General features: G+C 44.1%; 1 protein-coding gene across 1 annotated transcript; it reads right to left on the reverse strand.

Moving 5' to 3' along the window:
- Positions 1 to 36,154: 36,154 nt before the first annotated feature.
- Positions 36,155 to 56,609, reverse strand: ABHD5 (abhydrolase domain containing 5). Its single transcript, XM_009886802.1, has 7 exons — positions 56,578 to 56,609; positions 47,170 to 47,255; positions 46,522 to 46,894; positions 43,426 to 43,580; positions 39,844 to 39,955; positions 39,104 to 39,290; positions 36,155 to 36,802 (listed from the first exon to the last, which is right to left on the reverse strand). The coding sequence occupies exons 1-7, from the start codon at positions 56,607 to 56,609 to the stop codon at positions 36,713 to 36,715; spliced, it is 1,035 nt and encodes a 344-aa protein (XP_009885104.1). The 3' UTR covers positions 36,155 to 36,712.
- Positions 56,610 to 62,615: the final 6,006 nt, after the last annotated feature.

Here is a 62,615-nt window from a genome sequence, read left to right on the forward strand (position 1 = left end):
GGCTAGCTGGGGAGGGGACAGCCGGGAGAAAATCTAGCCGATGTCCTCCTCCCTGAAGGAAAACAGGTCCAGAAATGATGGCCGTTGCATCCCAAATTCATCTTGAAATGGCTTGTCCATTGGGAAATTCCAAGGACCGCCTCCTGCAATACCTCCAGGAAACGCTGACACCGCTCACAAGAGCTGTGGTTTAGGCAGCACCCCTGCCATTATCCACCTATTAAATTTTGATGTTGCGAGAAGGTTGAGGCCGTCCGAAAAGCTGTGGTGTGGTCTGCCAGCAGTCCCTTACTGGGTCGGAGCTAGCAGAGCCCTGTCTCTCTCTGTCTCTGGATAAACAAACTGGCAAGATGTCTATCTGCACTTGAAAGCCTGGCTAAGTATTGACATTTGCAGGGAAAACAATTCGTCACTGTAAAGTTGTCTGTACAGGGTGAGCCATAGAAAATGGCTGAAAAATAACTTTCTCCCTGAGGATTTCGATGCAGTGTCTTTTTTGTTGATTTTACCAGCAGGCTGCTTTCACCATTGCTTTTACATATGATACTTTAATGTAGGGTTGGACTGAACAGTTCTCACTCCAGAAAGTCTGTTTGCACCAGGCAGCTGACCTCAGTCCTGGGCTGTTCAGGTGCCTGAAAGGCTTTACCATGTATTATGGCAGGGAAATGCTGTAAAATCATTGGGGAGTGGTGGGCGTCGCAGCACAAGGAGTCCCTAAGTTCCCGTGCCTTACCCTTTGCGACCTCCTACAGCACTCACTGCTGCCCCTCTACTGCCGTTCGCAATAGGGTTGGGGTGACCCTGCATGTTGAGCCAGATTTCAGCAGCCTTTCCTCTGGATGCTCCACCCCATCATGCAGTATTTTATTTTTTTTCATGATACTGCAGCTTGGGGACTGCGCTAACCCACACCAGCCAGGGCTGGCCCAAGTCTCTAGCAGGGCAGGTGCCCTGGCTATGTTTTTCTAGTGGTGGCCAAGGCTGGTTATCCCAATTCTCCATGCACCTCCAGCAGGTACTAGGGCATTGTCCCCTGCACGGCTAGTTATTGTGGCATTAGGCAAATATCACCTCAGGAATTCAAAAAGGCACCATGCCAGGGCAGAGGGCTTGATCTTTCTGTGTTGTCCTAAGCAAGGTTGCCTTGAAAGGTCATCCTTTAACCCACACGCTGATTGCCAATCATTTTATGTCAGACCAACGGTGAACAAGCAGGAAAAAATGCTGTGAGAGGTGGCAAGAGGTGATGGTTTATGCACTGCAGTGTTGTACACCTCCTTCACATACATGTATATATCAGCCTGAATGCATTGTATCTACTGAATGCTTTATGGGGTGAGGAATGCACAGGCTGAAGATTGAAAAGAAAACTTTATATCACATTTAAACGGTGACTCAGTGACTTGCAGACATAATTCCTGATACGCTGGATGGGCCAGCATGAGAGCAGGAGCGCGTGTGACTCAGAGGAGTGGGGAAGGGGGTGAGGGATGTGGAAGGGGCCAAGGCTGGGAGAGGGGGCTTTGAGGTCGGGAAGGCAGATGGAGCAAGCCCTTGGAAATCTCTGTGGGCTGGAAGGGCGCTGTGGGAAGGAGCTGAGGGGTAGGCGAGTGCCAGAGGCTTTGGCGGTGTGTGATGGGAAGACACCTCCTGTCCTCCTCAGTTGATGGAAGCTCTCAGGAGCTCCTAAAATTCAGGGAAATCACTTTGGGAGCAAAGTAAAGTGTGTGTGGGAGGAATGCTGGCCCCAGGAAAGGAGCTTTGGGAAAAAAGTGCCGCAGACAAAGGGTGTTGTAGGTTGACTGCATCAAAATAATGTATCGGTGGAGGTGCCACATAGTATGAGGGCAGGACAGGGACGAGGGCAGGACAGAGACAAGGGCAGCAGAGTCACGCCATGTCTGGGGCCTCACAGTGCGTCACCCCTCAAGCAGTGGGATGGCATCACTGCCACTTGCAGCCTTTTCTGCGGTTTGCAGCGTCTGTGAGTCGGGGAGGGGAAGGTGGTGCCCTTCCCAGGTTGGACTGCTGCAAAGCATAGTGTCCTGGGCACAGTCTGGCTGCTGTCACAATAAGACAGGAATAGAAAGGAAGGCAGTAGAGATCCCAGGGCTTAAAATGCACTTACATATCCTGTGGAGTCAGAGCCTGAGCTGGAAATAAGAATTTTGGCAAAGCCAACCAAGAGATGGGAGTCTGTCAACGGGCCAGAGGCAAGAAATTTATTTATTAAAAAAAAAAAAAAGCAATGAAAGACAAAGCTTGTGGTCCCAAATACTGCTCAAGATGATGCCTTACCCAGCTCAAGGCTTCCCCAGGAGGCATCTGGGAGACAGACGGGAGGTGATCCACACAGCAGCCAGCCCTGAGGGATATCTACATTGGTGTCAACCGTGGGGAGAGATGAACCCAGACAGATCAACGAAGGAAAACATCCTGATGGAACAGAAGGGATCTGGAAGGAAACTGGGCACGCATCCCTCTAGTGCTCCTTCCATGGCATGGAAAGGAGCGTGTGGATGGAAGTGGTGCTGAGAGGCAGTCTACTGTTGCCAGCAGTGTGGGAAACACAGCCCGTCTGAGTGCTGGGAGGACCCAGACCCCTCAGAGTGGCAAGGAGTGATTCACAAGGCCACTTTTCGTGGGCGATGCTGCAGTGTGAACTGGTGAATGTTTAACAATTACTCTACGTCCAGGCAAGAAGACAGACATTGGAATCTTAATGAATGAGCACCCGTTGGCTGCTGAAGATAAGACATGTCAGGGACCTGTTTACTTGAAAGAGTCAGTCCTTTCTGTCTCCTGTGAGGTTATTAGCTGTGATCCACTCCTGATGTACAGTAGATGTAATTTTATTGCAATTTGTGAGTAATTAATGCCCATTGCTTGCTGTTTTATGCAACTAGGTGCACACATGTGTTTTAATTTATCTAAGATGAAGTATGGTGGGGGAGGATAGTCCTTACATCAGTATGCACCAAATTTCATCAGAGTACTTATGCTCCTATCCCAGTTTCTTTGGCAGGCATGGAGGAATCACAGGATTTGCTTAGACTGGGAAAAGAAATCTCACATTACTATCAGGCGGGATACCCATGCTGTTCCAGACTGCCATATATTATTATCCAAATATCATTTTTCTCCTTCAGCGCTTGTTCCAGCAGCGATGATGATGGAGCAGCCTATGGAAAGGACTGGTTCAGGTCAGCAAAGAGGTTTTGCAAACGTGCTAGCAAAGGTGTTTTCCCTCTGTCTCGTGCACAAAATGACAGCTGAGTCTGGAATTGACTCTTTTTGCTTAAAGCATCGTCTTGTAGCTCCCCAGGAAACTTGAGTATCAGGAGGAAAGGAGACCCCTACTGTTACCCTGGCCTGTGAGTTGACCCCTTACAAGCCCTGCTGTCCTGCTCCATTAGAGCAATGTGCAGAGGCATGTTTGTTCCCTGCTTTTGTTCCCTGCTTTCCCACCACTGAGATAACTAATATTAAGACACAGAGGACCAGAGGCCTCAAAGCAGCAAGGGAAGATTTACGGCAGAGTGGCTGTCAGTTGCTTTGGTCTAATTAAATGGCTCCTGCCTCCTTGACTCAGTTCCAGTGCAGTGGAGCTTGACTTGTTAAGCATTAGGGAAGCATCCTGGCCGCTCACTGTTACTAATGCCTCAGCCCCAAAGTGTGAGTGTTTGGCTGAAATAAGCTGTAAAAACCTGTCATTGCCTTCCCACCCCACTTCATGGACAGCCAGACGTCTCTCCTGATGGGTTCCTGCACCCATGACAGCAGCAAAAGACCCCATGGGGCAAGGAACACCACACGCGGGCAGCTGGATGCGGGGCTAGATGCTGTTCACACGGGGCCCCCGCCCGCCTTGGACCCTCTGTGGAGGTGTAGCACTTCTCCTCTTCTTTGCCTCCTTTTCAGAGGGGGCAGTGGGGAACTGGCAGTAGGAGAGCACTCTGGAGGTGAGGACAAACCCCAACAGTGGTCCCATGAGGTTCTCTCCACACGATCCCATGCCCCTTAGGCAGAGGTCCTTCCCTTCTTTGCCCAGAGCCACCCTGCCTCTCCTAGGGTACTTCGCAGCACACCCTGTTGCTCTCTGAATTTCTAAACATCTGGAAGCAGAGCTAACCAAACTGTTCACAACAACTAACTCACCCAACACGCTCAGCCTATTTTTTCATGTCAGTGAAATAAGGAACAGGTCATGGTTTGGGTAAATGTGTCTATTAGCCTCAGTCGCTTGAATCATTTTTGATTACGGATTATTATTTGTGTCTTATTAGCAGATTGGCTGGTGTTAATCGTCAGAGCACATGCCATCTAATTGGCTGTTTACATCATATGTCATTCCCTCCCTTCCCTGATTGGATGAATTAAATTTTATTAAAGAGCAGCCTTCTTTCTCTCTTGTTTGCAGATGATGCATGAACATTTGTAGCTACTTGGCAATTCTGTTGTGAGACAATAAAAGAGCTTTTCAAAATGCCAGCAGAGGAAATCCAGTGTGAATACTCTTGCAAATATTTACTTGTGCTCGTATTTGCAATATTTTATTGTGTAATGGATTTAATGATGCTATTTATCAAATAATTATGATTGCTGTCTTTAATGAATTCAAATGTAACTAAGCATTTTCCAGAAATATCTGTCAAAATTAGAAGAAAATTCCAGTGCACTAAATGCACAAGATATGGGAAACCATTATAAATAATTATAGCTAAATGGTGCTTAGATATTGCACAAACGCGTGTTTCACAAGTACCTTAGAGGAGAGAAAACAAGCACAAAGTTACCTCAGATACAATAACAAATTAGCAAATAGTAAATCTCTGCTTCCTCAATTTGGCGGTACCGAGTTAGGACGCGGTGAACAGGCCTTTTCACCACAAGCTGAGCTGAGCGAAGATGAACACACCCAAAGGTCTGTTGATTAAAGACAGAGCTGTGATACCAGCTGTAGTTTAGAAACAAGAGATGTTTTCAGGGTTTGGGGGTGGTTTCACAAGCAGGGCTGCCACATCCCCACAGCCTTCCCAACCTTGCCCTGCAGCCCCGGTGCCGATGCCACCCCTCTCTGCCACTCGGGGAAAGAGGAAATGGGACCCGGCAGCAATGGAGATGTCTAAGAGTCCCTCAGGCTTAACAAATTGACCAACCAACTCTGGCCATGGAGCTGTGGCTGATTCTGCCGAGAGTAAGCGAGTGGACATGGAGACACTATCCCTCCCTACTTCTTTTCTGCTGTCCACTATACCTGTGAACCTTCCAGCATCTGCAGAGATAATTTCTTGCTGCCTGATATATCTTTGTTGGAAAGCAAGAACTACAAGAAAATACTAATTTCAGAGGTATTCAAGAGATCACAGATGAGCGTAGTGATACCTTCCCAAGATGGGTGGCTGCAGCTGTGCGTTTCATGCTTTTCTTTGAAGGATCTTCAAGGATGTGCTCCTGAAAAAACTGAAGACAAGGTCAGTCTCCAAGTCCAATCCGTTTCTCTGGAAGTTGAGGGCTGGACATCTTCCAGTGGCCATGACTTGAAAGGCTCCATCCATATGTCTGTTCAGTCATTAACCTGAAAGCGATGGGCTGCAAAAAAACCCTCAAAATCTATGATATCTAGGATTGGTCTATGGAAAGGAAGCAACAAGGACACGTTCTTAACTTAGTCTGAAGGGATGCCTCATAGGCATCAGGGAGTGGGATGATCTCCCAAACACTTAAGTTTCACTGAAATCAAACACACTTTTTCCTCATTTGATTAAAATGGAGGTACTGTCCTTATCCACATTGCTATTTTGACGCATACCTTGTTTGAATATGCAACGCCAGCCTCCATTTCCAAGTAATGCAGTAAATGGGGATTCTTGGACAGCCAAATTCCTCTTTACTAGGTCTGAAGCACCCAAATCTTTGAAGCAAGAAATATTTCCTCCAGCTGTCCATGCATGAAGTTGATTTATGACTAGTTTTCTGTTCAAACCACTGTAATTTTGTGAAATGATAGCAGTATTGATTCTAGCAAGAGTTTCACTTTGCTGAAACTACCAGGGCAGAGGGACTAAATGGAGCCTTGGAGTGAATAATATAGCTTTCCACTTTATCAATTTCATCTGTTTTGCTCCACACCTTCACTTAACAACCTACATCTCTTCTTTCCTTCCTTCTTTTCTCTTTAAGGCATTGGTCTTTTGCTGTGGTTCACAGCTATAAATGACGGTGTGTATTTTCTTACTTGGGAACTCTGGGCAGCATCAAAATACAATCTAAGCAAGGAATAGACTGCTTGACATCTCCGAGTGGTTCGTGTTGCTGTTTGGGAAGCAGAATTCTGGCTTTGAAAGATACTGAATTATGGAGGTGAATTTTTGTTGTTCCTTTTTTTTTTTTTCCATGGAAGAAAATAATTCGGGTTTAATTTTTCTTTAAATAACAAAAATATTTGCTTAGAAGAAATAGAAGGTTCCTTATTCTGGGCTAGGTTCTGCTTTCAGCTATGTTGATATCAATGAAGAGAAACGTTACTGAAGACAATGAAAATATCTTGGCCTAAGACTGGTCTGAAGACCAGTAGAGGAGCACAGGGGAGTTGGATGATGTTTCTGGACCAGCAACTTCAACAATATCCTCTTTTGGAGAATAAGTAAAAATTGCAGATGAACTCCGTACACATTCCATCCACAGTTCCTGTGTGCAGGTGTTGCTGTTTTTCCATTTCTGAAGTCTGAGGGAAAAAAAGCAGAAAATACAAATGCTTCAGTGGCACTATTAATTCAGCCATAGGCACAGCATGTATGTGAGCATAAATCTTCAGTAGCCCAGCCAGCTACTCAAACTGCTGCTTCTGCATTTGCGCTCTCTGTACTTACTTAAAGAGAGAAATTTCAGAAAACCAGAGGGCTATAAAGGTGTTAGGAACAAATGCCACTCAGGAAAACTAAGGAAAAGGTGAATATTATATTTTTCTGGGCATCAATTTATTTTTGCAAATTGCCCATCCAAGGCTCTGTAAGCACATTAGATGTTTGAAGATTTTGAAACAAGTGTTGAGGAAAAAAAAAAGGCAAATAATGCAAGCAGATTTTAGCACCATTAAATAATAGTTTGGATTCTACAATGGGAAACAGGATCTAAAGTAAAGCTGAGACACTCTGCATTTCTCCAAAATGCAGCGCGTGGCAGTGGGGCTCCAGCATGGGGACGTCACCAGTCAGCACACAGGGTCATGTTTAAAGGTGGAGGTGGGTTGCTGCCTCTGTGCTGATGTTAAACAGCTCCGTGGTGGCCATGAGACCCCACTGCCTGCAGCCTGTCCCCTCAGCCCCAGGGAGGGGGAAAGGCAGGTAATCACTCAGCAGCTCCAAATGTGGAGAAAAAACCCACATCGGGATGCAGGAGGGAGAAGGCTCCTGCTTGAGAACCAAGCCAAGCATGAAATTAATATTTCCTTTACAGTGGGGAAAAAAAAAAAAAAAAAGACTGCAACATGGGAATAAATGTAAACTTGAGGTGGGAATATGCTTTGAATCTCCTTGCGAGAAGGGGAATGCTTTGGCTGTTTCACGTCTGTCTGTGTTAAGCAGCACAGCACTGAAGAGGTCTAGGATGAGCTGCATGCTTAGATCCCGATACCCAACCTGCCACTTGGGTGAAATTCCTGTAGGTCTTGTACTCTCAGCCCCTTGGGGAAAATCTCACCCATGAGGTATAGGCAGGGCCCACGCGAGTCTTCAAACCTGCAGGAATGGATTACCTCCTTCTCTCTCGACTCTGAGCACCGCTTGCCAAAAAACACTGCAGAAAGCTGGTGGGGCTTCAGAAGGGCTTTCCTGCAGACCAAAGGGCAGCAGTGCCATGCAGGGTTGTGAGTCAGTGGGCATTTTTGCTTCCATGGTTGGGTTTCATGAAGTCATTTGGATTTCTTCATCCCTCTGTTTCCTTTAAGGAACCGTTCCAAAACATCTCTTGTTTGGAACTATCAGCACTGGGACTGACCAAAACCAAGGTGTGAAAGTAAAGCTTAGGCAACCCAAGAGGTATGAGACTCAATCAAAACTGCGTCTTGATTAAAAATGGCATGCTTCCTTTTTCCCAAATGAAAATTTCTCAGGACATTTTATTTTCTTTGTGTTTTCTCCCCCTATTCCTTTTTTGTTTGTTTGTTTTGACAACCACGTCTCAACACTGCCCTAACCTTCCTTCCCTTCTGCAGTGTTCCAGGGAGGAGCTCCACACCGAGTGTTTCTCCTGGCCGGCTTAGCACAGGAACGAAGATCCTCACAGCATCACTGATGTTCCCCAGGGGAGGCAAAATCTTGGTTTTGCCATCACCACTGAATAGCTAAGCAAAGCAAGTGAGCAGCAGGGACCGGCCAACACCCTGGGTGACAAGCAGAAGCGAAGCCATCAGCCGTGGGGAAGAGCCACATCAACAGGGCTGGGCACATTTTGGAGAGTGCTGGCATGCGTGGTGGGCAGGGAAATACCCAACGTGTCATCCACTTACTGTCTTCACCCCCCTGAATGGTGTGGGAGGAAGGAGGTGGAAACATCTGCCCTGCGATGGAAAGAAATGACTCAGCTTTGCCCATTTGGGGCACAACACACAAGGGAAAAAGAGCAGAATTATGGCAACTCTAGCAAACTTTTCAGGACAAGGAGGAAAGCTAAATAAATTCCCATGGCTCTTTTGGTTTTGAAAAGCTAGTGTTTGGGAAATCTGCTTGAAACTAGACTTCACCGGCCTCTGTTCTCCTGCCTCTGCTCGGTTGAGCCATTGCTAGTTCACGCTGCTGCTTGGTGCACCGCCTTTTTCTTTTTTTTTTCCCTGCCGTCCATCCACCTTTTTGGTCACTTTGACATACCAAAGCACAGCTCTGCTTTGAAAAGCCACGATCTCCTCCTAAGTCATCAAGCTGCTCCTCCTCTCAGCTCAGAACCTCACGTGCCTGTTTAAAAAGACAAAATAGTTCCCCTTTTTGCCTGCAACTGCTGTTTCAAAGACAGCCCCAGTTGGAGCAGCAGGAGCTGGACTCTGACTGCTCTGTGGTATCTACTTTTCCAAAAAAATGCCGTGTTGGAGGAGGTCTCACAGGAGGAAGCATCTGGGGTGAGGAGCCACTCGGTGTGCTTGGGATGTCACCAGGTTTTGGTCCCCAGCAGACTGCGCCCCACCTCCTGCCCTCCATGCACACACAGACCCTTAAATTCCCCGAAAGCGCTGTGGTTTTCAGGAAAATAATAAGTGAAAAAAAAAAAAAAAAGAAAAAGAAAAAGCGGAGAAAAAATTTCTCCTTGATTGCTGAAGCGCTGATGGCGGGATGCCTCCTCCCCAGCGGGTTCCTTTCCCTGCCGAAGCACTTAATCAGGCTGGCCCCACTGCCTCCAGCAGCTGCCCTCCCCACCACAGCAGCGGGTGCCCACCGAGGCGGCCTCACGAAATCTCCTCATCACTGGCAAATGGCTCTGATGATGGCACAGCGGGCGCTGAGCGAGGCCGGCTCTGAGCTAGCGCAGAGGAGCTTCACCGGTACTGCCGGAGCATCCCACATCTCACCTCTTCTGGCAGTGGGGGATGCTGCTCTGCCACTGCCCCGGGCATCTCCCTTGCGCTTTGGCCACTGGCTGCTGCTGCTGAGGATGCTCAGCCTTGAGCCCTGGTGCTGGTGGGGATGGCACAGCCCAGCGGTCCCTGGTTTTGAGTGGGAGGGACTTGTAGCTCCTTGGGCAGTGAGGAAACACTGGGATTTCAGAGGAAAGGAGGCATCAAGGGGCCACTTGTGACGCTGACCAACTTGACTGACCATTGGTGTTGCACCTCCTTTTTGCTTACAGCAACACACGTGAGCAGGCACTCACTGCTCCTCCGCCAGGAAGTTGTGCTTTCACCTATCGCACCCATACAGGGCCCTATCCCCAGTCTGAGCCAATCTTTATGAATGAGGGTAGGAAGCACAGTTTTGGCAAAACCCTGGTGCTTTCCCCTTGGCTTCTGCACCACAAATAATGGTGCTTTCCCGTGACCCGCAGCTCTCTGCCCCGGGCATTACCAGGGTTACATGGCTGCCCTCCCAACTTTACTCGAGGTGACGTGATTACAGTCCCTGTCTCCTCTGGATAAATGTCTTCAGTTGCTCAGCAACCTCCACACCAGGATTAAATTAACTTTGATTACAATTACAGACAGCACAAATCAGCCTGCTCCATCAGAAAAAAGCAGAGCACGGGCTGGTTTTCTCTAGAGGATTTTCTTCCCAAAGCGCCACTCTCAGGGGGAATCGCATCTCCCCCTTTTGCTTTGTGTCGAGCACGGATGCATCCCAACCCTGACGCTTTAAATGTGCAGTGGGATTGAGCACAAAAAATTGATTTATGTGCCTGAAAATGTTTCCCTGCACGGGGAAGGAAAGCAGAGAGGAGGCCCAAGTGCTGAAGGCAGCTTTGCTCTTATGCCAAGGTCCCGAAACTTCCTCTGGTGAAACCAATAAATACAACTACTCATCACCGCCACAGGGCCCTTGCTGTCCTCTCCTCCAGGTCCTCAATTTAATATATGGGAATGTGCAGTTATTATATATAGTTCCACAGCTCCCTGGAGCAGGCTCCCCAGCTGGGGGGAGCATGTCCAAGGACCCCCTAGGTGATGAGGGGTTGTGGGTGACTGACCCCACAGGGATCAGACCTACCGGGTGCAAAGTTGGAGGGTTAAACACCTCTATCTGCTCTTCATGGCCTTCTCTGCCCAGCAGACCTGGCCCGCTGTCAGGATGCTTTTGTGGTGCCCAGTGTCTCACCATGTGGGTTGCAGTGGACTGCACTGGACCAGCAGGAGAGCCTTTGCCTGGGGTCTAGAAAACTGAGGGTTGCCTGAAGCACTGCCCATTTGCTCCTGGCCTCAGCAAGGTCAAGCGGCTCTGCTCCTTGCTCTTGCACCTCTTTGTTTCACCACCTCCTCTCAGCAGAACCAGAGCCTCTCTTTCCCCAGCTTTCCCTCTTCCCTGGCTCATCGTGCAGAAGAGCTGAGTGCTGGCCACCACCAGTCTGCAGGAGGGCCACCGGCATCTGCCTGAAGCCCCTACTGAGCTGTTTCTTCAGGTGAGAACCTCCTTCAGGCAGGTCGAGAGGAAAACGGTACAGAGCGGTGTATCGGTGTGGAAACTGGGACTGCACCAGCAGCACCAGCAAGAGGCATGTGAAGTCCAGGTGTAGTTAAAATTGAGGTTGGCTTGCTAAATGTCTTGGTAGAGGGGCAATGTTTCTTCTCTCCCTGTATGAGCAGGAGGAAGAGGAGGAGGAGAAGGCAGAGCAGGGCAGGGCAGCAGCTTTTGCTCCTCTCTGCGGTCCCCTGGCCAGGAGACTTTTGCCAACCCAGTAGGTAGGAACATCGTTTGCTGCAGGACTTGGCCAGCAGCAAATGACTGCTCCCAAGTGGGAGTGGGGAAGGAAGTGTGGAGGCTCATTACACTTAATGTAATTACTCTGGACTTACAGCAGGGTATGCGACAAAGGAATTTGGCCTTCTCTCTTTTTCTTCCCTCGCTGCCTTAATCTTCAATGATATAAAGGTCTGGTCATACCAGCCTGTGTTCCAAAGCGGCTCTCTGCAGCTTCTTAAGCAAGTCCAGGGACATTCCTGGACTTGCACAGGCAGAGATAACATGGCAGAAAAATTAATGAATAACATTTGGCCAAGGCTGGTGCTGTGCAGAGGTCTAATGCAAGCAGCTCCTGCCATGGCATCCCCCACCAGGCAGGTCCCTGTGCTGCCAGAGCCGCTGCCCTACCAGCTCTGCCAGGGAAGGGTCAGAGCTGCTTCTTCACCATCTACCCATCGCCTGCACTGGAGGCATGGTGGTAGAGGCCAGTGAAGGGTCCCCTTTGCCTGGGACCCACCATGGCACCTGCACCACCTGCAAAACAGCTGGAGAATCATCAGCCACGATGTCCCGGAGGAGGGTGGTGTATGAGGGCTTTGATCCACCCACGCCTCCCTCCCCAGCTTTTGGTTTTGCCTCCCTTGCTTACCGCTGGAGGTGGCTAAAAAGCTGTGGCAGCGCTGTCCTGCTCCCCCGGGCACATGTCTCTCCTCAGCACCCTGTGTATCAGGGTTGCACCTCTGTCCTGTCGCAGACTCCCTGGGTCCCGGCTACTAACCTTCACCCTGGGGCTCCCAAGGCTTGTCTGTGAAAGCCAGGCTGGGGCCACCTCCTGCTGGACGCCTTCATGGGTTATGCAGACAGGTCCCCGGGCTGCGGCAGTGGGCACCCTTGGGAAAGCGCATGGTCATCATCCGTCGCTGCTCACAGCTGTCTGTCAGCATCTGTTTTCTCTCTCTCATGAGTATCTTGATGCTTCCTGACATTTTCACCTTCCTCTTCCTTGTGCGCACCCAGGGGAAAGTGTCTTTGACTCACATTCCCGTTTCACCGTGACGCATTTCAGTCCCGCTGCAGCCTGCTCTGACCACTCGCCGGAGTGCAGTGCATCAGATACACCGGAGGTTGCCAGGATTTGTCTTCCCTAACCGTATTTCTAATGAGGGGAGCCTTTGCATAGTCCACGTCTCACCAACTTGGTCAAACAGACCACTTTGATCTTGCGACCACCAAGAAGTTGCAGGTCCATGCTCACCTTTTCCTAGGGTCAAGGTGGACTTTCACATGGATTAAATTTGGCTTTCCTCTGTCCCTCTTTGTAAACATCTCACACCCCTGTTTGTTCTAGCAGGAAATATTCTCTGTGGCTGATCTGTCTCCAGGAGTACAATGTTTATCTGTTCCGTGCTGCCAGCTCTACGTTTGCTTGCATCCCTGAGCAGCCTGCTTTAAACAAAGTCCCTGTCTGTGTACTTCTTGTTTTCTGATGCTGAAGGTGGCACAGGACACTTGGTCTTGCCACCTCCAACCCACCCTGCACCCAGCCGTACCCAGTGCTTGGCAGGAGTGCCTGGAGCCTCCTGCCAGAGAGGCCAAGGCACATGGCAAGGGTGATAAAGGCAACCTTTTCTTCCATTGAACAATCTCTGTTGCACCGTGTGTGCCCCACTTATGTGGAAAACACCTCCTGCTCCACGTACATGTGGAGCCACCATTACTGTGTTTTGCACACAGGTGGTGCAGTCATCCATGGCTCCTTCCTGGTGCTTCCTCATGGCTGGTAATCATGTTGTGCATCCTACTGACACCCAGCGATGCCCCGTGGTAACAAGCCAACTCCTCCCTGCGCCTCTCGGAGCTCTGCTGCAGAAAGCCCCGGGCCTCTGCCGCTGCACCAGTCATGCTCAGAGTCCCTCTTCCATGGGAGCTGCACTAGCAGCTCCGCTTGCCCCCAGTAAGTCAGTGCTTAGCCCTACGTGTCATCTTCTTGACACTTCCAAAAGCAGAAAGTGGACTTTCTTTGTGGTACTGGTCACCAAAGTCAACCAGCTGTGTGCTACAAAAAGAGAGGTTGATCTATTGCTTGCAAAAGCATCTCCGTCTCTTGTGATACCCTCAAATTGTTGCTTCAGCAGCAGGATGAAGGGCTCCAAAATGAGGTACCCAGGTGTTCTCACTGCCCCCTCCCTCATCTCAACAGCTGTAGAAACACTGTTCCCGGCCATGCAATCCACACGTGTCAGACTACAGCCTCCAGCATAGGCACAGTCTGTCCTCTGTTTCCCTTTCAGGAGCGAGCGCCCATGGCATCCATTTCTCCTACGCAGATAAACCCAACTTTCAGAATATGAAGGACTTTAGGTCCATTTAAATACTTACTTGCTAACACAAAAGCAAGTGCCCCCATAATTTAATATTCTTCTGGAAGTAATTGGATAGAAGTCCTTTGTTTCTTTTCCTCCTGTCAGCTTGCGTTTGTTTAATTTGGCTGTCGTGACATGAAGTGACAGATCCCATGCTCCGTTTTTACAGATAGCAAAACTCTGGGATTCTTCTTTCTGCATAGTTAGAAATTTATGTATTCTCCCCATTCACTCGTACATCACTATTGTGTCAGATTACTGACCCCCTTAAGAATAAATGCATTTTAATACAGCTGACCCAGAAACCTCCCAGAGGGGAGATAAAGCGTAGCTCTGAGAACCAGCTGAATTTGCTCTAGCTTAGAGAGGAATCAGAGAAGGGTCCAAAGTGGGCAATGGCTCAGTGCCACGGCTATTTCCTATTAACAAGCCTCCCGCCATGTCCACATTTCCTGCTGCTCACAGCAGCCTGGTCCCAGGGCCACGTCCTCTCCTCGGGGTGGAAAGGAGATGCTCGCAGTTTTCTGCAACGGTCTCCCGGAGATAAAGATGCAGAGGAGGATCAGGCTTTATCCCTGCGCAGAGCAGGCAACAGGGCTGTCCCAGAGACTGGGGACCATGGTGTGAGGCACAGCAGGCACCGAGGGCAGCAGAATTCAAGGACAGGTCTCAACATCTGCAAGGGCGAGAAGGCAGGGGACAAAGCTGTCTGCAAGGGTTGGGGAGGTGCATTGCAAATAATGCCTCGTACTATGTTTGCCTGGCTGGCAACGTTCCTGGCGCTTCTCCTTAAAGAATATTTCTCAGAAGAAAGGAGAAACAGCAGGAAATTGCAGATTTAACCTTGTATGGAAATGTGAAACTGCAGAATGCAGAAGAAAAAAGATATCATGTTTCTCTTTCTAGAAGTCTTTAGACGTTTTTCTCAAATTTCATAGAGCGAATCTTGCTCCCTGTCCATTCTAGCAAGTTGTTTAAGACTCATTTCTCTAAAATGCATTCAAAGCTTGAAGGACTTGCTCAGTTCCAAGGACCAGAGGCCAGTAATGCTTTTCTTGCTTTGAGATTTCCGAGTCATGTGTTTGGGTTCCTGTGGGTGTCTTCAGTTCAGAGGAAACGTCTTCAGAGTATGGCTGTGGCAAAGCGTTGGGGGGAAATTTGTGTCGTATTGGATGACTATGGAAGCCCATCATGTTATTCTAACACCTTCCCCAAGCACCACCAAGGCCTCAGGTTCTTAATCTCTGTGCTATAATGTAAGAGTGAACAAATAAAGAACTTCTCAGACAAAACTTCTCTTGACTTATGAACTGTGTGTTGAATGTTATCCTCAAGAAGTTTATAATCACCATGTCATTTTAGCATTAAGAGGCTGGTCCTGCAGTGGCCCTGGTAATGACCTCGCCCCATGGGAACAGCAGAGGTGGGTGGACGCTGCCACTCAGGAGCCTGCCCATGCATTTGGTTTGCCACCATGGCTGGCCTGGTGGTGCTGGGCATGGGTCTGCGTCTACAGAAGGGATGGAGCCCCCCACTGATGAACTTCCCATGCAGCACTGCTGAGGGCATCAGGAAAGTCCTTCACCCCAGCAATATACTTTGTACTTACCCTTGAAGGGACCAAACCCTCCATGGCGCTATCTGTGTCCCATGCACACACAGAGGCAAGGTCCCCTCTCCCACTCACCAGCAGTCATGAGCTGAAACAGGTCTGCTCTCACTGCCCAAGCATGAAGTTGTGGGCACAGCAGGTAGTTTCACATGAATTGTTGAAGGTGTGCTTGCCACGAAGGTGCTGGGACCAGTGCTTCTGCATGTACTGGGTGCCAGCACACCTCGTTTACGCAACTAACACAGTAAGGGCTGAGACTTTGCACTGTTTTATTACTGATGATCAGTGGTGTAGGGACAAATCAGAAAGTGGCTAAGTTCATTTGCTTGATCTTCCAGGGTAGCGAAGACTGGGGATGCTCTTCTAATCCGTGTTTCCCTTCCCTGAGGGGGTATGAAAGCCAAGAGGAGAAAACAGCTGAGGTTTCAGATCTCAGGTTGATTTTGCAGCATGGGCAAAAAGAGAAAACAAGCTTCTCCTCTTGTTTGGAGCTGAAGAACATTTGCTCTGGAAGCCCTTGAAAGAAAATAAACATGGTGCAATACGGTGTTGTTTGTACAATCAGTTTTCTGTGAATAACTTCACTTTAAATGGTTACGGAGGTCTGGATAGTGTTGATCACACATGTAGATTTAAGGACTATGCAGTAGCTAGGCTAGTGTTTCTACTAATGCCTAATCAGGGACTAAAGCAGGCTACAGAGAAAGATACATTTCCGAGGGCTGCTTTCCTTCTCTCTGATACAAACAGGCTCACACATATGCATACATATACATATATATACTAGAGTTTATTTAGATCTAAGGCCCATTAAACAACCTGGCTTTAAGACTCATGATGAGATTAATCGGGCATGGTAATTATATGTGCTTGAAAATTACTTAGCAATTATACTTGAAGTTACCGAGAATTTCTATGATGAATTACCTTAGGATTTTAATTCTGAAAGAGGTAAGGACAAGGTTAACAGAGGTCTAGTTTGAAGATGGTTGAGCACCAGATAATTATCCTGTGCTGCTGTATATTTACAGCGTGTGCCGCTGCCATGAATCTTCAGACCTGTTGCAATGCAATTATTTCTGTTTTCCACAATATGAAATTAATTCTGCACTATGGCGTGGGATTCCCTGCTCACATCCCTGGACATTTTTTTCTTGGTGGTCCAGAGAGGGGACCTGGCAGTCCCTCTGGTCACCGTGGGTGGCTCATCCAACTCTCCTTTCCTTACGCACCAAGATGTGGATTAAGATGCCAGATGTCAGACACCTATTTTGGGAATTTTCATGGAAAAGGATTTTAAAAATTCTGTTTTCAGAAACAGGAGCCTTTAAGTTCTTTAAAAATGCAGTGTAAGGGGCTGCTGCTTGCCTGTGTCAGCTGAACTAAGGAGAAGATGGAGGGTTGGCATACAGAAGTACACTTTTCTCATAGAACCACAGAATCATAGAATTGTCTAGGTTGGAAGGGACCATTAAGATCATTAAGTCCAACCATTAGCCTAACACTGCCAAAACCACCACTAAACCATGTCCCTAAGCACCATGTCTACCTGTCTTTTAAATACCTCCAAGGATGGCGAATCAATCACTTCCCTGGGCAGCCTCTTCCAATGTTTGATAACCCTTTCTGTGAAGAAATTTTTCCTCCCCTGCTGCAACTTGTCCTATCACCTGTTACTTGGGAGAAGAGACCGACCCCCACCTCTCTACAGCCTCCTTTCAGGCAGTTGCAGAGAGAGATAAGCTCTCCCCTCAGCCTCCTGTTCTCCAGGCTCCCAGTTCCCTCAGCTGCTTCTCATAAGACTTGTGCTCTAGACCCCTCACCAGCTTCATTGCCCTTCTCTGGACATGGTCCAACACCTCAATGTCTTTCTTGTAGTGAGGGGCCCAAAGCAGCATTTGAGGTGTGGCCTCACCGGTGCCGAGTACAGGGGGATGATCACTTCCCTAGTCTTGCTGGCCACACTACTTCTGATACAGGCCAGGATGCTGTTGGCCTTCTTGGCCACCTGGGCACACTGCTGGCTATAGACAATTACTCTGTGCACTAAAACCAAAGAGGCTGTAAACTTCCTTTGCTGTCCTCATTCCCCCCAGGGTGTACGAGGCTGTGGCCCTGGTGGGAGTTAGATGGAGCCGGGGCCTCAGCCCCACGAGGGACCAGAGGATGGTTTCAGCAGCCAGGCTTGTCACACCGGCTCTGCAGTGGCTGCACGGGTGTCCCTGGGCATGGTGTCAGTTTCCCGGTGCTCAGGCAGGACAGATACCCTCCTCACGGCAAACAACGGGCTCATCCTCGGCAACATGTCCAGGTCTGCAACGGAGTTACACAAGCAATGTGTTTCATCTCCGGTGCCCAGGCAGCGGGAGCAGGGAGAGGGGTGGGGCCGAACGAAATCTCTGCAGCACTTAAGTTCTCAAGTAAATATCTAATTAGAAAAACGTTTGACTTCAATAATAAATGAGCAGAATATCAGGAGACATGAATACTGGCAAACTACATCTACAGCAAAGCCTTTACAGTGGGGGCATATTTTGGCCTGCCCTCCTATTTAAGATCCTCATGTAAGTGGAAAAACCATGTGTACAGCTGCTAAGGGTAGGGCATGACTTTCCTCGCTCTTGCTCGAACAATTTGGAGGCACCCATCGGCAAACCCACCCTCATCAATTCTGCATCTTCCTGAAAATGTACTTTTAAGCACCTTAATTGCATTTCAGAGATAACCCTGCAGGCAAAGTGACAGGAAGAGAAACCATATGGAGCAGTTTGGCGGTCGGGCTCTTTGTTTTAAATCAATCAAACATCTGCGGCTAATGTAGCTTTGGGCTGCTCCTCAGGAAACATTAGCCCTATTAGTCTGGGCTGGCAGGAACACAAAATAATATATTTATGGACAAAGCACATGTGCATTACTGCTGGAGAGCGAGCGAAGGAGGAGGAGGAAGAGAAGATCTGTGGTCAGCACTTTGCCTTCTTGGGAGGTCAGCTCCAACAATCAAAGAGGAGGGATGTGGGGTCCTGTCTCCTTGCCCCAGCCCTGCACCACCCACCTTCCCGCCTGAGTGCAGCCTCAAGACCCACTGCCCCAAGCCCAAAGGGGAAATGCCACCAAAAAGAAGCTGGTTGGCTTCTTTCATCAGAGGGAATGAGGTAGGACGGTGCGGTGGGATGTGTTGCAGTCTGCAGGGGCAGAAATGGGAGTGGGACACTGGGTGGTGGGCACAGCCGTGGGGCTGCGTCTGGCTCCCACAGCACCACATCCCCGCAGGGCTGATGTACGCCAGCAAGCACAGCACAGGGATCGCGCTCATCACTTACAGGTGGAGGCAAGGACTCTGTGTGTGAGGGCAACTGGGTCTTACCGGGCTGAAACCACTGTTTCACACCAAGGGTTACAAAAGCCCGAGGGGGCTGGTTCCCCATATAGTGTTCCTTTTTACATCTAGACAGCTTTCAGGCAGTTCACCCTGTTTACACCCCATGTGTTTCTTTATGTGTGCTCACGTAACAGCAGCAGTCCCAAGGAGAAGATGGGAGATGGAAAGGGTAACGAGGCTTTTTCGTTTTCACTGTCATGCAGACAAATACGTGTGTATGTGCACAAAGGAGAGGCACGAGGACATATGTCCACCTGCCAGCAGCATTCTAGTGCATCCACCCATGTTCCAGTTCCCTGGGAAATGGAGAACCATGACTGAGAGCAAGAAGAGCAAGAGCTTTGGGGCTGCTTTGCAGCCAGCCACTGCCCCTGTGCGGGAGGGAATTTGCACTAGAGAAAGCTTAAAGGCAGTGAAAATGCTGTATATAATTCTAGTTAACTCCCTAACCACAGTTTTAGGCTTCCTTGTTTCTATTCCCTACAGGGGAAAACTAAAAAGCCTATGACAATGAGGGGGATAAGGTAGAGCATTCATATTTAAGGAAAAGTACATCATTGGCATGCTTTGGTTCTGCCAAAAAAAAAAAAAAGGTTGCAAATCCCGACAACACAAATTATTGTTGAAGTTGGAAAAGACCCAAACTTATTCAGAGTAAGGAGTTGTATATTAGTTAGGTTGAGACAGACCTTAATTCTGCCCCTTAGTGACACTGAGCAGTAATCATATAACTATGACATCTCAACTAAATTTTCAGTTCAGCATTAGATGAGCCTGCTTTCTAAAACATAATCTAGTTAATCCTTTTTTATCTTTTTCTGATGCTATCAACACTGGGCAGAGTCAGGGATTTGGGGATACCTTAACTGTGGCTTTTGGAATTTTTAAATGTTCTATTCCATCTTTGCGCTTCTTCAGATTATAGTGGCAGAGGTTGGGGAGAGGAGGATGGCAGCATGTGCAGCTTGGGTAGTCTTTTTTTAACCTTGCATGCATGGATGCATTTAGCATTACTGCATGTATCAGTTTGAGGAGGTTCCTCTTTTGCCCTGGTTGGAAATGTCAGACTTGTAGAGTGATGTGAAATGCAGAAAGAAGACTTAATAGTCTGAAGGAAGTGTAACAACATAAATCTGAAAGATACCGGTTGCATTTACATTTCTGGTCTTTCATGAGCATGCTCATTTGTAAGCTGTGGTTTTCTTGCAGGGACACAGTGAAGCTAAGCTGGTTTCACAAAGCAGAGCTCCTGCAGCAGGTAACTCAACATGCCCCACAGACCTCCCCGCTGCCTCTGCAGCTTGTGCCCCCTCACATGCCCTACATCGTCCTCCTGCTCACATCCTCTCCTCATACCTCTCGTGCAGACAAGTCCCATGCAGACACATGGATGCCCCCACACAGCCCATCCTCCCGTTCCTTTCACAGCCCTTGTGCTTTTCCAAAAGAGATGTCAGCTCCCAATGTTTTCAGTTGCACTAATTCCACTCCTGCCTCAGAAAATGTCCCCGTTTCAGAGCAGACATGTGCTTCCACCTTCCTCTCCTCTAATGGGTGGGTGAATTGTGCCAGCTCATGACCCCGTTCTCCCAGGAGGGAGCTCCATCCGTTATGAAATGGGACAATATCTGGGACCAACGTTATTGCCTTTTCCTTTCCTAAAGGCTGACGAAGCTTCAGTGCTCAACGGCAGGAGAGGAACTCAACTACTGTCCTTTGAAAACCCGTGAATGCAGCCTGTGCAAAATACTTTGCCTCTAAGGGAAGGCTGGAGAAACATCTACACATTTCCTTTGGCGCACTCATGAGAAGGCAGAAGTCTGAAGACTGCTGCTAAATTTGTCAAAGGACGTATTTTCCGAAGTACTTCTAACTCAGGCAAATTATCCAATTTATTTGCAAATTATTTGAAAATCCATCCTCTACTCAAAAGAGTAAGTGCTGTAATTCTGCCAGAGATTTGCTGCATCCGCACCAGTCACTCACCACCTTCTCCAAGCGCAAAGAAACATCGTAAGTCTCAGCAGCATCCCCATCATGCAAAACATACCGCTTTGGTTAGAATTTTCCCAGCATTGCAAGAAGGTTTTGTTGAGTCATCCAGAGCTGAGGGGCTTCAGGAGGAAACCCAGGGATAGCTCAGCTGCAAAGACAGGGAAAGTGCTGCCAATGGAGCTTCCCAGTGTGGTCAAGGGTCTCCTGGGAGGGTGGGAAGATTATGTAGGAGGGGTTTCTGGGAGGGGAAAATGGTAGAATGGCAGTTTGCTTTGAAAATAATGTGTACGTCCACACATAGGTCACATACCATGGTGGGGGAAGTACAGGAGGCAGCTGAGATCTTGCAGCAGACCTCCCCCAAATGTTGGCTGCCCCATAGTCCCCTCAGCAGAGCAAGAGCCTGTGTTTTGTAGGTCACAGAGTGGGATGGGGTCCCAGGCAGCATATGAGGTTTGAATTGACCAAATTTCCACAGCCTCACACAGAGGATATTACTGTTAGGAGTCATCCTAGCCCATGCAGTCAAAGGCAATCATCATATACAATATATATGTAATTATCAGATAAGAGAAGGGGAAAATTTTCTTTCTTGGCCCATACTTTGTGGGAACTCTTTTTCCAAGGAAAGGATGTGGGCGCTTCTCATCAGCAATGACAGCAGCTCAAAGCAAGGGCGACTTCTCCGTGTGACTGAAGGTCTCTTGTGACCCCAAAGGGGTGATACTGCAAGAAAGGATTTGGAGAGAGTCAGTGTAATTCCAAGTATAGTTTGTCCTGTTGCTGGCTACTTGAAAGTCTTCAGTGCTGGACCATGTCTGAAGTGAAAGACATGCAAAGATAATGACACAAGGAGAAACGAAGTCCTTAGGTGTGAATATTTGTTGCTGTGGGGAGAGGGAGGTTGTGGCTACCCTTGTGAGGAGTGTGCCTCACAGTTAAGAGAAGTGATAAACAATGTGGTGGCCACATGTACGTTTGAAGATGGTCTGATAAAACTCCAGTCATGTTCAGAAACTGATACAGGGAAGGCATGTGACCTCAGGGGAGTTGTCCCACTGCCCTCACACCCCTTTGGACAAGATCTGTGGTGTTGTCCCTCCCAAGGAAAAAGGATGCACAGGGCCGGTGCCAAGTGAGCTCTGGCCCATGGCCTCCAGGCTCAGCTGCGTTTGCCTCTTGCCTCTTCATTAGTTGTTCATTGACGAAGTTCTGCTCGGGCGGGCTGCGGCAGGCCCTTTGCAAACAGGCGGTGAGGAGCCCTGCCCAGCTCATGTGGTGGGTCTCCAGATAAGGTCAACTGATAGTGGCCCACCTTCTTCACCCTGACCAGCACTGCCTCTGTGACCTTTGCAAGACCCATTGTCCAGGAACATAAAGAGTGTCCCTAACCTTCCCCCTAGGTACCAAATCAAACGGCATTTGTTTTCTTTTGCTTTCAGCAGGTTCCCTAATTATTAACTGTGCAGAAGGGCTTAGGGTTTATCACATGGGTTACTGTGGAGCACCTTGCTCGGGAAAGGTGCTCTGCACAAGCCGGGGGGCTTGTTTGCTCCTTGGTGCTCCTGCGAGATAAGACAGACATTTGAACAATGGGAACCCAATAATCTTCCCTTTTCCCCCTTGACCATTAATTTGATTCATGGTACTTTTTGTTTGCCACTGATGAGTAATGAGCTATTTCATCTTTGCTCCGCATCTATGCAGAAATGATAGGTACACATCTTGAAACGTAAAAGGCACATAGATTTAACCCCTTTGCACAACAATGCGCTGCTCATCGCATGTGCCTTAGAAATAGTGCTTTGGTAGCAGAGGGGAGAAGTATTTTTTAAAAATCTACCTTTGATTGGGGACATACATTTTTGGAGTGACGGCCTGCCAGAAATACAGTGTTACACAAGCTCTCACCATCTGAACCAGCATCCTGGAGTAGCTCATTTTTCTCTCTCAAGGTCATTTTGTTATTATGCAATTGAACAAGCAAGGGATAAAAAGACAAAGTACGTTTTCACGCACTCCCAGGAGCACAGGGCCTTCAGGACTGCCTATTTAAGTACATATGTTTGAAATATTCTCTCAATTTGGCCGGTTTTTGTGCAGCCTCTATGCAGTCTGGGGCACAGAAGTGCCACCCAGCCCTGAATGCTGGGTGCCTCGGGGTCCCGCTCTCCCTGTGCCGGGCTGGAGCTCTGCAAGGAGAGCACTGTACAAATACCCAACCCTCCTTCCCACCCATCTGTAGCACGGGGCATCTTCTTCGGTCCTACCTGGAGCAATCAGAGCCAGAAACTCCCACGCCAGGTCAGCCTGACGGTCCCTCCAACCCAGTCCCATTTATCCAGCAATGCCCAGTACAGCAGAGGCTCGGTGCCATTGGGACCAGTATAGGTTAGGGGCAGCGGCATCTCAGCTGGCAGGCAGCCCTCACTCATGCCCTTCTGACTCACCCCAAGTGCCGGTGGGAGAATATATGTGCGCGTTAATAGCAGTGCCGAAACGGGGATGGTTTTCCAGGGCCCTCCGGAGCTGACTCATAGGACAGAGCTGAGCCAGAGATGACAGGGGGATAGAAATCGGGGCCCTGACGAGCTTCTCCGTCAATTATCTATTTATTTCGTGCACCATCTTCTCCTTCTGCCTGTTGGCAACGAGGAGAATTCATAAATGACGGTAATAAATGTGAAATGACAGCTAATCTTAATTGACCAAAGCTTCCCTCAAAAGCCTGGGTCTTGCTGGATGTAATATGCTCTAAAAGTAAAAATATAAGCCAGGAAATTACACTGGCAGTTTTACGTGCCTCTAATCAGGTGGGTTTTATGCTGCCAAGCAACAAAATCAAGGTGGGATCTGGTTGCAAAGGGGATTTTTTTCCCCCAAAACAGGAACTCTGGGTTCGGCAGCCTCGTGTTGCTCCTCCACCCCATCACCTCTGCTTCCCAAACCTGCAAATTTGGGCTCTGATGCAGCACAACTTGGTAGGGGTTTATTTTCTGCCTAATCTAACGTCATGGTTCTGGGCATCTGCCACCCGCTCAGAGCAGCCACCGCGTCGAGATGCGGCCGAGATGTCTCCGGGAGCACCCCTGTATTTTGCTACTGAGATTTTACCTTGGTGGGTTACTTATTTTCTCTCCACCTATAGTGTACCACGGACTGTTATTTTTCCAAGAAAACATTTTTCCTCTCAGGAAACAGGTGTTGACAGCGAGGTGTCCCCTTACGTCCCATCAACTCCAGCACATCTCTCTCTGGAAACCTATGCGGGATGCCCGCAGGGGCTCTTTGGGGCCAGAGGGGAAGGAGAAAGCCAGACAAAACACCAGCTAAAACACCCTTCAGGATAGGCAGGCAGTGTTTGGTGCACCCCTGGCAGACCTCTCCTCCCATCAGAGGGTATCCAAGAGCCACAATATTTTCCGATGCTCCCCATGGGAGGCATGCACTGGGGCTGTGGCGGCTGCTCCTGCTTCCACCTTGGTCTCGCAGCACCATCTCGCTCCCCGAATTTCTTGGCTGAGTAGGCATCACCCGGGATGCAGTGGCTGAGACACGTGAAGGATGAGGGCCAAAGAAGAGGGGAAGGTGAAAAAGGAAACCTGAAGACAACAGAGTTTTTGCAGTCCTGCCAGGATGCTCCTGCTTGGGGTTTCTCCCCCCCACCCCCTCTTCCCCAGTTTGGGTGGGTCCCCTCCCCGCTTGCCATACCAGCTGGGCTGGGGTTGCACTGCGGCACTTTCATGTGAGCATCCCAGAGACTTCAAAACCTCCTCCTCCTTGTCCTGGCAGAATGACTTGCAGCTTTTTCCGAAAACTGGCAGGCAGCCTCTGTGCTTCGCCACGGGAACAGGTTTAACCCCTTCCCTCCTTTTCTCCTCACCCCTTCCCCCAGCCCAGCGTAGGGTCCTGCTGGTTTGACTGGGAACCAGCTGGGAGGAAATATTTTATTTTTAATAGTATTTAGCCCTCACAGCTCTGTGTCGTGGGGTGACAGGAGCGCAGCCCTGCACTGACAGACTCAGGTTTCATCCGTCGAGATAAAATCATTGTCACGTGAATTTTGAAAGGGGCAATTATTGAAGATTTGGGGGTTGCCTGATCAGGGAGTGTGAAACATTTAGAAGCAGGGAGAGAAGATTCATCCTTCAGGTGCTGCAGGGAGGAGCTGGTGGGGGCTCAAAGGGCACCCACCCCGGAGGAATATTTGAAAGTTTTCCTATTTTCTAGCTCTGCGTAAGAGCAACCTGCAGCAATCACACAGCAGGGTTATGGGACTCCCGCCTCCTCTTCCGAGCTTTGCCTCAGGCTTGCAACGTGATCTTCTTCAAGAACACTCTATTTCTTCATTAATTTTCAAAAACATTACTTCCCCCCCACCCCCGGAAGCTTTGCAGGTACAAAACCCATCAGGGTTCCAGTGCACTGCAGCTGGGAACCCAGCTATCCCCACAGCTCTCTGGTTTGCACCCAGTTAACGTGGGACCCTGGGGAGCTGCCTTCGGCCCCCTCTGCCCCTGGGCTCCTCTGTGCCCCCCACCTCCCCGGGGCACCCCTGGCCCCCTGCCACTGCTCGGCAGGGAATAACCTCCCTTGGCCCCTGGCAGAGGCTGTCCAGGATGGACAGGAGATGTGTAGTGGGAAAGATGAGGGCTGAGGAGGAGGAAGACTAAGAGGCTACCACGGCAAGCCAGGCTTTAAACTTTTTCCTTCTTCTTTTACAGACATGATTCCCACTCCTGCGGTGTCAAGACTTCAGATTATCGGGAGATAAATTTAGAATAGATCTGAAAAGTAATTTAGAGACCTAAAAATAGCCTGTGAGCCCGTCTATCCAGCGACTGTAAAACCAGAAGGGAGGAAAAAGGAGAAAAAATTACTGGGGGGTGCATAGGGAGGGGGGGGGGAATAGGAATAAAAAATGATTAGAGGGGGCAGCCATGACAGAGAGAAATCTTGAGCGCACATGTGCCTGATCACTGGGATCCAGAGCTGGACAGCAAGCTATCTTAACTTGTCCCTGCACACATTGAGAAAATGCGACCAGCTATTTTGATATTAAAATTGAGAGATGCTATTTCGTGTCGCAGCCCCACGCGACTGCCCGCTGCTTCGCCCTCCGCACCCTGCCTCAGCTGGGGACGTCACCGGTGCCCTTAGCCCAGTGGGATGTGATCCCTGATCTTCTTTCTTTCTTTCCCTGATAAAGTCATGGGAAACACCATTTTCCCTGGGTACTGAACAAGACGGGGAGCTGGTGGGAATCAAATAGCGAAGGGGAATTTTTTTTAGGAGCTTTGGGAAACTGAGTGAACACAACTCAGCCAGTGATGGGGATTTGGCGTAGCAGGGTTGGACCTGGCAACCACTGACAGCCCCCGGCATGGTGACCCAGGCCCAGTGTGCCACCAGGAAATCCAGACAGGAGCAAAAGGACACAGGGATGGAGACAAGCGGCAACATAAGAGCAAGTTGTCCATGCTGGGGAGAAGCCACCTGCAGCAGGAGGCAAGTAGACCTGCAGCATAGTGCAGACAGGACTGGGTGCCCCAGCCAGAGCTGAAACAGATCTCCTGGTCCCCCACAAGAAAACAACCCAGTGGGACCAGGATGCTCAACCCCCATCCCACCACCAGAGCCCCTGGGTGGAGTGGGGGGCATGAGGAGGGGGTGGTGGGGGCTGCAGATGTTTCCTGTGTGCTGAACGTGAGCTGCGGAGAAGAGATAAATGTCGGCTTGGTGAGCTAAGCCTCGCCTCATATCATGCCTTGCTTTTATAACCTCTTCTTTTTAATATCCTGTTGAGACAAACAGCCCGTGCACGTGTGGTGGGGGGACCTGCTGAGCAGCTGAGCATCTTAGAGCATCTCAGCCTGAAAGATGCAGATGTTTCCTGTGTGCTGAACGTGAGCTGCGGAGAAGAGATAAATGTCGGCTTGGTGAGCTAAGCCTCGCCTCATATCATGCCTTGCTTTTATAACCTCTTCTTTTTAATATCCTGTTGAGACAAACAGCCCGTGCACGTGTGGTGGGGGGACCTGCTGAGCAGCTGAGCATCTTAGAGCATCTCAGCCTGAAAGATGCTCAAATGTCCCAGAATTTCTTAGAGCATCTCAGCCTGAAAGATGCTCAAATGTCCCGTTTAGGCTTTAGAGCATCTTTCAGGCTGAGATGCTCTAAGAAATTCAGTATTGCAGCAAGTGCTGGGCTGCCAAACCACTCCTGTCCCAACCTTGGCTCCCTCAGGGGTAACAGAGAGAAGTGACATGGCTGCAGGGTCTGGGCCAGGCACCTTGGTGTGGTGGTGACAGATCATGGAAGGCAGGAAATGCAGCAGGACAGAGAGATAGTGTTACAAGTGCTGAGATCATCAGTCCAAGGACTACTACCATGCCATGGACATCTCCCTCGAGATCTTTTCAAATGTCACCTGGGCACTATAATGCTTTTGCATGAATACAGGCATTGGGCAGGTGAAATGTGGCCTCATGACACTGCTGGCCACCATGAGTCTGTGTCCTAAAAATGCTCCTGGCTGCAGCAATGTCACCTCTCCTTCTTTATCTCTCATCAAAAGAAGAGGTGACGTTGCTGCAGCCTGAGGCATTTCTCCTTCCCCCCTTGGCACAAATCCCTGTTTCTGGAGGGTGTTGTTAGATGTCCAGCAGCACTCGGGAGCAAGGAGGCAGAGAGCAAGAGCCTCTCCTTTACTTACGCCCACGTTCCCTGATGCTCGGCACACAGTGGCATTCCAATTTTCCCCCTGGAACCAGGAATTGCGCCCTGTTTCTTCAAAATTGCCAAAACCAGGCAATTTTGGGGCAGACTCATCATCCCTTGTGCAACCTGTCACCACAGTCCCACCATTGCTTTGGAAGGAGGGGTGCAGGGGAGGCTGTGGGCTGGGGTATCACCTTTTCTTGCACCATCAACACCCGGACCAGGAAGGCGTGTGCCCAGCAGCCACATCCAGCAGCACAATGCCCACGTGGGCTTGGCCGTGGCAATAATTCCCTAACCCGTGAGATGAGCTTGCCCCAGCACCCTTTGGCATCCCGGCCAGCCCCATACTCCAGTTGTGGTGGGGCCAGATCCTGGTCCCCGCTATGGGCCGGTGACTGTCCTGGGTGGGGGAAGCGAGGTGAGGGATGCAAGTCTCACCCTGTCCCAGCATTCACAGTCACCAGCCCCACCAGTAAGGTCTGGTGAACTGTCCCTTCCCCTCGGCAGCAGCTGGTGCAGCACCAGTTGCCCCAGTGAGGGGCTCTTCCTACCCCCCTGTCCCCAGGTATCAACACCAGGTGCTACTTTGGTGCCTCTCTCAGGAAAAAAGCCACCCTTTTAATTAAACCCATAGCTCAGACTACTCGTTTACCGTCACTTTGGGGACAGCCTATTTTCACAGGGCACGCTAAGCCTTTCAGCTGCTTTGCCCCCGCGGGGCAATGGGCCTTGAGTGTTGGGTTCCCACAGCCCACCTCCACGGGGGTGGTTCCCACCTCGGGGACAGCGGAGTCTGTCCCCACCAGAGCTCCGCAAACCGCAGCCCGCCCTTCCCGCATCGCTCTGTCCTAACAGTGACATGCAGTGGCGGCAGGCTGCAACGGACCCTGGAAGTCCCGCTGCGCTCGGTTTCAGCCCCCAAACAGGCTTCTGCAGCCATATCTTTATTATTTTTTTATTATTTTTTTTTACTAATGAGTCAATATTATCCGCATAATGAATTCTGCTCTTGTTTTGTACGGCATTGTTTTCTTTGAGCTCCTTTCTGTTACACCCACGTACGCACACACGTGAGCCCACCACAATGTTTTCTGAGGAGATCCCACTAAGCAGTCATCACGCTGCCACCGCTCGGGGCAGGGCCAGCCATGGGCTGCTGTGTCTCCTGGCGCAAGCGGAGTGTATCATGAGATGATGCTGGCACAGGCTGGGGGCCACAAAGATGATCAGAGGGCTGGAACACCTCTCCTACGGGGACAGGCTGAGAGAGTTGGGGTTGTTCAGCCTGGAGAAGGCTCCCAGGAGCCCTTATAGCAGCCTTCCAGTACCTGAAAGGGGTCTACAGAAAAGGTGGAGAGGGACTCTTTATCAGGGAGTGTAGCAACAGGATGAGGGGTAATGGTTTGAAACTGAAAGCGGGCAGATTTAGATTATAGATTAGGAAGACATTCTTTACTGTGAGGGCGGTGAGGCACTGGAACAGGTTGCCCAGAGAAGTTGTGGATGCCCCACCCCTGGAAGTGTTCAAGGGATAGGGCTTTGAGCAACCTGGTAGAGTGGGAGGTGTCCCTGCCCATGGCAGGGGGGTTGGAACTTCAAGGTCCCTTCCAACCCAAACCATTCTATGATCCCAGCTGCCTCACCCCACTCAGCCCCTGCCATCTGCCCATCTCTGGGGGTCTCCACCCCTGCCCGTGACAGATTCACTGGAACAAAGGGAGCATCTCCCTGGCCCTGCAGCCATGGGTGGTGGCAGCCCTCCCTCTCAAGCAGGCTGGTGGGGTGCAGTGACCGCTCAGCCCTGGCAGAGCGTGCCTGTGGCCGTGCCCCAGTGCATACTTCTGCACTGCTTACCTGCTGCTGCTTGCAGATCAAGTAGCTAATGTCTAGGCAGTCCCATTTAAACCCGCAATCAAATTACAGGAACAAAATTAGAAGCCAGACTGGAGCCACTTTAAAAGTTGCCCCTTATTTAATAATTCTGCCGCAGTTATTTTTCCTCTTATCACCATTTATTCTCATTCTGGGGCTGGTCTGTAGTAACAGAGGTTTATTTGTACTCCCCCTCCTCTTTCCAATGCCTAGCCTTTCTTCGTGGGTTTCATTTCTGCCTTGCGAAAAGACATTAGAATAAATAAAACAATGCTGCAGTACTACAGAGGACTACATTAACGGGACCACACCACACTGACCCCTTCCACGACCCTCCCTTTCCCATTTGAAAGGAGTGAATCAAATAGATGAAATTCCTCTTTCACCCCTGCCTGTACCTACGGGTATCAATCTATCAGCTGTGGAAGAAGAAATTGCAGTGCAGCTCTTTTCTTCAAGGCAGCAGAAGCAGAAGCCTGGAGGACGTGCTGGGGCGGTTTGGGAACACCGTCTCCCCTCTAGTGGGGTCTGTGCAGAATTGATGGAGGAAAGGAGGTGAGGGCCGCCGCTTCCCAACCAATGGAGGAAAGGAGGCGAGAGCTTCCCCTTCCCTCCCTGCTCCTGCTGTGCCCCCTGCACAGCCAACAGGGGATATGGGGGTAGCGGGGATGTGAAGCCCCTGCTGGGAGCTGGCTCGCACTGAAGGAGCCAGGGGAAATGCTTTTGTAATCATTTGCCTGTTAATTGAAGATGTGACGCCATGAGAGGTCGGATTCATTCACCTGGCTGAATTTTCATGTTTCCGGATATTGCCAGGGAAAAAGTAAATGCAGCTTCTCGCTAACCCTTCAGCATTTTAGCAAAAACTATTTTTAGATCCCTTTTAAAAACAGATCTATCGCCATTCTACAATAGGCAGACACCGCTGTGTGGTTCATAGTCATTGTCCCCCAAACTACTGCTGAAATCTGCCAGCATTTTAAAAAAATAAAATAGTTTATGCAATATTTTGCTGACAACTGCCTGCGTGGCACACCTGAATTCTTGTTTTCTATGAACAAGGCATAACCCTAACTCATGGTAGGTACCAACTCAGGCATTTGCTGGCAGGAACCGTGGCGGGTGCCACACTGCCTGGAAGCTGCTTCGGGGTGATGCAGAAATTCCCAGCACGGCCTGATCCTGCCTGTGCAGCACAGCAAGTTACCCGCAGGCACGGCGGCCTGAAGCACGGGAGGTCTCCGTGAAGGAAAGTGTGAGGATTTGTGGCCAGGGAGAGGTGTTCCCTGAGCGGGGGGCCTGCTGCATGCCAGGCATGTTGCAGGGCACGGAAAGGAGCTGGGCAGGAGTCAGTGCAGGGGGATGAGCCGGCGGGTGGGTTATCTCCTTGGCCTTCTCTGCCCCTTACCTGCACCCACTATTATCCTGCAAGTTTCTTTGTAAAAATAGCTGTGTACTCCTGAAGGCTTCAGCTGTGAGTGGGATTGCTTGGACAGAGGTGTTTAGGATGCCCAAGAGGCTGAAAGGTTTCATCCTGCAGCTCACGGCAGCTGGATGCGGGGAATTAAATGGTGAGTCGAGGGCGTGCAGCAAGCAGACGACAGCAGCACAGTGCTCAGGGCCTACAAGCCTGGAAACGAGCCAGAGCCAAGGGATGGATGGGGCTCACCATCCCACCACTCTCAGGAGTCATCACGTGCTAGTCCTTCTCCCCCCCATTCCACTACCAACATCTCCCACCTGCGCATCCTTGCTAAGCCGAGTGTTTGCAGAATGGTTATTTTCCCTAACCCTGTATTTATCAACGCATCTACTGGGGGCACTCAGGAGGCAAAACAGGCCACTGGCACGTGGTGGAACACAGGGGCTCAGCATCCAGCAGGACAAGGTGAGGGAGATTGACCTCACTCCCGGCAGGCGCCAAGGAGAACACGAACCTGGGGTAAACGTGAGCACTAATCCCCTTTTCAGGGGGGTGCTCTGGCTGAGGGATTTGCATCCACTGAGCTGTTTAGTCTCCCTTTTAGATCTGAGCTCTGAGCAAATGCAAATATCTTTAAATTAAGTCAAAGCAGCAAAGCTGCTGGATACCAGGCAAGCATTTACATATCACAAGGCTGCAAAGGAAGTGATAGCCTCACCTTGCTCCACACGCAGCTCCAGTCATTTACACATCAAGTAGGTGAATTCAAGAGTGCAGAAATAGACCTGTAAATATATGGAGATTCTGCTCTTGCAAGTAGTTCATTTTCAAAGCACATCTACTTCTTAGCGTAAGGTTTGGGGTCACGCTCCGCCTCACAGCCTTCACCCCACTTTCCAAAACAAGCTGGTTCAGCTCGCCAGCTTCCCTCTACAAGCAAAGCATAAACTATACGTGCAACATACGCTTTTAGTGTTGTCACCACTTTCATCTCGCTGCTAATTACTATTGCAAACTACGTCCACATCCAAAAATGTCTGTTTTAGTGCAGTACATTCTTGCTATTTGTTTCTTACTTTTAAAATACATGTGACAAATATTTCCATATTTTATATTTCTACATTCTACTGACTGCATCCAAATCTTAAGGTAGAATATTCCTCTGATCAAAACACAGCGAGGCAAACTGGAATAGAGCCAATGCCCTCCACTCCTCTTGTAAAAGATGGATTTATGATCTTTAGTGACAAGTCGTCGTGTACATCTTGATTTTTCATCTTACCTCAGGCAGTCCAGTGTCGTCCTCCCCCACCTCATGCTTCGTCATCAGTTCATTTTTGACTTGCGAGAATCCTGTTTCTCATGATTTCCCAAGCGCTGCAGGAGACAGCCATTTTGTAAATGTTTCCCATCCAAGTACCAGTCTAAGGTAGCAGTGTCCAGCTTGTGAAACAGCACTTGCCTTCAGAGGACAAGCTTTGGTCAAAGTAGGGATACAAAAACTTTACAGCGCCCCACATACGGTAGACCCAAGCTTGCCGGACAGTATTGCCTCTAGCTGGCGCAGCAGGCATCCTCCTTACCTCAGTAAGCCGCGTTACTGTGCGGCAACCTTAGTTAGCCTAAATAAAACCAAGCAGAAGGGAGCCTGGAGATGTCAACAGTAAAGGCCAGCTTGCTGCCTAGCTCCAGCACCCAGAGAGAAAGCTATAGCTAAGGCAAAGATTCAGTGTTTTAGGGAGGCAAGGAGGAATTAATTATATGAGAAGATACTTCAGTTTGGCACTTAACTGGATTACAGATGCTGGCCGCCTGGGCCTTTGTCATCTCCTTGCAGGTGCTCCTTCAGCAGCAGGCTATCTTCTGCTCTAGCCCAGAACTTCACACCTATCCCAGACACGTCAGCCAGGTTCTTCTCTCTCCTTGTTTGCCAGTCCCGGCTCTCTCTATACCCTCGGCGCTCCTGAGCCACTCCCTCACCATTTCCCTTATCCTCACCTACAGCTGAACTGGCTCTTGAAGCAGATGTTCACACACACACACACACACTCAGCTCTGCAGGTGAATTTTGCCATTTTCAGCTGCGTCATTCATTTCCAGCTCTTACTGTTTCTTGTGGTATATGTTGTCATTCCAGTTATGTGCCTTTGCTCTATGCACTGGTCCATCCATGACCTGCCTGAAAACCTGAAGTCTCCAACCAGTTTAATCTTCTGGCACCAATACCAGAAAGCAGTTGCTACACCCCCACCCCCCATGTCCTGATTTGATCTCACCAGTCCCACTAAAACGTGTCTCTCTCCAGTTACTTTTAGTGACTCACACTTTGACAAGTTTCACTTGTGTTTCCTACAAAATAAATCCCGCAGTTGCTTCTGGCAACTTGGGTGCGCTGCCATGCTTCAACATCGCAGGAAGGGCTAATGGTGAACCGGCCAACGAAACAGAACCCGACAAAATGACAGATAGTTGGAGGAGCCCCAAGAAAGTACCCATTTAAATAGCAGTTGACTAATAGCCTTAGGCTTCTGGAGGCCCACATTTTAATGAATGCTAGCAAAATAGGCAATCCTGAATGTGTCTGCCCACACATTGATTCCAGATGGTTTTATTGTATTTAATCTTGTCTCACTCCCAGTCAAAAAGCTGAATAACTGTGATTTGGAAGGGCTGGGAATTTGACGAACCACAATGGACCACAGAGAGCATTTCAGACAGGGACTGTCACATCAGTTCAGCATGAACAGTTGTAGCAACCTTAAAAAGATAAAGTTTAAAAAGAAATGCCAGCATCGGTTTAATCCAAGTGAAACCAGATGATGGCATTTCTCCTATTTGGACCCATTTTTCTAAGCTCAACGCCTACAAATTCACCTTCTCTATTTCCATTTCACAATCAGATACAAACACAGGGACTTTCTTGTGATGGTTGTGAATGTTTTATTATAGAGCCTTATCAATAAATTGCTTCTCTGAAAATCAGTTTTTCAGAACTAAAATCTAATCTGGCAGGGTTCAATAAGTAACAAGATGAACTCAGCCATGCAAACAAAATATTACTAAGTTACTTTAATAAAATTTTATCACAACAACCTCAGGAAGAAGAGCGCGTCCTGGAGACTTAGACAGTTAATCTTGGATTTTATTAACATTTCAGATTCTTTTTGTTATGCCCTAGTCTCCAGTACAAAGCCACCTTCATTTTGATGCTAGAATGGCATAGATCTTTAGGTGAGTTTATGCCTCTGATTCTTGTCTTATTTCATAGTGCTGTAATAAAAATAGCACCATCAGTGTTCAGTGCTCGCCGTGATACATTTAAGCAACTGGTCATTGCACTGAAACAGAACTTCTGGAGAAACTGAGCTTATTCCTGGACAGTACTTGCTCACAAAAGGTCTAGCTCCCAAGTGTTTTAAGTATGTGCCATTCATTTTCTGTTCAGCACCTCTTATCATGTTTATTAAAGTAACTTTATTGGGTCATGTTGCACACGATAGGATATTCAAAATTCCATCTTGACCTTCACAGCAGGATCTAATACTGCCTGGAAGATAACCAACAAACAGTTTCTTTGTATATACAATCAGCATTCTGGGCTTGCAGCTACTTGCTGACAAATGCTTACCAGTTTCAGTTAAATACAAGAAAACCTAAGAACACTGAGACATTTGAAAATAAGCATTGCCGTATTTTTGACATATTTTGGGTGGTTTAGCTCACCTTATTAAGTACTCTTGATTTCCAGGGCTTAATTAATTACACACAAGTTTTACAAAAGCAACGTCATGTCCTAACATTAATCAAACATAACATTTAAGATTTTTTTTTATTGTGCAAAACTTAAGCAATAAGTCTTATTAGTACAATAAGCTGAAAAGCAAGGGATATTTAAAACAACATTCACATTCAGTGTGCAATTTTTATCCCTACTTCCATCCTTTGATGTGGAATCTAGAATTCCCATCAGTAAGTGCTATCTGAAAATACCAATAGTTTGTTTCCCCTTTTGTTATTGGGAGGAGACTCAGAATATATTTTTGCATTAGGTTTTTTCACACAATTAAAACAGCTATTTAAGTTGATAAATACAAATTAGACACTGAAAAGGGTGGAAAAATACATACTGAAAGCATCCACCTAACTGGTGGTATGACTGATAATTTATCGCTTATATTCAAAAATATAATTGATATTCTGATTTTCCATTTTGAATGTAAGATTTTAGCAAATAACCCAAAAATTTGTTTAAAAATTTTGGCATCTACTAGTTGTAAAAGTAATTTAATTAAACAGTTAATTTTCGTTAAAATCTTTAGCTTGTTAGATATCAAGTGCTACCAGTCAAGGCAGTCACAAAGACAGTTGGATGTTTACATAGCACCATATATAGATAAATATCTCCAGAAAGAGAGAGTTATGTTCGGCTGGGAACATAGGAGTATTTCCTGAATATTTTAGGTATCTTTGCTTTTCACATCATAAATATGTGTAACAATTCCTTAATTTGAGAAAAAAATGCACAGAATTCCACTCTAGCTTTAAGACGGTGCTATCATTAATTCAAATTCTCTATGTATAAAAGTATCAAGAACTCTTCAGTAGTCAATTTAAAAAGCAGATCAATAGTTTTATGTAAACCTGTTAAAAAAATCACCACATCATTTGGCTTTAAAGTGACAAAGTATTTTGCTTAATATAACTTACTAAGCATGTGAAAAGCTAACATCAAACTACAATTTCAAAAAGATGCAGAGAGTGCATTATCTCTGATACTGAAATACTCAATTAAAATATATAATTATATAAAGAAACTCCAAGAAATATAATTATGATTTGTTACAGTGGTATTGTTCATTCCAGTAATAATGCTTCCTATAAGGAGGCTGCATGTTAACTAAAACACACTAACCCATTGTAGTTCCCAGTTAGAGAACATCAGTATTCTCCCTCTGCCTCTCCTCCAGTCTGAATTTACTAAAAAGTGGACTAGGTTTTCTAATTAAAGAAAAAGGGAACTATGCTTACTGTCCAGATGGCCATTCTCTAGCTCTAATCAAAATCTTGTCAACTTATCTACAATTGTTAGGTTTAGGCTACTAACAAATCTTGAAGTAAAGTGTTAAAAATAGATAGAGTAAGTAACCAGCCAATTTCTGTATTTTTTAATCACCAAAATCTACATATCAAAATATTTATGGAAGCTCTAGTGCTGGTGACATCATTGACTCTTACAAACTGAGCGTTCCATAAAAGTTGCACAGATGGAAAAAGATGCCTTGAGACAAATGGAAATAAAGTCCAACAGAAGAAAGATTTCCTAATATTGAGCCCCAATTCCTGACAAACTAACACACATATTTCAGTGACAGACACTGCTCGTTGTTTTGGCCCTGTCCCTCTCCCAAAATCAGCTTCATAAGCTGTTATCACTCCAATAAAAAAAACAAAACAAAAACACCCCCTTAAAATACTGTATATGGAGTTCTGGATTCCAAAAATAAAATGACTAAGCATTTTCATACTCTTGCTATGAAACATCAACTAAAAAATATGAATGTTTATAAAGAAACTAAATTGCATTTTACACATTGTATCTATTTTACTATGGTATCTATACAGTTCTCTGTGCTAGTGGAGAATTCAGCATCTTTAGAAGTACAACGTGCAAAATTCAATTACATTTTGAAGAAAATTCCAGTTTTAAAAGTTGTATGTAATTTCATACATGACAGGCCAATAATCTAAAGACTAATCTCAAACAAAGCTGTACAAAATTTGCTTCAAATCTCCCTATACCCCCCAAAAAAGGCACTAAGTGGTTTAAGTGTGCAAATGGCTTCTTAGAAGAAACAGTGTGCAAAGAGAGCCTGTTGCATTAGCTCCGCATTCTTTAGTGATTTCCTAGAGAGTATTGGTATTAAACGCTATCTACGGTATGACTTCCTAAAGAACAGAAGACAGTCAATCCACAGAATCACAGATATCTTTCACTTTCTGATTGAAGTCTTCAGGTTGATCAGCGTACACGTAATGACCTGCACCAAGGATAGCCTAGAGGACAAAGGTGAAGAAACAGGTCAAATCACAAGAATGTAATAAACAAATAAATAAATACTGGGATAGGTGAAGAACCTAACTTTTACATATTACCTACTTGATACATTATTACTTGAAAAGACACATTTCAAAACTGGAACTGATCTCTTGCACCAGCCTCTGTTAATGCAGTTAGCACAACTGCTGCCAGGAGGTGGTATCGTACAGCCTAAACAGGACTGTAAACATAAGGAAAAACGAAAGCTTGTTTCACATGTTGAAGGAGCTTTGCTATACAGGAAAAGAGGGTAAAACTACTGCTCATTCACCTGCACACCTTGTTGAAAAAAAACACCATTCAAGCAGACACAAGTCACTGCAAAACAAACTTAGGAGAACGTGCTTTACATATCAAACTTCTGATTCAACTTCATCCCCTTCACTCTCCACTCTAATAGTTCTGCCAGATTGCTCTTTAGTTCTGTAAGTGTTTGCATTAGAGAGAGCATCAAATAATTTGTATTCTCTTATTATAAAAACTATATGGAAGAGACTAAATAAGGTATTAGGATAAATGATTAAGAACTCAGAAGCTTAAATTGCTGGGGATTTTCTAGACTTGGGGAAGCAGATTTCAACTCTCTGAATTAATGACTACTATGTTAAGCAGGGACAGCTAAAATCCAAATAATGCAATATATGGGGGAAAAGCCCACATTTGTGACCTAGATTATTTCAGAGCAACTATGTAACAAACTTAAGGGCTTAAGTAACCACCCACAGGGTTTACCCTGTTTATGTAATTTATCATTCTCTGCCAAAATTGGTACGAAGCAAGTTGCCACCACAGTGTACAGCAAATATACTTGACCTATTTTCTTTCATTTTATAATCAGTCCAAGATCAACTGTATTTAAATCTATTTTTCCCTTCCCTCCATTAAAACACTCGTCTCTAATTGAAGCCCATAAAAGTATAGCTATGTTATTGTGTTAAAAAAATTCCACAAACTCAAAGTAAAAATTAATTAGAAATAAACACACATAATAAAACCCCAGAACCTCTCTCCATTTTAGCAAGGATGGCACTGCCAGTCCACGTCTCAGCCTCGTGAGAACCCTTTCCCTCCTTTAAATGTCCCTGTTATTTCTACCACTCTAATTTACCTTTTAGAATCTGTATTTGGCTTGACAAAATTTTAACCTGGAATACAATAACGTTTTCCACAGTCCCTTCTAAAAGCCATTGACCAAACTGGAAAAATCTGCCTGAATGGTATATGCTTATCCTAGACATCTATTGTACACTTCTAAACAGTGACTTTTTGTTACAACTTTCTCTCTGGTTAAGCAGTTAAGTGACTCTTTCCATCTGGATGTCAACATCTATGAAACGTATTTGTGCTCTCTAACACATGTAAACAGTTCCATAACAATGTCTTTTTTCTGAGTTCCAGCTTTGGTGTCAGCTGTACCAAGAGTATAAAATTTTGTTTGAATGACTTGGCACAGTATACTATTGACATCACATACTGTACACTTCTGCCCAGATAGATCTAGCCATCAGTAAGACGACAGCTGGTGTGTTCAAACATTTTATCACCTCATAGCATTGTAACATATATGCATATTCAATTATCACAGCTGACTGATGTGACAATGTGTGAAGGTTACTTTTAAATTTGCCAGTTTTCATAGAAATCAACAAAAAAATGCAGTGTGCACATTCGCATCTAGTTGCAAGTACACACATTTTAAATGATAATGCCATACCTCTAAACAAGAATGTATTAGCTAGGAAGACAACACTATTTTTTAAATGATTTAAAGACACTTACAAGCGCCTTTACAACCTAAGCACCAGGTACAAACCACTCTGGTGTCAGAGAAACAAAAGCATTATACAGACAGATTAGAACAGTTTATAAGAGCCTCTTCACTATGTCATACATGTATGCAGGTATTAGGACTGCTGTGGTTTAAAATACAGACAAAACCCTGGATAACACAAAAACTACCTGTATTAGCACATTGTAGAGCAATATATTTTGTATAGCAGAAGAATGACCTTGTTCAAAGATCTAATTCAGCTTCTAGCGCTACAGTAAGTTTCCTTCTTACTCTTGGAACTTAATACTCTTTTGTCTAGGTGGTCTCTGATCTAACACTTGTTTTCTCTGTTATAGAAATCAGAAGTTATTACCCGGGGCTTTAAATCAAAGAGCCAGCATTTCCACAGTTGGTATAAAAAACCCCATAAATATGATTTAAACAAATCCACACATTGAACAAACAACTGCTTTAAAAGTCAACTTACTATTGTCTTCACATACGAATTTGGTCTCAGAGACTGGATAGTGCTGCCAGAATTGCCATCTATACATGAACGTGCTCCATAGACCACAGTGATAGGAATGTCTCGATCCATTTGTGGAATCCGTTGCAGCATTGGCCTTTTTGCCCATCCATAAGGAATAGTCATGTTCTTGAAAGCTGTTTCACCACTTCAAGCAATTCAAAAGGGTAAAAACAATTCAATTTCCATTGGATCTGCCTTTTCTCTAAATTGGAATATCTGTGCCTTTTGGTAACACAGACTGCAATAGTACACGAGGCTGGGATTTTTTACTATTAAGAAACACAAGTTTTCAAGGCCTGCATGTCATTTTCAACAGAAAGAACCTATGTTTTTACAGTACTGAGTGGTAATACTTAAAAGAATAGCATGCCTTATTTTTAAAGTTTTCTAAGACATTCTTTACAAATTAAACTGCTGTAACAATTTTTTTTTATTACGAATTAGTACCCAAATTCTCTCAGAATTAACACCCAGGTAGTTCAGAAGAAACAGAGGCTTAAGATAGCTTTTACATTTTTCAGTTTCTCGAATGTAGAAAAAGTGCAGTACTATCTTTTTCTTCAATTAATACAATAAATGTTTCAATTAAAAACAAAAAAAAAGCAAGCCCACTGTTGCCATGGCCATTGAAGGGAGTAGCAGGCACTCAGTAAATGAAAGATAGACTTCAAAACATACACTCGGAAACTCATACTCACCTGGGTGATTGTACATTGCAGTGATAGATATACTCAGCCACAGTGTTATCATCAAACATCGATGAATATTTTCGCTTGAAATCCGGTCTTAAACGCTGAACAAGGCTTAATCCTGTTAAAACAGAAAACACTGTTAGAGGAGGAATTAGTATAGACATCTTTATCAGATTGGCCAACGCTTTTCATTGCAACCCTCCAATCACGTTCCCTTGAAATTCGTGGCTAAGCTTGATGACTTCTAAACCAATGTTTTGTTTCACCACTTGCATGCCTTAGGAAAACATGATGGCTTTACACCAAACAGGAACTAAACAGACATAGTCTAAATGCTGCACCAGAAGAGGGGCAATTCAATACATATGGTGAACGTTTGAGAAGGGCCACTGCAGCAATAGAGGAAACACGCAAATGGGACCAGCAAAAGCGCTACGCAGAGTATCTTTTTGCCACCAGTTTAGTCTCAACTGATACCAACACTGCCTTTCTCCTTGCTCAGGCAGTACCAGGTGGGCCAAAAGCAGCCCACCTTTCAGAACCAGAAGGCACTGTTGAAAAAGCTGGCCTGTTTTTCTTCCTTAGATGCAAGTCTGTGCTCTCCTTTTACAGAATAGTCTTCTTTTGAAGCTAGTTCATCTAACTAGTGTTAGTAGAAAGAACAGAAGTCTATGCAGAAAAACAGGTGTAGAAATCTTGACAAGAGTATACGACACAAGAACTGGTATAAATCAGGAGATGAAACCTAGGATAGCTATAGTCCCTGGTCTCTTAACAGCCAAAGTACAGAAGCGGGTTCCGTCAGGGGCCAGTTCGGGCTTTCTAAAGTTAAGCTGCTATTCTGAATCACTTCTTTAAGGAAGAAGCATCTTCTAGTTGACCAGACAGATACTTGGGAAAAGAGCCTCAGCAAAGGCTAATCTAAGAATATTATTCACCCCTGAAAAGATAGCCTCGCAGTTTACTACTTGGGTTTATCAACTGAAAATACTGTTGTTAATCTGTGCAATTATGATGATGTCACTTCTTCCCACCAGTCCCTGGCCAAAGGCCTGGTACTATTTAAGTAGACCTTGTCACAGTGATCTGTGCTTTTGTAACCTGAAGATTATACTATTGCAACACGCCCTTATGTATGCTTTAAATCAATTTAGAAAACTAATACAGTGCAAGAGAAAATAATTCCCTTAAGAAACAGCGATTTAAGTCCTGAAGTCGTGAAGATTTTGCAAACATTCTGCAATTTGCTCTGCTGCTTGTATGTCCTCTATTATAGACAGTTCAGTTGCTGGACTTCTGTCTTTTTTTATGTTTAGGGTATTTTTCGAACACTAACAATACAGCTGGCTTGGGATAAGAGTACCTGGAAGAAAGAGACTAATTCTGTGTTTTCCCCTGCTATTGTTATAGAGACCACACCATCTCCATTTCCAATAACTAAGGACTGAAAGTCACCAAATTTCAGAATTCACTTTCTGTTTTGATAGAAAGTGTTTTGTCTGTGGGTCCAACCACAAAACCGTTCTTCTTCCCTGGGAATTTACACGGGAGAATCAAACAAGGAGTCAAGGCACTTTGGAAGAAATTTTATAATGAAATCACACTGGTTCATTCTTGTAATGTTTACTGAAGACACCCTCAATTGTCTCGATGATGTTTTTCACAGTGTCTATGGAAACACTGGAAGAAATACTAACACTGAAGACTCTGAGCTCCACAAAAAGGGTGTGGTCACAGTGACATTACTGATGTAAGCATTCAGCTCTAGGAATAGAATTCACAATCTAGGCACCGAAACCCCTATACTGTGAGCCTCCTGGGTGACCGTTTCAGTTAAGTGAAGGAAGACACGCACATCAACTAACTGGAAACCACTCAAAGAAAAAGATCTCTCTTGATTCTCTCTCTCTCCCAGGTTTAAGTTTCTGCCTGCAGGTCTGATTAAATATCCATGTAGTACCATCATGATACCCCAAAGAACCTGGCTTCCATTTAAGTGCCTAACTTATACCTCTGAACAAGAGCAATTGGCTTTATAATGAGGATCAGACAGCTACACCTGCCCAGAAGCTTAAACACACGTACATGTAGAAGGAAACCAGGGTTTGGTTCAGTGCCTTCATCAGGTTGGGTTTGATGCCTCCCTTGCAGCATAGTGTTTAAACTTACCCTTCTCAAGACCTATGCTTCACCTGTCAAGAATTGCACAATAAGATGATGACGTAAAACTTTTTTAACACATGGAGCGAGAAATGGACGAAAAGTTTTGAAAAGCACTGCCCTCCACAGTAACCTGTAAGTGAGGCTAGGTTGGGGATACCTTGCCAAGACAGGGTCTGTTTCTGCAGCACGGTTTTGATGCACTTGTTTGCTAAGGGAGACAGCTTCAGCTTTGAACTCTTCCACATGGATTGATTTATGCATGCATTTGTTATTAGATAAAAGGCATTAAATCAGTGCTTATCAGTCAATATGCTTCATGTTGTTTTGTTAACCAAATTAGCATTTTACTTTAAAAAAAAAAAAAATCTCTCTGTACAAAACGTGGCTTGTCTGAAAAGCTAATTTTGTCACACTTGCAAAAACAATCAAATAGATCAGCATATTAAAATACATACTCTATAGAAAGATATTTAGGAAACAGATGTGGTTTAAATGTAAACAAAGCCTAGAAATGTCATTAGTTTCTCTTCAGAGTCAATACTAAAACCGATGAAGAGGCGAGTTAATTGTAACTTGCAAGAGGCCTGAAGGCTATCTTTTTCCAAGCCTCTCCAGCAGATACTCCTGTGGTACAGAGACTAATAGACAGATAACCTCTTTCCCCTCTAGAAGGAACACATATGATGAATTTAAGATTTGATCACAGCCTTCTCCCCGCTCCCCACATAAACTCTGTATACCCTAATACTAGGACTGGGTAGGGATGACCAAAAATACTACGGTATTAGTTTATCTAACATCTTATCAGTGCTGTTGAAGAAACGTAGAAATACGAAGGACAGACTGCCACTGTAATGCAGGACACCAATAAGACCCACAAAATTTGTTAAAGTAGTAAGAAAATGGCTAATGGAAAGAACCCGGTTTCAATTTAACTTCTCTAAACTCAGGCCAAAACCAAATGAGTTTGAGAGACTGCCTTCTAATGTTAACCAAATTTGGAAATCCTGTTTGTCCATCAAACTGCAGTTGGAGGGGAAACTAAATGGACTGTGACTGGAGGCAACCAGAAATAAAACCTTTTCACATTCATGCTTCTTTGTCAGCCTTCCCCAACAGATGTGCACATAATCTGACTCACTATAATGGTAGCCTACAATAATATAATGTAGCTTGCTATAAACTATCATATTATATTTCTAATAGAGATTGCCCTTTTGTATTTCTAATAGAAAGAGATTGCCCTCTTGTCCTAAAGAGTTCATCTCTTTCCTCAACCTCTCCCACTTTTTCCTCCAATTCTTTTCTCTGTGGGTGATATGGGCTTGCAACAAAGCTGCAACAAAGCTTATCTTAATCTGGTATCTGTTCCGTGTTTACGTTTAATGAAAACAGAAACGGTATTTAAGAGTAGCTAAAACTCACCAAAGGGTCCTGCTATCCTCAGCCCAGCTAATGGATTAAAAGGACTCAATATAGCTCCTAGTGCTTTGATCCAGATTGGAATTGGTCTTTCGTGATCAGCATTGTCAGGCCTCTCTGGAAAACCCCACGGTTCCACTAAGATAAGATGTTTGACCCTGTTGGCAAAAAAGGTTCAGAGGTTTAGAGTACGTTAACTTTTCTTTGACTGAGTACGACAGAAATGTGTTATCTATGGACTATGCAACCTGTTTTAGTCACTTCTATCATAGCAGCTTATTACCTAGTTTCTGATTCATCAACAGTTTTGCTTTTGATCGCTAATTATAGAGAGACTGAATTGCAACTTGGAAGCTCATGTCACAAAGAAATTCAGTATTCAATAGATACTCACTGTCATGCACATTTGAGAAAAAGGCCGGTCTTATTTCTATTTTTAAAAAGAGCCTAATCTATATGCTCAGTCAATGTTATTTGCAGGAGCAGTTCAATTTGAGAGAAAAGAAGATAACTGCATCTGTTTCATTTAAGTAAATTTGCTAAAAGTCTTTATTTTCCAAGCCATCTATGATCTCTGTTCTAAGAAGAGATGCAATTTATCTGAAAAATTATCTTATCAAAGTGAAATTTAAACTGAGAGAGGCAGAGCAAAATTAGCAGATATTTTCTAAATTTATTGATTTTAGGTCATGAAAGAAATGTCAGAGAGACAATTTATAAAATTATTACTTAAAGGAATCTCAGTACAGAGAGCATAGTAGGAGTCTCCAGCACATGCAACTATCAATCACTTCATGCTGCAAGTCCCCCTCAAGCAAAAAATCTATTTCATCTTGGTAGATTGGAATCATCCATTTCTGTTTAAACCCATAATAACACCAACTCTAACTGTCCTAAATACTGCCTATTTCTGAAAAAGTGCCTCTTTAACTGTAGTTTTGCATATTTAAGGTGATTTTTCCATGCAAGCTTCATCATCTTTACTTTCTTCTTCATGACTTCCTTCTCTTTCAAAGCCATGAGATTAGATATCTAATACAGAAGAGTTCTTAGTGCCTAAAACGATGTCAAAAGTGATTCCAAAGGCTATTTTTGGACTATAATCAGTTGGGAAACCAAAAATCTGTGCTTGAAATGAGGAGTTGAAAAGGATTAACCTCACAAAGATGTTTCTTGGCTGTCAGCTCAGCCTCGAGCATATTTGCACACAGCAGCAAACACGGTAAGAGGACAGGGTAGAATTTAAGCGTACAAACCAAGCAGGAGAGATTAGAGGCTAAGGAGCGCAAGCAATGAGGAGCTGTTCAGGACAGACACACGTTCTGTGCATAAACTATGGAATTAAACATACTACACTGGCTACCACAGGAATAAAAATAGAATAAGCTTTTTCATGTTTCCTTTCTTATTACTTTCCTTCCTATTTGGCATTTCTTCTCTTGGTAAGCAAGCCTAAAACATAACCCAGGGTAACGGGAAGTTGACCGTGAGAATCGTTCCAAAAGTAACAGTCCAGAAGTTGTAGTATTTGAAAATCATGACCCACCACCACCCAGACATATTCTAAACGGGAACCTTTTTGGACTAGTAACCTCAGATGTCCCATGAACAATTTTGGTACCATGTAGTAAATTAACAGATCATCTAAGCTTGGAGAAACAGATCTACTTTCCTGACAATATGTATCCAGAATCCCTTAAGCCTCTAATGCATTGTTAGATAATCTGGCTGAAAGCTGTGCTATATTTATCACTTGATTCAATGCTGTCTTATGATCCTACCAGTCAATTTGCTAATTTGATAGTGTTAGTTTAATTTCAGAGGAACATTAGTAATGTGAGACCACAAACTGAAATGCCCCCAAATTAACCCCCATTCAAGCACAGTGAGGCATGAAAACAAAGTGTCACTTTCGATGTAAGTCGGCAGGGGGCAGAAACAATATCCCATCCAACAGGGATAGGATAGTGCCATTTATAGATACTTCAGAAAAAGGGGTAAGGAACTTGTAAGTGATCCCTAAAAGAAACTAACTACAGCTAGCTAAAAGTTGTTTTATGCCCCAAAGGGTAACAGGTTTACATTCCTAGAGCAGAGGACTGCATTTCTTCATTGCAATTCTGCATTGAGACACATGCCTACTTTCACACATCATTTCCAGCCGCATATGCTAGCAGTCATCCACTTGGAAAGAAAGAGGCAAAGTGTTTTAGGAAAAAATCTCCAAATGAGAGACAAAGAAATGTATATGGTACAAATTGATGTGAATAAAAGAATAAGATACGTTTTGTATAGTATAGAATGTGCCATACAATGTGGAAAGCTAAACTTATATTCACAGTTTTTCACAGGAGTCCCCTATGTGTATCTAAACAAAAGCAATGTCCTTTTTGATACAGAATGACCCCAGTTGGTGGGATCCTAGCTCACCAGGGGCTATGTAACCAGACTGTATCATAAAGAGACAAGTTATTAATTTACGGTGGAAAACATGGATTATCTGTTGGCCACAATGCGGTGCAGAAAATGCTGATGAAATACAATTACAGGACTGCTGCAGTTGGGCTGTTTTGCAAAAAAGAAATATGAAGTGACACACAGACAACTTAAATCAAACAGTCACTAAAATAACTTTTACATCATCATGCTGGCACCAGGCTTACTGCTAGCATATAGGCATAAATTACCTAGGGGAAGTTATGTTCAGAAGTTTCAATGTTATCCGTAATAATGGGAAGTTTGGCAGAAACAGGCCTATTTTCCCTTCACAAACATGTTTGATCAGAGATGTCAAGAAACATTTACCCATAAATACGATCTTTGCTATTGTGCTTTATAACATGGCAAGGGGGCACTGAACAAAAACAAAGAGGTGCAGAAAAATACAAAGAAAAACATGTTTACCATATCTACTTATTTCTGTTCCCCTGGAAACAAACCATACAATTAATACTTTGGGCTTAAAATTCAGTATCAAGTTTCTTTAAATCGGCACAGTCATTTATTTAATCTATGAAGAGCCTGATGAAATAAAAGCTGTATTAAAATCACTAGTCAAATACAGAAAAGGAACTCCTTCATTCCTTTATTTTCACATACCTTGATGGGTATTTTAATGAGTAGGCAGCAGCCAGGAATCCACCTAGGTTGTGTCCAAGTAAAATCATTTTTTCTAACCCCACCTCCTTTCTCCATTCTTCTATGGATTCCACAAACTGATTTTCTGCTTCCCGAGCATCAGTATCAAAGTGTGGTCTACTGCTACGTCCAAATCCCAAGAGGTCAAAAGCATGAACGGTCCTGTTCTCACACAGATCTTCAAAATTGAGAGCCCACAGTCCAACACCTCCTCCAAACCCATGCAGGAGAACAAGCGGAGTTTTACGTGAGAGGTCCGGAGAGAATGTCAGTGTCCATATTTTATTTCCGTTAGATATATACACATACCGTTTATTGTATGTGCTTGCAATACCTGAAGAAAGAATGGGAAAACATGATGTTGCTAGACATGCCTAATAAAATATGAAGTACATTCTACAGAAACCACTGTTTTAAATAGGAGCTTCCTTTCAAAGGAGAGAGCCTACAATCAATCTAAATAAGGGAACAATGAAAGTCTAATTCTAAACCTGCTTATTTCATCACAGTGTAAAAGCCATATTTAAAAACTTCTTTGACTACATTTAATGTAAATTTATAGAAAATCTAGTTATATCTGTAAATCTTATTAAAAAACCAAAGACTTACATTTTAGCATTTTGTCCTCAGCTTCTTTAAGGTGTAGCAGCGATGTGGGACACCAGGCAGGAAGCCAGCTGAATAACCATCCTAACCTATAACAGCAATATAGAATAAAAATTTCTTGAGCGAGATGGCAATTTTTTTGCATCATTTGATGCTTTGAAGTAATTTCTTTTGCTGCTTTTCATAAAAGAACCCATGTAAACTAGATGCCACGCAGGACAGGAGCGCACAGTGGGAAGGAATTCACTTTCTTCTGACTTTTTATAAAGTCGTGCCACGATCAGGGGCGCTCTTTCAGTGCTCTGTTTCTCCACTGTGTGTTCCTTATCAGAGTGTACTGATCTGTCTCCGTCAGAGTAGGCTTCTTCTGAGAACCTGGAGACATCAGCCCTCACACTGACCCGACAAGCCTGGAAGGATATGTAACACAATCATTGAGGTTTCCAGCCTCCTCTCATGTTCCCTTGGAAGTCAGCCTGCACACACATTACCTTGCATGAACCTACTATTTCCAAAAAAGCAACAAACCGTGCGCTTGCCAGCCTAACCTGAACTGATTCATACACTAGATAAATTTAAAAAGTGAAAAATAAGCAGGTTTATTCTAGCAAAGCAAAGACCTGAGGCCTTCATTACCAACTTAGAAACAAAGTCCCAGAGAAAAACAAAACAGCATTTTCAATTCCCCCAACAGAAGCTGCTTTTCCAGTTGTCAGTTACTATCTTGGTAGCACTAGCTTGACCATGAGAGCAGTGGGAATGACTCAGCTAGCAGCATTGCCTCACCGACACTGCTTCAAAGGACACAATAGGGTACAGCTCTTCCTGCGTGCTAATTCATCCCTTGTTTTCAAGACGGAATCCTCTTTTTCACATACATGTATTGCTTGACAAATACAGTCAGCAAGCAGAAATGCTTAAAACAAAAGTTATCTTTGCAATTCATTGATTCTGTACTCAGTGAACTAAAAGAGCAAGTGAAGAAGACTGTCAAAAAAGCGATCACTTTCTAGAAAGTAATTTGAGAAAGAAAATATTTAGTTATCTATATTTGAGACTTAATCCTTTGCTTTCCCCTCCTCCTTCCAAAAATGATTTCCCACATTGCTAGATGCTTTCCACACATGGAGAACAATTAACTACTTAGTATATTTGAATAATTTCTCTGATAGCACTATTTAATCTATTCGAATCATTTCTCTGATAGCTTTGGAACACTGGAGTGTGGCTATATCATTTCTTTTGTACATCTGTGCTGAATGTCTTCTAAATGCACACAAGAATATCAACTGCTTACACAGCCTATCATTTTTACTTCTGTGTTAAAGTTAAAAGGGCTAAGTAATGTCAAAAAAGAAGCAATGGACCTTTCAAGACAGTGTGCTCACCAGCAATGGAGCTGAGATATGAAAAAAACCGAAAGATTTCAGCAGTAGTTTCACATTATAAGTGAGCTACCCGCTGCCAGAACAGGCGGACCCCACTCTGCTCTCATGACCCACCACTTCCCAGACACCCTGTTTCCATCCTTCTTTTTAGAAAAAGTGAACAGTGGAATTCTGTATTTTGAAGAGATAAGAAATCCATTTGGCTTAGCTGCTTGCTATATCAAAATGTGTGAAATAAATTGGGCAAATGACAGCCCAAATCTCTATCACGTTTATACTGATTGTACATATGGGTGTCACACGTCAAGTTACCAAGGCACATAACCAGTGCAATTTAACTTGTATATTCATTTGTGGCCATGCACTAACATAAACCAGTGTGCACATCTATGCTAAAATAGGCAATAATCAGAAGGGCAGAGCATGCCAGAGAATGCCTCCTTGCATCTCCTATTTGGGGTCAGTTACACTTTTCACAGCCACCTGAAAATGTCTGGTGTACCAGAGGCAGGAAAAATCAGAGGCCAGCAGGTGGGGGGCTGCTGACCTGCTAGGCATTCAAAGTCGTCACCCTCTCTGCCCACACACCTCCACACTTCTTGTAACACATCTGGGGTAGGAGACCAGAAGGTAAGGGAAAGTGTCAGAGACACCCACTGAACAGTCTTTGACATGGAGAAAGTCAGCGTGATTATTGTGAGGCTAGAAGATTTATAAGACCATCAGTAGCCTATGCTGATGACCAAATAAATAATGAAAACAAAAAGGACACAGGCACAGACATCTGACAACATGGAGGTGCAACCACTATGCGCCCCTGAGCCCAAGCATAAGAAAGAATCAAAATAAATAAACAAAAAATAAGTAAATAAAACAATTATTTAAAAATAAATAACAATTACTATCGTTAGACATCTAAGGAGTAAAGAATAATTGAATATTGTGTAAAATGTAACTAAGTATAATACTGCTTTTCCTTAGCTGCTTGAACGTTAATTTGAATCAAGAACTTGCTGTCACAGCACAGCTTAAATTGCCCAAGGGTTCAGTTCAAAAGAACTGAGAATCAAGTAGAGGCAGAGGCATAGTGAACCTGACCCACCCATCCACCTCCACTAATTAGGTCAAATTGGATGAAGAATGTGGCAAACAGGTAACTCAGATACCACCATTCTGTCAGCTAGATTAATCCTGTTTAGCTTGGTGAAAATTCATTACTTACAAGAGAACTAATGGATCTGTAGCCAGTTACAAAGTTGACATACTGCACAAAAAGCTTATGAAAGCTTAGACAATACTGAAGAATTGAAAACATCTATTGTTACACTGAGGTATGCACTCAAACAGCTGAATAGTCCATCCGTACATATAAATGTACGTACATGGAGCTCATTGTCTCACTTTCCAAGCTTACAATTTACTTACTCAGTTATATGAATGCATGGCTTACAAGATGTATTAAGCTTAAAATCATTCAACAGAGGTTATTTTCCCATGTACACCACCACTGTAGAGCTAGCTGTGATAATCTATGTAAAGCCTGTGTGGCCAAAAAGTGAAACAAAAAACCTGTAAGCAACGGAACTCCACTAAAGCAGAGTAAATGAAAGCAACACCATTTGCTACATGACAATTTGTCAAAAATTGCTGGCCCACCGAGACAGGACACGCAGAGATCTTTCTACAATACTGAATATAAAAATCGGCTTTTCACTAAGAATTTTGAAGTTAGTAAGGTAACCAAAACTCCCAAGACAGACCAAGAAACTGGTGCTGAAACATGCATTAGTGACAGAAATGTGGAGAGTAGACTTCCCTGTCATGAAGATTATTTGGATTCAAAAATTACATCAGTAGGGAAGCCAGAGCTCAGGGTATGCAACAATCACACAATAATTCACAAGTAAAGGATTACGGGAATGTAACTGAATGCATGAGCAACAGAGCTGCATTATTTGTTTTTGTCTTGTTCTCAGCAAATGAACATATTTAATATTTTGATTTTTTGCAGACAGTGTTGCGAACTACTAAGTTTTTAGCTAGGGAACAAGCTCAAAAACTTACAAAGCTGAAACACTGAGTGAACTCACTGGTAAACCATTTCAAGCTTTACCCTTTACCCTTAAATCTTATTAGAATCAAGCTGATCTTTCAAAAACCCTAACCCTCTCCTCTCCTGACTCTCAGAATTAATTCCGGCTATTTATAAGGAAGGAAAGAAAATCAAATTAATGCAGAGAATCTGTTGTACTGTTTATGCCCAGCACCAAGTGGAATGGCATTGTGATTTTCAGGGCCATCCATCAATTCAAGCTAGCCCCAAAAAGAATCTTGCACCTTAACAGAAAAACAAGGGTAAGCTAGTGGAAAGACAGCTCAGACTCTCCCATCTTTTTTCTGCACAAAGTATTTTTGAAGTACTCTGCTAGCAAAGGAATTCAGAACTGCCAACAGGCTGAAATCTAAATACAATAAGCATCATAAGGCTTACTCTTCTAAGGTCTCACATAAGCCCATCACATAAAAACACTTACGCATTGCACTTCAATGAAACTAGTCATATACTTAAGTGTTCTGCGGAATTAAGGTTACAGTGCTCAGTGTTTTATCAAAACAAACCCTAAATACTTCAGTATTATCATTAATCCATAAGTAACACTCAAAGGAGATCAATAATTAAAAGAATGGAGCAACCACCCACAGGGAAAAGCAACTCAACCCTTTCAATTGTTACAGAAACACTAAGAATGGGGAAAACAGGAAGAGTAAAAAGGAGCATCACATATTCATAACGGGGCAAAAGGTCAACATATCAAATTTAGGGCAAAGTGCCAACTTAAAAAGTAAACTGTTTTACTGTAATGCTCTAAGGACACTCTATGATTAATATAGGATTTTGTATGGATGGATGCTTAAGTGAAATAACTAGAGATACACTTTTCTCCTTTTCATTAGCTGCTTCTTTTCCTCTCTCTTTTTTTTTTTTTTTTAAAGAACAGTAGAAGTAAGTCTGTTTACTGAATGTTTTCTGCATTTTCCTCAGCATCAGCAGTAGTCTACTCAAAACCTAAGAGGTAAGTAGGACGTGGTTTCTTTCATCGTCAACACCAGCAACTTTTCAGAGCAAATTTTATTTTTGGTTACCAAATTTCAAGTTTACAGGTTATAACCTGAAACAATACAAAGCAAAAGAAACAGTCAAGTATAACACAATCAAATAGGATTTTGTGTGTCAAAACGTCAGAGAAAAGTAGCAGGTTTACATATGGCTAATTTATGTTCAAGATAGAGTTAAGTTATAATACACTTTTCCTTTCCCATTTAATTAATTTCGTGGCTTGCAATACCAGTATACTGAGTGCTGTTCACATGACTGATTACGGCAAGAATTAATGTTTCTTTATTAACATTTACCAGCAACACTACCATTACAAAAAACCCTATTTAAGTAAAGAAAAATATTTTTATTTCCAACATCCACTATGTCCAAGTTTCATCTTGTTCTCTACTCCCAGGAGAAGTACTCTTGAATGTAGGTTGTTTAACAAATCACTGGGAAAAAACACAATAAACCTATTTCAAACTAGTGTGTGAAAGAACAAGAAAACATGTTTCTGCAGGAAAGAGAAAACAAAACTCCAGTAAATTGAAAAGTAAACTTGAAGAGATACAGAAATGGCAGCTATTTTCAACTCAAGGAAGTTTTAAAATTGTTATATATTGGAATTGCATATCTATGAATCAAATTTGATAACATTTTTCTGTTTGGTAACACAACATTAAATGACTAATAGTGATAAATTTAAATTTAAAATGCATAAGGTAGTACCGCTAAAATTAGGATGTCACTTAATCATTGTGGATTTAATGTTATGAACAGGTTCAAGATCTCCTATGTGGTTTCAGCCAAGCCAGCAGTCTGTTTAGAATTTCAACAACTGTAATCATTTAAAATCCAAGAAAATTACAATTTCAAGCTTGGTACAAATTTAGGCAAAGCAGAAATCTTGCTATGACAGAGAAAGCTTGGGTGAAGAAAGTTTTAATGTAAAGTAAATAAAATATATTCTTAAAGACCAAGATTCTGTTCAAAGAACATGTAAGAATATAACAGTGAGACTTTATTAATTATAAAATGAAGTAAAAACTACAAAGCAAAGCACATTTAATTGAAAATGAGAGACTGTATTACTGATTAGCATGAAAGCGGACTCCAATTTCCTAATTAAATTTGTAAAGTTTAGGAAATTAGGAAAATATGTTTATCATGTGGAAGTAACATGCTCTGCATGAACTCAAGAACAAGATGCAGCAAATAAATACACATTAGACTTAAACCTTTGACAGAAGTAGTCAACTACAGTTAATATTCACTGTTAAGTCAAGGAAAGCCAATTTTTAAAATGAGAAAGATAAAACACACAGAGAAGCCCATGTGTTAGTCCAGCTCTGAAAAGCACCCTACTTCTGCTTTTTCATTCCTGCCGGTATCAGTATGTGATAAACCGAGTGATGTGATGCTTGAATCTCAGGCCACCCTTACTACCAGCAGATCAGATCAGATCTAAAAGCTTACTATTCCCTCTATTTTGCCAGTTCAACTATTTCTGTGGTTGCTCTCTGTCAGATTTGTGAAATGATTCAGCTTTAAAAGAAACAATGTTTTAAAGCAGATAATGATGGAGACCCAGCTGACAGAGAAGCCAAACAGCAGGCCTATGGGCTAACAAGATGGGAAAAAAAGACTAGTGCAGCAAGGTGGAGGACAACAAGCTTTAAAGTCAGAGCTGCCACTGACAGACAGTAACATATAAACATGACCTCAGTCAGTCTGGATTTAACTGGGCAGGGATGTCTCAGGAACAAGGCTCAGGATATAGTTTCATGAGAACTTTGAGAACATAACCAATTTTAGGAGTCCTTGCAGTCGTCCCCAAGGTGCAGCATGTTCTTTAGCACTTCAGTTTTCTGAGAATAATGAATATAGCCACAATCACTCAAGCATACACAATCTATGTACAGTAACTGTTATGGCAAAGGCTGTGTATGTGAGGGCAGAGCTTCTGCATGTACAATAGAAGTCAGACTTAGTAACCACAACAACAATTTGAATGAGATGTTCCTAGGACAAAAATTAGGCTCTGGCAGTTGCAGACAAACATCAGGAGAAGAAAAATATTCCATGTTCCACTCCATAATCATTGTATGAAAAGACCAAAAATGTTGTAATCCTCAGGGAAAGACCTTGAGAGCACACTACAGAGGCAAGGCCCAGAAGCAAGAATTAGGAATATGGTATGGGAACAAAACCCCTCAATCCTTTAACACATGTCTATTTACCATTTAAATGAGGCGCGAAAAAAATGTATGAAATTGCTGTGAATGGGTTAAAAACAAAACCAATTTTTTTTCCCCAGATGTCATTATAACCCTGCCTAAAAAGTTCTGTTTAGATGAGTTTTGAGCCAAGATGTTCTATGCAATTAGATGTTGTGAAACTCCTGGATACTTCAGTAACATTAAAATAGAATGTTTTCAAAACCTCTGCAAAATATTTCTAGGAAATGTAATGTACATCAGCCCCATTCCAACAAAAAGCCCATGATAGGTTATTTCAGAATATTGCTACACTAGGACAGAGGTAAAAACAATGCATTCCTCATGTATTTAGTGCATCTTGAACTCTGTATTCAGAACATTCAACATCAGAATTAATGTAAAAATCCAGAAGCAAAATTTTATTACTGTCTCTATTTACATTACCCCTGCTACACAGCACTATCACTTATCAAAATTGAAACTGAGAATGTAAACAATGAATGTGAATCCATAACCAATGAACATTTTCTGGCTATTTTAGTGGTACTCAAGTTTATGCTATTATTTAAATTTATTTGAGCAACGTGTGCATTCAGGCAGTGGAGAGGACCTAGAATTTTGCTCCCGTGGTGAACCTCAGGCCATATGTATGCCTTGCTGTATATCTTGCGTCATTGCGGCCTCCTCCCCATTTTCTTCTCTGTTTCCTAGTATTGCCTTTCTTTTTTTTTTTTTTTTTTTTTTTTTATCCATATGTATCCTTTTACATGTTTTTGTCATTTCTGCCATCCCCTTTCTAGTTACACCCAAAGATATCCAGTTCGGGGCATGTGCTTTTTCAGTACGAACCCCAAGAATGGAGTTTATGCGTGGACCACCACCCACACCTACAACTGGTAACACTTACACAGCTTATAAAGTAGCTGAGTTGGGACCAATGCAAGAAACCATTAAGCACGTATGCGATAATGAAGGAACCACATGTGGTCATACAGCTATTACTTATTCCTATTACTGTTCACCACTATATAGGTTCCAAATCTATAAACAAGGGCAGTGCTCTACTGTCCTTCAAAACATCACAAAGTTCTCCACAGTCAGGTTAAAGTCAGACCACAAATATACTACTGAGCAGAGAACTAATTAATTCTAACAAGCTTTCAGAAACACTGTTCCTCCCTAACTTACAACACACTCTCTAACATAGAGGCATTTCCCCTTAAAAACTTCATAGTTCACTTCATGCTAATAGTAACCAGCTAAGCAAGCCCTAGGTTATTTCCTTCCACGTTTTCTAAGGACTCATTATTTTTTATTTTGATTTAAAACTAAACTCAAACACAGCCTATAGAGAAAAATCGTATCAGCAACTACAGACCAGGTATGGAAGAATGCAGAGATAAAGATGCAGAGGAGAGGAAAGAGGGGAGCTGCGCAGTCCCACTAAAATTACTCAACCTTGTGACAGAGATCAGGTGTGTAATACACAGGTTAGCTACCACTGAAGACCTACACCCCTCTGCCTCCTCCACAGTAAACCGGCATCTGATAGAACTTGGCATTGCCACAGTTGTTAAGCGTTTTTACAAACTACACATGGCACATCACATTCAAAATTTGTGAAAAAAAGCATAATTAAAGAAAATGAAAATTTCTTCTCAGTGTTACCTAACTTTCTACTAGTTTCGTTTTATTCACCCACCTACTGCTGTACTCCTGCTGCCCTTCAGATATTGCATAACCTCAGCCGTGCTTAAATCTTACTTGTCAACGTCCTCACACCTCCAGTGACAGAGGCCCGCGTTTCACACTGCCTCCGAGTTCCATCAAACAGGACAAGAACAGAACACACATGTAACAGGCTCCTCTCATAAATCTGCACCATTGCCCACCCATACTCTACCCTGCTTATCTTTTGTTTACATTCCATAGTGTATTATGCACAATTTAAATCACAATTTACACAGGAGATGGATGGGGTTTTTGTTTTTTTTTTTTTCATTTTTCCATAAGGAGCCATATAAGAACACAAATAAAAAATTATCTAAAGCACGATTATTTCCCTTAGATCCAAACATGCTATATCCAAACCCCACTCATATTCCAGTGTGAATAAGCACTGAAGACAGGTTGCTTCACTGCAGATCATTAGAACAGCTTCTATGTTGTGTTCCTTTATCACAGCCACCTATGGTGACTAACAGTTACCTATGTCAGACTTCAGGAACTGGTATTCACCGTTTTGGGCTACCTAGCCTCATTTCTACTTCTTGGAAAACCTAAGAAGTACACAACTCTTTTCATAACAGATTGTTTTGTGTACATGCCTACACTGCAAATGCTTTAGATGTCAAGGAAGTGTAAGTAGTCTTAAAAATCAATACGAAGTTAAATGCATCTAAAAAGTCATTGCATCAAATGTCCCCTTATAGAAAGGTATGATATAACTAATAAGCCTTTAGTGTTAGTATGACACAGTATGACTTACTAAACGTAATCAAGAAAAATTCTACAACAGTCTGCTAGCACTAACCACCCCATTTCTTTTTTTTTGTCATTGCAATACCCTTCTCTTCCTCACTTCAATATATGAGTGGACTTTCTCAATGGAAAGAGGCGCTCTTGCATCTTTTGTTACAGAATGCATTTTTACACCTGTCTTCTGCTCCCTTCTAGTCTCCTATGATCCTGAGTTTTCTACTACAACTCATTCAGAGCACCTTCCTCCTCTGCCATTCCTCACCATGTTTTCTTGGTGTCACTTAAAATCCTCCTCTTTTACCCTCTTAACCTTATTCCAGACTGACCTCATTCCCCAGCTTCACTGACTCACAAATCTTTCTTCTCCACTGACCTCTCTCCCGCTGTTCAGCTTCTCATCTGGATCTTTCAGAGCCAAGGCAAATGCAGACGCTCACCTTTCCTCCCATGCCCTCTTCTCTCTGGCTGTCAATACGAACAATGTACAAAAACCTATCCTGAAAGAATGTCAGAGTTGCAAGTAAATGTTGAAAAGTTATGAAACATAAGAATCAAAATTTCCTCAACAAGCAATCTTAATAAACCACTATATAAGAGGGAAGAGAAAAGACGCTTAAATAATTTATCTGTTGGGAAAGTTGTTCAGATTCTCCCATAAAAGCTCAGAAAAGTCAGAGATCCTCCTGGCACAGACACTGTTCCTTTTGGAGGGTTAGGTCTCTAATTGGGCGTACCAGCCACCTAGCAGGCTCTAAAGAAACCTAGAATATACCCAAAGGCATGCAATACTGGCTGAAGTTTGCATTCTCCGATGATGCACAGTTACCAACACTTTGGCAACCCCAGCAGTAACCCACAGCTATTGCCCCTCTGGATTTGTGACTCCCCTTTATATCCACGGGGCCTACGACATCGCCCACTCACAGGTACCCTAAGCCTACTTTGGCAATTTTTGTAGTAGTCTTTACCTGATACTTGGAAAGTTTCCACTTGACCCACAGAATTAGTAGTGGACTTTCTAACGCTGCCTCTTCAACCTGCCTTACCCCCTTGTCAGTAACATCCTAAACTTAAAGTTAAAGCTACTACATAATTACTATCTTCCTCCCTCTGCTTCTCCTATTTTTCTTTAAGGCCTTGAGCTAGATGGCTGATAAATCCTAGTCAGATTTTTCTTTGTGGGGGATTTCTGTCATAGCAGATGACTTGGCCAGGTAGTCGCTGAAGGAGAGTGGGATCTTCTACAGGAGGCAGAGAAAACCTTCAGGCCAGACACTGAAAGTGTCTGTTCTCTCATGACGGTTTCCGTAAAAATTTATTTCCATTTGCTGCATACACAAAGCATGAAGCACATGTAGCACACCCGAACTCTGGGATCACCTGCAGGCCCAGTGGTGGCAGTGGAAACTATGCACTTGGATGCTGCTTCACTGAAGGTGGCAACCAGCATTTCCACAGGCCACTGGAAAGGAGCAACAGAAAGGATGCACTGCTGCTCAGAAAGAGGGGGAGACCTTCTGCAGCTCGCTGGAGCACATCAGTGCAGCCTTGCCTCCTATTATCTAATAATAAGAATAAATTTCAGAAAGCATGGAGGAGAAAACCTTTCAGCCTTGACATGTGCAGCCAGTGGCATTCAAACCTCTAGATGATGTTTCCTAAGGCTGCCTCCCTTAGGAACCATAAAGAACTATGAAGAACTAAAGAATTCCCTGAAAAATAACAAACATATTTGCTGGATTATAAATTAAATGTATGGGATGCCCCAATTTTATTTTTAAACAGTGAAACAAGGTCCAGGGGCCTCACTGTTGCCTCATTAACAGGCCTTGACCAAGGCTGTGGTCCTTTAGCAACTCTTTGCGATCTGCCCTGCCATCTAATAACCTACTAAGCTGAGAGAACTTGAAAAGCAATAAGTAAATGTCTACTGAACTCTAAAATCTAACTGAAATCTAAAAATCCCCTTCACAAAAGTAAGCACATCAGGTATAACCATGGAGGACCAGTATGGAATGGGTGAAGCAAATGAAAAAAAAAATAAATAGAAAACTCTTCTCTAAATCTGTCTTCAACATGAGTCAAGGAACGTCTAATAAATAAGCAAGTTCAAAGAGGAGCCAAAACTGAGTAAGAAGAGCTGAACAGATCATCTACTTCGATACACTCACTGCAATTATTTTTTTAAAACTTTTTTTCCATAATGTATGCCTACAGTTGCCAGCTAGAAAAAGCTGAACATTACTGTCCTATCCCCTACAGTGCTTAATCAAGCCTCTCACAGGGGCATTTAGATGAGATTCTTCCTTGTCCAGGGACAGGGCCATGACCATCTTTTTTTCTGCCACTGGAACAAGAGGATAGCCCCTATTATATTTTGCCACCTTTCCCCTCTCTCCCTTGAGTCTATGTTGGGGGAGAAGACAGATCTTCCTGATGCACACAGACCTTCCCTTCCCAAATTCATACAAGGGCAGGAAAACTGTTAGAAACAATTCTATAAATGCTTGAAAACCTGCTCATGCACATACTTTCAGATGAGCACATGGATGTAACACAAAAGGCATTAAGCACTGAAGCTATGACTGACACAACCCTGCCAACAAAAAAACACAGTATCAGAAAAGAGGAAGGAAACATCCTTTAACTGTTTCCCATGTGCTTACCACACTGCAGTTATGTCTCACTCGCTCTTTAAAACGCAAGTTGTAGGTACCAGACCTGCTGCCAGTTGCCTGCACTGTAGGAAAGGCCCTTAGAAATAGTCTTCTTTCACAAAGGAAAGTAAGCAGTAACCTGCTTTCAGCAGTCTACCCATTCAGTTTGCTTTAAAACTGAGATGATACAATGAGCAAAAATTTTGGGTTGAGTGTCTCTTCATGCTTTAACATATCGCTATATCCCTGTGAACCATCCTACTAAGAGGCAGACATAGGCTCTATTAAGCCTAATAAACTATTATGTTTATTAATCAAACAGTTCACTTCCAAATTGTATAAAGGATTCTGTAATACAAACAAGATTGAAGGATAATACAAAAATAATTGTGATTACTGGTGTTGCAGTGTATGTTTTTACCTATTGTTCCCAAGTCGTCATTTTGTGAAACTACAGGCCACTTACAAGCAATTTGATGTAGGCTCATAAGTGCAGATCCTTTAAAACTTTTGTTTTAACGAAAGCTGTTGCACTAAAGAGGGGGGGAAAAAACCAGAACTCTGTTTTCAGGATTTTTTCCCGCATATAAACATACATTTAGTAGCTGCTATTCCTAGTTATATTACAACCCATAAGCAGTCCTGCTAAATCCAGAGTGAGTATAAGTGAATTCAATACCAGCAAAAGGCTTATGCTAGGCTCTTTGCCTCACAGGCAGAACTCTACGTCTAAAATTTATGCAGAGAAGGTCCAAGGCTGTGAAGAGGTTTGGAAATCGTTAGCAAGTGACATGTTAACCAAGCAATCACTTCCATGATGAATACTAAAATATTTGTTTAGTTAACCTTCTCATTCAAAGTTAGGACAATGTCACGAGTATCCTTCAGCCGAGATCTTCTAAAAAGTGACTGAGCCACTGCTATTCCATTTTCACCTCACTTTACACAGTTACCAGATTGCAACAAACTGAGCACGTAGCATAACAAGTTGAGTCACTCTATTTTTTCCAAAGCAGATAAAGTAAACTTCATAGTTATTCTTCATATACACCTGTCACAATTTAATCTAGGGGTTTGATGGTATATTGTAACTCTTTCTCTCACTGCTACGGAGTTTTAAAATAAAATAAAAAAAACCAACATAAAAATTAACGTATTTCACTTGTTTATAAATTTCCTCTGGGTACCAAGCTTTGCTCAACTTCAAAAGATGAAGAAATGCTAATTTTGTCTATTGTTAGAAACAGACTAATAAAAGCACCGACAGTTTGGAGCACTAACATTTCATCAAAGCTAATGCACTTTTTGAATTCATGGAAAAGAAGGATGAGATTTTGTTCTTAGAGGTCTTTAGTGAATTGGGGGGCTTACTCTGAAAGGCTTCACATCCAACGGCCCAACTGTTCAGAAGGGGGACACAACATCCTGAAAATCAACCCCCTTTAAAAGCTATGCAGCTGAGTAAACCATGATGAGGAATTTGTCATAATCCTTTTGAAAATTTAGCCTACGATTCCTAGTCCTGTGTCCAGATCATCTAGTGCTACAATCCTGCAATCCTGACAGGCTACTGAAGTTGAGGGCACTTGGCACCATCTCAGCAGCACTCAGCACTCCGTGTGATCAAACCAGACAGCTAATACAGTTCAGGCTAATGCGCTGCATGAACATACAAACAAAACAGGTTGAGGCAGAGCTATTTTAAGACTCTTACTTAGAAAACCCGTAAAACCATCAACAAGAGGCTTGACAAATGACAAGTATTTTATGAATGTGAACGGGTCAGAAAGAACACAGAACTAAGAAGGGGACTGTAGTTTCAAATAGGTAATGTTGCAGAAGGCAGGGTAGGCGGGGAAGACTGTTTTGAAAAGCTATTTTAAGTTTGAGGAAAGGAGAGCACAGAGTTACAGAGCAGACTAAACTGCACAGTGCATTGAAAGGGAAGCCTTTGAAGTTTATACTTAAAAAGAAAATGCTGTGATAAAGGCGTAACAGGCAGTTTGGAAAAGACAGATAGTCCAGTTCTGGTCAGATTGAGCTGGCAGAGCAGCAAAATATGTAAGATGAAATACCAAAGCCAGAAGTTTGAAAAAGAACTAAAAAGAGAACAAGACTGAGAAGGCAGGTAGTTTTGAAAGGTAACAGAACAGACACATACATGACAACATGCAAATAGTAGCAGCTTTGATACGAAGTCACAAATGCACAGCATGATTTTCATGCAAGTAGCTAAAGAATTTTAAGTGGAATTTCTCAAAATAACACAAGACTTAGTTAAGAGATAAGGGAGATGGAGAAGAAAAGGCAAGAAATGAGCTTTTGAGGGCCAGGCAATTGGCAATGATACACACCACCTGACATTTGAAGGATGAAGAAGTAGGAAAAATTCATGTAAACGGTGTATACAAAGCACATTTATACACCTGACAGGGGACAAAGCATATGTATGACTAGAACACAGTTAGATATCTTCTGGTAAAGTATTTTTGGACTAGTATCATAAAATATAATAGAACAAACTGGGAGATAAGTAACCAGCAGACGTAATGATGTTTGGTGAACAAACTCAGAGATGGGATGACTGTATTATTCTACAGTGGGATAAAGGAGGGCAGACAACATATTTGGGGGCAATGGAAGGGTGTAAGAACAGCTCTGTACTGGAAGCTGAAGTGTAAAATGTGAAATAAAACACACACTGAAATAAAACACACACTGAAATACAAGGTATGAGAAGGCATACACAAGTAAAGAATATGTGAATGGAAGAAGAGCAGACCACTGATTAATAACTTCCTTATTATGAAGCCATTTGAATGTACACAGACAAAAGATATAGTGCAGAACTACGTAATTTCAGGCTGAAGCTATAATAGCTATAACGAAGCCATATATCGAGGGTGTAAGTAAGTAGTTACAAACAAGTAGGGATTTATGTTAAGAACAACGCCAGGAAGAGGAGGTGGCACAGTTTATGCCAGAGGAGTTATTTTGGTAGATGTGAATGCCTTGGGATAGTGAAAGGAAAGAAAAGGTTAGCAGAGATAGCTGGAGACGAGGTAGGCATACAGTACTAGAAAAGGCAAAAGTCAGAGCAACAGCATATATATTTGTAAATGCGCTCTCATCTCCTACTTGTATCAAGCATTACACAGAAAAATGATGTTACGGTGGCAGAGAGGCTGACAAGCCTTACTTACTGTCCGCTCTGCATGTCAGTGAACACACAGAATGGATGGGATGAGAAGACAGAATATTTGTACGTACAGGTAAAGTTGCAAAGGCACACAGCCGTATATACAGACCTGGGCGTACCGGGCTCTGGTGTACAAAGGAACGATGGCGATAAGAGTGTGTACATATGCCAAAGCAAAGAAGATATCGAAACATGCATACATGTAGGTAGGTGCGCAATGCCAGCAGCTGGGCCGGGAACTGCGAAGCTCGTATGCAGCAGGCGAAGCGGCGGGGGCACGGGGCTTGCACGGAGCCGGTGGCAACACCTCCCGGCAGCCGGGCCGCGCGGGGACGCATCTATACACACGGGAGGACGCCATAGCAGGAAGGCGGCCCGCGCGGCAGGAAAAAATGGCAGACAGCG

Source organism: Charadrius vociferus, unplaced genomic scaffold (assembly GCF_000708025.1).
Source record: "Charadrius vociferus isolate BGI_N301 unplaced genomic scaffold, ASM70802v2 scaffold106, whole genome shotgun sequence".
NCBI lineage: Eukaryota > Metazoa > Chordata > Aves > Charadriiformes > Charadriidae > Charadrius > Charadrius vociferus.

What these genes read in the sequence shown, in the direction of transcription:
- ABHD5 (XM_009886802.1), bottom strand. Translation starts at nt 56,609, where the DNA reads ATGGCAGAGGAGGAAGGTGCTCTGAATGAGTT. An exon ending in GAGGATAGCAGGACCCTTTG is followed by an intron (nt 39,956 to 43,425) that starts GTGAGTTTTAGC and finishes CTGTTTTAACAG; the next exon opens with GATTAAGCCTTGTTCAGCGT. An exon ending in TGCAATGTACAATCACCCAG is followed by an intron (nt 39,291 to 39,843) that starts GTGAGTATGAGT and finishes AATTGCTTGAAG; the next exon opens with TGGTGAAACAGCTTTCAAGA.